The sequence below is a fragment of the Olea europaea genome, chromosome 18 (genome assembly GCF_002742605.1).
Source record: "Olea europaea var. sylvestris chromosome 18, O_europaea_v1, whole genome shotgun sequence".
NCBI lineage: Eukaryota > Viridiplantae > Streptophyta > Magnoliopsida > Lamiales > Oleaceae > Olea > Olea europaea.
Window position 1 is genome coordinate 23896707 of NC_036254.1, and position 70069 is coordinate 23966775.

General features: G+C 33.8%; 8 protein-coding genes across 15 annotated transcripts in view; 5 read left to right on the plus strand and 3 right to left on the minus strand.

Moving 5' to 3' along the window:
* Window positions 1-2352, plus strand: part of LOC111367846 (translation factor GUF1 homolog, chloroplastic) — a 15926-nt gene extending 13574 nt beyond the window's left edge. Inside the window, exons 19-22 of one of the 2 annotated variants that reach the window (XM_022988912.1) lie at window positions 388-465; window positions 1462-1537; window positions 1790-1830; window positions 1994-2169. In XM_022988912.1, coding sequence (XP_022844680.1) covers window positions 388-465; window positions 1462-1537; window positions 1790-1830; window positions 1994-2050 — 252 coding nt within the window. In that variant the 3' untranslated portion in view covers window positions 2051-2169. Of the gene's footprint in view, window positions 1-387; window positions 466-1461; window positions 1538-1789; window positions 1831-1993 lie in introns of both variants that reach the window. The other variant, XM_022988911.1, reaches the window with a different exon arrangement.
* Window positions 2353-4264: 1912 nt separating this feature from the next.
* Window positions 4265-10381, plus strand: LOC111367848 (protein OPAQUE10-like). The gene is made up of 8 exons (XM_022988913.1): window positions 4265-4671; window positions 5849-5940; window positions 6864-7008; window positions 7947-8078; window positions 8219-8368; window positions 8665-9708; window positions 9780-9946; window positions 10065-10381. The coding sequence occupies exons 1-8, from the start codon at window positions 4579-4581 to the stop codon at window positions 10207-10209; spliced, it is 1968 nt and encodes a 655-aa protein (XP_022844681.1). The 5' UTR covers window positions 4265-4578; the 3' UTR covers window positions 10210-10381.
* Window positions 10166-13373, minus strand: LOC111367849 (beta-1,3-galactosyltransferase 7-like). 4 transcript variants are annotated; one of them, XM_022988915.1, is made up of 11 exons: window positions 13099-13373; window positions 12794-12890; window positions 12376-12425; window positions 12032-12252; window positions 11888-11951; window positions 11644-11716; window positions 11286-11406; window positions 11107-11194; window positions 10870-10995; window positions 10677-10786; window positions 10166-10573 (listed from the first exon to the last, which is right to left on the minus strand). In XM_022988915.1, exons 1-11 carry the CDS (start codon window positions 13188-13190, stop codon window positions 10425-10427), a joined length of 1191 nt encoding a protein of 396 aa, XP_022844683.1. In that variant the 5' UTR covers window positions 13191-13373; the 3' UTR covers window positions 10166-10424. The 4 variants fall into 4 exon arrangements, with proteins under 4 accessions (XP_022844683.1, XP_022844682.1, XP_022844686.1 ...); XM_022988914.1 differs by having other exon boundaries at window positions 12032-12255; XM_022988918.1 differs by having other exon boundaries at window positions 12032-12255; window positions 13196-13372.
* A 12561-nt stretch (window positions 13374-25934) lies between these two features.
* LOC111367851 lies at window positions 25935-46176 on the minus strand. Of its 2 annotated transcripts, XR_002697895.1 has the most exons (11): window positions 45677-46176; window positions 45479-45576; window positions 45351-45396; window positions 43805-43887; window positions 43612-43676; window positions 42833-42894; window positions 42462-42521; window positions 42243-42275; window positions 41333-41398; window positions 41149-41251; window positions 25935-26072 (listed from the first exon to the last, which is right to left on the minus strand). XR_002697895.1 is itself a non-coding variant. In XM_022988921.1 (10 exons), exons 1-10 carry the CDS (start codon window positions 46079-46081, stop codon window positions 41207-41209), a joined length of 963 nt encoding a protein of 320 aa, XP_022844689.1. In that variant the 5' UTR covers window positions 46082-46176; the 3' UTR covers window positions 41011-41206. The 2 variants fall into 2 exon arrangements, 1 of the variants encoding a protein (XP_022844689.1); XM_022988921.1 differs by lacking the exon at window positions 25935-26072 and having other exon boundaries at window positions 41011-41251.
* Window positions 33390-38564, minus strand: LOC111367852. Its single transcript, XM_022988922.1, has 10 exons — window positions 38064-38564; window positions 37866-37963; window positions 37738-37783; window positions 36206-36288; window positions 36013-36077; window positions 35231-35292; window positions 34860-34919; window positions 34641-34673; window positions 33731-33796; window positions 33390-33649 (listed from the first exon to the last, which is right to left on the minus strand). The coding sequence occupies exons 1-10, from the start codon at window positions 38466-38468 to the stop codon at window positions 33605-33607; spliced, it is 963 nt and encodes a 320-aa protein (XP_022844690.1). The 5' UTR covers window positions 38469-38564; the 3' UTR covers window positions 33390-33604.
* On the plus strand, window positions 39719-52967 carry LOC111366890 (probable glucan 1,3-alpha-glucosidase). Its single transcript, XM_022987574.1, has 12 exons — window positions 39719-40563; window positions 42470-42528; window positions 43026-43088; window positions 43519-43714; window positions 44269-44353; window positions 45108-45238; window positions 45889-45970; window positions 47551-48094; window positions 48155-48298; window positions 50526-50736; window positions 50856-51062; window positions 52188-52967. The coding sequence occupies exons 1-12, from the start codon at window positions 39868-39870 to the stop codon at window positions 52551-52553; spliced, it is 2784 nt and encodes a 927-aa protein (XP_022843342.1). The 5' UTR covers window positions 39719-39867; the 3' UTR covers window positions 52554-52967.
* Window positions 52968-58825: 5858 nt separating this feature from the next.
* Window positions 58826-61563, plus strand: LOC111367850 (amino acid permease 3-like). 2 transcript variants are annotated; one of them, XM_022988919.1, is made up of 7 exons: window positions 58826-58963; window positions 59527-59720; window positions 59805-60038; window positions 60117-60210; window positions 60295-60509; window positions 60608-60747; window positions 60831-61563. In XM_022988919.1, the coding sequence occupies exons 2-7, from the start codon at window positions 59597-59599 to the stop codon at window positions 61482-61484; spliced, it is 1461 nt and encodes a 486-aa protein (XP_022844687.1). In that variant the 5' UTR covers window positions 58826-58963; window positions 59527-59596; the 3' UTR covers window positions 61485-61563. The 2 variants fall into 2 exon arrangements, with proteins under 2 accessions (XP_022844687.1, XP_022844688.1); XM_022988920.1 differs by having other exon boundaries at window positions 59597-59720; window positions 60831-61484.
* A 1227-nt stretch (window positions 61564-62790) lies between these two features.
* LOC111367853 (cysteine protease ATG4-like) lies at window positions 62791-68895 on the plus strand. 2 transcript variants are annotated; one of them, XM_022988924.1, is made up of 9 exons: window positions 62791-62902; window positions 63109-63552; window positions 63655-63740; window positions 63834-63884; window positions 64012-64391; window positions 66423-66561; window positions 68157-68212; window positions 68349-68419; window positions 68489-68895. In XM_022988924.1, exons 2-9 carry the CDS (start codon window positions 63357-63359, stop codon window positions 68692-68694), a joined length of 1185 nt encoding a protein of 394 aa, XP_022844692.1. In that variant the 5' UTR covers window positions 62791-62902; window positions 63109-63356; the 3' UTR covers window positions 68695-68895. The 2 variants fall into 2 exon arrangements, with proteins under 2 accessions (XP_022844692.1, XP_022844691.1); XM_022988923.1 differs by having other exon boundaries at window positions 62807-63552.
* Window positions 68896-70069: the final 1174 nt, after the last annotated feature.

The window sequence follows — 70069 nt, forward strand, 5'->3', positions numbered from 1 at the left end:
TTTTGTGTGCTTTAATTATTAGGATTTCCAAAAACTTTCTACCTAGAATCTAAGTCTCTCTACTTGCTATGGAAATGATTTTGTTTACTGTTTTGTAAAGTTCCTGTTGTTTACGAGGAACAAACATTTGATTGTGTTCTTCTTAATTTGATTGTTTACGAGGAACAAACAATTGATTTTCTTCTTAATTGTCCGACTCTTTGTCTTGTTGTCTTATCATTCATTAAATTTTTTTTAAACTTGTCGGACTTTTTAATCAACCGTTCTCTTCTTTCTTTAGTTGTCAGGAACTGTAGCTTTGTATTCATATAGGATCTATGCATGCTTTTCAATTTGTTTTCTAACGAATGTTGGAACAATATAACAACGACATGTTGTCTTTCTTAGGCATATTCTGTTGGAAGGGCTTTAACTCAAAAACTGAAGGAACTAATACCCAGACAAATGTTTAAAGTACCTATACAGGTAAGGTTTACATTTCTCTAGTCAATAAATCAGTGTTCTATACTATGGGAATGGGGATATATTGACATCAATGTCTGACAATTTCTTTTAGCCATAGTGAGATTCTATGCCTAAATGTGGAGGTTTTCTCTCTTTCCAAAAGACAAAGACGTGGAAGTAATTCCTGCATGGCTTTTCTTAATAGCAGGATGCTTCAAGGCCACGCTACTTCTGTTCTTTATAGGACACCGTATCTGGCAAGGGGGGCTAACATCCATAAGTTCTCGTGTATCCTAAGATAAATCTTTACAAGTGAAAGACTAATTCATACAGAATGGAACTTTTAAAACCAAAAAAATTAAGGGAGATGAATTCCAGTGATTCTGCTTTTTGTTTCGTTGCATGTAGAAACTACTTTTGACGAACAAACCTCCATGCATCAATCAGCCTACCAATATTAAGAGAAGATTCCAAGGGCGCTTCTTTCCATGCAGAAAAAGGAGACTTCTAATGTTTGAGTATGCCAAATAATTATTTCCATAGAAGTTCATTGAACCAACCACTCTTGAGCTTTCTGATGATCTTTTAACTTGATTACCTTTTCTTCAACATTCTTTAACCTGCAAAAGCCAATTGGTGGCACAATAGACGTACTCAGATATTCAGGACAAACATTAAAAGTTGGGATATTCCTTTCCTCTATCAAACTTTGAGCTCAGGTCACCAGAGTGGTCCAACCTGTTTGACTGAGCTCGAGCTGCACAAGCATTCTTTTTTATAGCAATTTTATGGAGTGCAGAGGAACGTTCTTTGCTGAAATCTTGAAATCATTTACCTCGGTCAATGATTGTTGCCGATTTTGCTCTAACATGTCTATTCACCTATAATACAATGAAAACCTAACTTTCCTTCAATTCCAAGAACCCTAGCCCAAATTATATGCACTCACATCCTCAAACGGGCATTAGTTTCACAACTGCTTGCTTATTATTCTATTGCATTATGTATTCTCGGCAGGCCTGCATAGGCTCCAAGGTGATTGCTAGTGAAGCATTGTCTGCAATCAGGAAAGACGTCCTGGCTAAATGCTATGGTGAGATGCTAATCCTTAATTTAGAAGATGTATGCATTGACTACGTTTCAATTCTTCATAAGAGACGACACCTGAGCCAAAGATGCTTACGCAATAGTTCATCCTCGGTCCTGTGGTGTCACCTTTCTGGGACAAGTGATTCTGTTTTATTCTGCTGCCTTGTGTTCTGATACTTCCTTTATGAGGAAGATGCTATTCCGCAAATAGTTTTATTTTTGGGATGGAAAGAAGTGATTTTCATTTTCCATGTAGGTGGGGACATCTCCAGGAAAAAGAAACTGCTTAAGAAACAGGTACCCTTTTACTTGGCTTTTTATGATCATCAGTTGGATAATCTAGATCACATCATTCTTTCCATGCATATCTATCTACTTTCAGATATTTGATTCCAGACCATAATCTGAATGCACATTTCTGTATTTCTTTATGTTTCTATTTTTCCTGTGTGCATAACAGCAAAAATGCCTCTGTATGTGTATTTGCCGTGTGAAGTCTCCAATAAGCAACATGTAATTTGTCATCCTTCTTCTCAGGCTGAAGGAAAGAAACGAATGAAGTCGATTGGTAAAGTTGATGTACCCCAAGAAGCATTTATGGCTGTATTAAAACTCGAGAAAGAGGTATTGTAATTGAATTTGTAAATAGAGAACTACATATTTTGACCTCAGTATGTTCTCGATGAAAAAGTAGTAGTATACCAGAATTGGCAAAATCATTACAATTTTTTCCCCCTTTGTATTTGTTTTTTTTTGGGATAAATAGTCAAAAACTTGAATGTTAAATCAGCTGAATCAAATTCCTCTAACTTATGAGCATGTTTTACTTATTTAATTATTTTGAAGTTCACTTTACATAGACGGTTGTCCATCACTGTGATTACAAATAACATTATTACGTTCAAAATGGTTTTCGACTCTATCTTGTCCAATCTCGATATGACATGTATTTTGAACTAGATAAATTCATACACATAATGTCATTATTTTTTCAATGACCGAGTAATTTAACTGTCATTTTAGCACCATCCTTTTTAATTGTTTTAGAACAAGAATAAGTGTCTCGTTTTTAATAAATTTAAAGTTGATTATGTAAGGTTCAAATGTTTACAAGTGGCCGCTGATAAAATAGGGTTGAAATTTTGAAAAATTTTACGTGTGCAATATGATTTTGATTTCGTAAAAATTGAGGTGTTTAGTTAGCTTTCGTTTGGCCTCCGTTAATTTTTATTTCATTATATTATATTTTTTTGTCTTCTATTTTTAACCATACAATCTTTCATAAAATAATATTACCTGTAAATCGAAATTTTTTCTTTCTTTTTAATCACTTATTTAATAAAAAAAAAAACTATTTCATCTATTTTCATTTTCACAGATGGGGCCCAGCGGGGGTTTAGTTTGTGGTGGACATTGAGTTTTAATACGTGACTAAAGTGACTGACGTAAAAATTGGCTGCAATAGCCGCTTGGACCTTACGCTTACACGTGGTTCAACTTTATTTTCAATTCACACGAGCCAACAAAAAAATAAATAGAAAAATTTGTCACAGTCTGAATCTTCTCTCACCAAATAAATAATACGAAAAGACTAAAGAAAAATGTATAGAATTACCAGATGCTGAACTGGAATATTGGATCTGGCATCCTGGATTTACAACAAAAAGTCTAATTTATTAGACCCATATATAAGTATTTTTAAAGATATTCTAATTTATATCCAAAATTCAAATCAATCGATGGCTATGATCCCATATTTAACCTTTATTTGAGCTCCGTTTTTCTATCAAAATGCGTTTTTAAATAGTGATTTGATTTCATTTTAAACACACATTTTCAAAAAAATAATATTACATGCAAATTCAAAAATTTTCTTATTTTTTAAACTCACATTCTCTATCATAACACTATTACAAAATGTATTTTTTTGAAAAAATGGGGGTCAAACAATCCTCTAATATAGGAGCCTGCTTAATCATCGGTCGGGAATGTCCTAAGGCTAAAAGTGCCTCCATAAGGGACGCTTCCAAGCGAAGACCCAAAAGGAGTGGACTTGCGAACTTGATTTTGAGTTATATAAGGTTGATTAACTTTTGGGTAAAGTGATATCAGTACTTTTGATTGCTCTACGAATTGGAGGCTTTTCAAAAACTATTTCTTATTGCTGTGTTTGGTTTGGTATACCATTCCCAAGAACCCATCATGAGCTCAAAAATAGATATATTAGCTTTATGTCTGTCACGGACTTTCCCAATATCTTTAGGACCCAATAAGCATTAGAAAGTGACATGAAAGAATTTGCTGCACAGGAGCTCTTCGGATAGGAATGAACTCAATGTTCCATCGATAGTAGAAATAGCCACGAGCACAAAAGGATCTCCTATTGAATTTCCTACTATCGAATGCGACCCACGGATCAGAAAATGCCCAAGAAGAACGTTTCCGTGGGTCTACTTTCCTTTCCGAATAACTGGCAATTATAAGACTTGGAAACGACCAAAAAAATCTTAACTAGGTGACTTTAATTAAAAACTATTACGTTGAGCTGGTAATGAGAACGATCAGTGCTCGGTTGATTGTAAATAAATTTACAATTCAGTTAACTTGTATTGTATGATATAAATATAAAATCTTGTCGATAATAATAAAAAAATAAATATCGGATTTTAAGGGAAACAAAGACAAAGAAAAAGTAAAAATGATAAATTGGCATAAAGAAGGGCCTCCTGTGTCCAGGAGATAATAAGGACTAAGATAAGAACAAAAAGGTTTTTCATATATCCGCCGCTTGTCTCATTTGGCACCAGCTTTCCGGAAACAAATATTTGAAAGAGAAGTAGAGCTAAATTGCGTCCACAGAAAACAGTGATGATTTTCATGCACACAAAACTGAAATCCCAGAAAGCATCCACTCTTCACACCTCGTTGCCACAATTATAAATCAAGATTTATCACTCTCTGTATTTCCATTCATTCACTCATTCAACTGTTTCTGTATTTTGGGATGCTTGAATGGGAGATATGTTTTAGGCGGGATATCTGAAAATGGGCAGGCGGGCAGTAGCCGCTGTAACCGCCGATTCTTCTCCTTCCTCTGGCGAATCCAGCTTCCGGGAGCTCGATGATGTTTTCTTGCAGGTCCCATTTGAGTTTATATTTTTGTGTATAAGGTTGATTGATCGTATCTTAATGTGAAATTTAGAGGCTTTAGAGAAATAATTTGGTTTTATGGCAGGAGATTTATTAAGAAAGCCATTTGCTACACCGCCTACACGCTGACGGAACAGTTAATAGTTTGAATCTAATGGGGGCACTAGTAGAATTTTATTTCTATTTTTATTTTATTTTATTTTTTTCCCGTTGTAGAGAAAGTTGGGGGAATCCTCCTAGTTAGCGCTCTGCTGTTCCCACGTCTTCTACCTTCGTACTCACTAGTGGTTACTCCCGCTCCAAAGCACCCCTTTTCCTTGTCCATTTATTATTATTATTATTATTATTATTTTTTTTTTTTTTTTTTTTAATTTATTTATCATAATTGATCTCTGTTGTATGTTATTAGATGATACTATGGTTTTAAGTGGGGATGTTGGGAGGAAGATAAACCTAGACCTAGAAAGTTGAAGTATTTTAGAAATCTGAATATATGAATCTATTAAATTTCCTTCATAGGAATAACAAGGACGGCATTGTGTTAGAGAGTGATTGTTTTACGTATTTAAGTTCAATTACGATAACAGCGGGTTTGTCGAAAATGTAATGAATAAGATTAAAGTAGTTGGACAAAATGAGAAAAAAAAGTGTTACATAAGTTCTAGGTGATTAGAAGAGAGACACCAAGTTAACAATCAAGTTCTGCAGATATTAGTCGATTGCCAGACTAATTATGCATTACAGTACTTAGTATTGGTCTGTTATAGAGCGCAATATTCACAAGATCATTTGACGGATGTAGCAGAATTAGACTTTAGGGTAGTGGTGATAGAATAAGAAATGACTGTTCAGGTCAACAAATGGAGGACAGAACAACTTAAATAGTCGGGACTTGCCTTGAATAAGCCTAAAGAAGCTTGCAGTCTAAAGATTAGATTTTTGTTGGACCTTTAGTAGACATCACATTATATCAAATGGAGTACAAAAAAGTATTAATTAGTTCATCTTTAGATTATTGGGAACACATTTCGCTTCTTGTTGTTTGTGCATATGGACACACCTATAAAATCGAGATATAAGAGTAACATGTAAACTCTCACAGTTGATTTTTTCTTATCTGCTATGCTGATTATTAAAAATTATTATTTCCATTTAATTGGTTCAGACTCAAACAAGAATATGGCTTGGAGAAGTTCTTAATACAAGATTGGATGAGGATTTGTATATTTCTGATTTGCTTCAAGATGGGGAGCTACTGTGAGTTCCTGAATTTCATTGACATTTTCTATTTTCATTTGTTAACAATCTAATTACTGCAGGTTTTCCCCCTTTTTTGTTAAATGGGCGGGTGCAATTATGAATCCTAGTTTGATGTATAAATTCACGTTTAAATTATCAGTTTCCTACATTTTGGAAACGATTATGAAAGAAAAAACTCATTTCAATGAAGTACATTCTTTTGCTTCCCTAGAAATTTATCACCTTGCATGGCAAACAGCATGCCAATAATTATTAGTGGTGCACCTGTTTGTGGGCTCCATTATAGTTCTTCATTCTTTTCTTTCAAGGACAAGATAACAATGTGGGGAAAATGTTCTAGTGCCTCAGGAAAGTATTGTCTCCCAAGATTTTTACTATTTTAAACAAAAATCTTTTTACCTTTTTGAAGCTGAAAAGGTGCAGAAATTTAAAAGGAACAGGATCTTTTAACACGCAGCAATTATTAGCCTTTGGCATGTAATATATATTCTTTATGGGGATAATGTTAACATCACGAGAAAATCCAAATACAATGGATGAATGAGTAATGATAATGCTTGATGTTGGAATTTCAACTAATTGTTGCAAAGTGGGGAAAGAATGGAAATTTGGTGGCGTGGGGAGTTTTTTCTTTCAGAACTGCATTGTGATGTAAAGAGGTTTGAATTAATAAGAGAAACACTGTGGAGACAATTTTTTGAAGAAATTCTTAGGAACTTATTCATATCTCTAACTCCAGCTAGCTAATTATGTGTAATGAAAATGGTTTGTTTTCTGTGGTTGATTGATGGAGAGAAAAGGAAAGCATCTAGAGCTGTACATAGCACATTATTAAGCATGAGATAATGTCAAGTTTTAAATTGTTTTACGAGACAATTTTTCATTGTGTTCAATGTTTTCAACTTTTTCTGATTTTTTAGGTTTGAAATTTCTAAAGTGATATGGAATTTGATGTTGGCAAAATGTGTGGAGCTTAGACATTTCAAACATAAACATGGCCCTTTTGGTTCTAAGAAGAGTATTGGGAGATACAGGCCTTACTCCAATGTTGATTTATTTTTGAAGGTAACACATCATAACCTTGCCCCCACCTCTGCATAATTTACTGATAAATAATTTTCACTTGACAGTTACAAATTGGAGCCAGAGTTATTAAAGTAATAGAAGTGCCTTTTAAATTTTTCAGTATCATTTTGAAGCCATTTATTGAACGATTTATTGTCTTGAACTTCTGGGATTTTGTAATCCTCGAAGAAAAAAGAACTGAAAATGCTCATACATTATTTCTTTCATACACAAAGTCACGTGAGTAACTTTTAGCCGCATACTATAGAAAAGAATTTTTTTTTTTTTTTTTTTTTTAAATTTAATCAACATGTTGACTATGTGTCATCAGTACTTTTTTTAAAAATCGCGTGTCGGGTGTTTGTCTTGGTGCATCATGGTACAGAATATTAAAAAAACTTGTCAGCTCATTTATTGATACAACTGTAACATCCAATACAAATTCCAAGAATTAAATCAGATTCAGAAGAGAAGTTCTATAAGAAGAGTCCTATTGTATGATGCCCACTACTGCACTACACATCATTGCATGTCCTTTCTGTCGAACCAAATGCATAACGAAGCATTGAAGAGTGCCATTCTCAAAAGATAGTTATATGCCTTGTGAACTTATTAATTCACGAAATCCTTTTTAATTGGGATGTAACAATGTAATTATTGAACTGTTCTCCTACCACTGTTGTGTGCAACTAGCCAATATGCTTGAGAAAGCAAAGAGTGAAGAGCATGAGTTCTGAATTTCTGAGGCAAATAAAATTTGCACAAATGTCCAAATCAAAGTTTTTGAATGTACTTTTGTCGAGTTTATGAAAGGACTTTGTTAGTATTTCAAACTGCAAGTAGGAGCAAGTAGTCTCCGCCAACAATTTGATATCCAATTTAACTAGAATGTTTAAAAATTGATTGCTAATATTATTGGTTCTCCCTTTTTTTGGTAGATGTGCAAAATTTTGGGATTGAATGGCATTGATCTCTTTTCACCATCAGATGTTGTCGAGAAAAGAGATATTCGGAAAGTTTGCATTTGCATAAGAGCACTCTCGAGGAAAGCCCGGGCTAAGCAACTAAGTGTAAGATGTTTTTCTTATACCCGTATCCATTTCCTGTTTATTCTAGCTAGTATTTTCATCAGTTTCCAATATTTTTACAAAATCTGTTTAGAATATTCTAGTCATGCACTAAAATCCATCAACAATTTATTTCTTGTTAGGTTCCGGACTTTGATGTGGTTATGTACACAGTAGCCATGCCCACAGATATGGTTGGAGGCATTCGAAGAAGCTTGGAATCAGCACAATGTAGCCTTTCAAGTTCATCCAGTTACAGCTCACATAAAGGATCTACAACAAAATTGAAACAGGTATGCCGACGTTTCAGTTTTCATATGATGTAATTACTCTTATTGAGAATTACTTACTGCTGTCAGCTACTTGCTACTTCATCTGTGTCACAATATTTAGCTTGTTTGACTTTGATTGGTGTTTAGTTGAGGTTTTTAACTAAATTATTTTCCAATTTTATCCTTACTCAAACAGGCGATTTCAATTTCAAAAACTCGAAGGGAAAAATAAACTGATGGGAGTTTTATATTTGCTTATATTATATGAAATTTTAATTTTGAATTTACTAATCTGCTATTGTTCTACTGCAATGTAGAAAAATCTATATGCATTGTCTGATAGAAACGACGATTGTCTCTCTGAAGAGTCAGATGAGGCGGAAAGCAGATATATGGAAGAACAGTCTTTTTCTTCATCTGCCACCAAGTTTGATGCTACTGGTGAACTACATCCAGACTTGGAAAGTTCACCACCTGGAGCCTATCCGGAAGTTGGACGATATGTGGAGAGACCAAATGTACTAAATTCAGATATTAAATGCCCATATATGGAGGAATTTGAACATGGCCCGCACGCATTAGCATGTTCATTCAAGCCCAAAAAACTGCTTTCTTCAGAAATTTTTGGAAATGATCGTCTGCTTGATATGAGGCCATCTAATTGCACCAAAAATGATAAAGTAGATATTTCTGATATCAACTTTGCCCTTGAGAATGATGATTCGGTTGTAGGAGATTCTTCTAGCATCAGTGGAGATGGAAGAAATTATATTTCAGATTACTTGGCATTTTCCGACTTGATTGTCCATACAACTGATGGTAGCAGTCCTCTTTTCTTTGATGGAGAAAACAATCTTTTTGATTTCTTCCTGAATGTTGATTCTGAAGAACTAACCTCTGAAAAAAGGTGTGCTCAAAATGGACTTCAAAGGAAATATTCTGATGACGAAGATATGGAAGTATCTTCCACCACTAGCATGAGCTCCGTGTTAGGTCGGTTGCTTAACATGGAGTTTGCCGACCAGTTTGATGCAGACGATTCTTCAACTACAAATGTTTATGTGGATGATTCTTCATCTACAAATGTTAATATAGACAATTCTCCAACGACAAATTACTCTTCTGGATCAATGGACATTGAGGCTGACAAGAAGGGTGGAAAATCGTTTGTATTGTATGAAACCCAAAACATGGACAAGTTTGGAAACCCACCACGCACTTCAGCTAGTAATTCCCCAGAACCTGAATTTATACATAAAAATCTGGGTGTTTCTACCGAATACTTATCTTCATCTCAGCACAATTGCCAACTATCCAGTCATGATGACGATACTTGTTATGCTTCTGAAAACAGAAATCAGGTGATTATCAACTAAGTTGTCACAGTATTCCTGCGAGTATCCTGTAAAAATTTACTCTTTTTCTTATTTAGGACAAAAAAGAACACAGTATGGAAGTATTGGCGGAAAATACTTCAGATGGCAATAAGAATACAAGTCCCGAACTCCCTCCAGTGAAGCATGGTCGAAAGCAACTTCTGAAAACAGTTTTTAAAGGCACGGCCCTTGTTGGTGTGTTATTTTTCTTGTTGCACATCAGGTATGTATTCTTTTGTCTGTTCGATTATGACCATAATGTTATCTTTGTGAACGTGTTCGAGTTTCTTCTCCTTAATTGTCGTGTCAATATTGTTGATGCACCTTGTCCACTACTGCAGAAGCAGAGGGGATAATGCGAAAGAAACTAAGCCGTTTGATCAGACTCAGAAGTTTAGCAGTTCAAAGTTCTCATCAACGAAGCAACGGAAGGAAGGTAGAATGAGTGGAATATATCCAGCTGACAAGCTGAAGTTTGGAAATTAGTAATAAGTTAAAGAGGAAATGTATACGTACAGAAATATATGTCTACAATATTACTTCTCGTGACATAAAAAACATATTTGTTTTGCATTATAGATAGTTCTTGAGTGCCACACATCGAGCTTCTTCCTCAATTTCTTTGTGTATTTTGCTAATAAGGATGACAAGAATCGTAACATTTGGATTGACATCCTTTCTGCTGTTAGACAGCAACAATACTAGAAAAGAGCATTCCAAAGAGTGGCAGCATCTTCACCACATTTGGCATGAACATCCTTGATTCTTTCCACAGATTTACAAATTCCACTGCAGGTCCAGTCGAATGATGCAACGCAGACATTACCTGCTTGTGCTTTCCATTCACATTCTGCGCACAATTTAAGATTCTCGGTGGAATCACGCAAAAAAATTTGAGAGTTACTATGTAAATTTAAATAACAAGAAGGGAAAAAGCAAAGAATATTGCTTACGAGGTGGAGTTCCACAGCACATGTTGCGATCATCAATGTGCTCAACTTCAAGACCGATAAACCATGCTCCAAGCGATACATCTTCATTAGCAAACTTATGCAGAATTGGCCTAAAAATTCACAGTAAGATTAATAGAAGACAATTTCGTTTAGATGGTAAAAAATGAAAAAATGTAGAGAGAAGATGCCTTACTGGTTGATGGAGATGTATTTTGCGAGATCCTTTGAGATAGCGTAGATCTGCCCAGTTGCATGTCGAAAGTATTTATTTCCCTCCTCTCCGAATTTCCAATACTCGGGTTCATGGTATTTAACATTCCTATCGGGAGACAACAGCTTAAAATGAAAACATAACAACTGATATGTGAATGTATATTAGCATATAACCAAAAAATGCTATTGCAAATATGTTTTATGGTCGAGGATTTACTTTTGATGAAGAACTGGCCCAGATTTCATACATCCGATATATATTCTAGGCTTTGAGCGATGGCGAGCAAGAGTTGCAGCCAACGTGCCTGCATTATCATCGATTATCATATATCATAAAATTTTAAGCCACTGCCAGTATAGATCAAGATATGGTAAGAAAAAGGAAAGCAAATGTACCCAAATTTACATGAACATCGTCGTCCACCTTGATGTAAAACTCAGCGTCCCATTTTTCAACTGCAGTGGAAAAGAATGCTTTTGTCTTTGCTGATAACTCGTGATATCCTTCAATATGTTCCTGCAAAATAATGTACTTTAGCATGTTTGGCTAACCTTAAAAGGAAGTCAAATTTACTTTTAAGTATATTTTTATTTCCAAATACGTTTACCCTTTTCCTACTTATAAGTAAAAGTAATTTACTTCGACAACAGGATAGCAGTATAACTTGCTTATTGCCTATTAAACATGCACTTATTAGAAACAACTCGTGAAACAGGTGCAATCAGAGGACATTAAGTCTTTATTTATACTTACAAGCCTAAGAAAGTCGTTATGCTGAGCGTCCTCCGAGTCAATTGCTCGATCTAGAATGCTGTTGGATGTTGCACTGCATCAATAAAATATAAGTCTGATGGCAGATTTCTTGATATATTTTTAAGAACAAGCTACGAGTTAGAAAAATGATAAAACTCTATCTTGTAGTAGCACAAGAGCCCGAAAGATGATAACAGGTTATCACTTGCATTAAGTCTAGTCGGTATTATACAAACTTGATTACCTGTGACCAATCATGAAACGAACAACAATTCCCTTCTCTTGTTCAAGTTGAAGTAAACTTTTGCCTAGTCAAGAAATTCAAAGAGACTTTAAACAAAAGATCAGGAAAAAACATGCCTTAAATAAAATAAAGAAGTAATGCCACCTCGAGGCATCCAGGTTTCTCTAACTGAATCACGCCTCTTCCTACTACTAAATGCAGTGTTTATACCAATAACCATAAATGTCCTTTTCCTCGTCTCAGTACTGTCCAGGTGAACAGCAACAGTACTGAAGTTTTCAAAGTTCCCAATCTTGCGGGAATTCTTTGTTGAAGGCAGCTCCATACGCAGTTTAGCAATTGAAGAGTCCAATGATCTGACATTCCTCCTAGGAATTACATAACTTTAGCAAATTATAAGTTCTTAAAATGTGATTACAATTAGAACACTTAAAGAAATAGTGTAGTTTTCCATTTTGTTTTCTACATATGTAATGCAGTGTACTTACTCGATTGCCTCATGGGCTTTGCTAAACTCTCCAATCAGTTCCCTCTTATCCTGAAATAGATTCAATAACAACTAAGCCTGGTTCTAAATGTATTTGGGTCAACTGCTTGAATTTCGATAATACTCAAAAGAAATATGAAAATGAATAATGCTAATTTGCTAGAAAGTCGGCGACATAATGATTGAGTGTTGGCAATATGTTATTGGTTGAAAAAGTTGATTATTTTTATAATAGTCCAATGTCAGATTATATCGAGGCATTTTGTCAAATATTATGTCAATCATCATGTCTACGTAGCATGATGGTATGGAAATAGGTAAGCATACATGTATAAATCAAAGTATCGGAAAATCTACGTAATATGCATAAACCAATTGGATTTTAATTGAAAAAAGAACAGAATATGAAGAAAGAAAACCTTGTCTGTTGCACAGTCATGAGATATAGCAGCCAAATCTCCTGGTCGTCGTCCTAAGGGCATGATTTGATCCTCTGATTTGGGAAAAACCCATATTCTATAAATCAGAAAATCCAAAACTTCAATACAAATTCATAAATAAAATTATTTTTCTTTAAAACCCATCAAAGTTCATAAATACTACAGAAAACAACAGCAAAACCAGACTCGTTTGCATGGATTTCAATTCATGAATCATTAATATTGTGAAATACGAGGAAAAAAACACAGGATAAATCAAAATTTTGAAGACTAAGGTGATAAACCTATTGCTGAAAAGCATGCCAAGTGCGAAGCTGAAAATGCACAGAATCAGAATCCATTCGAGCGAAACTTTGCCCCTGTTTCTGTTCGTCATCTCACCTAATTTTTCTTGATTGTGCTAAGGGTTATACCATTACACACATACAGTCTTGCAACAATTTTCTTGGTTTTTGAATTTTGAGGTCGACGTTCATCATGGCAGATTTGACGCGCATCTCTTGCTATTTGGAAAATTGGCTAGTTAGGTTAGTTAGTGACAACATGACTTGGCTGCTCTCTCTCTTGCTGTTTGGACAGAAGACTGGTCATGTAATTACATGTTTTGCCATCAAATATGTCAGATTCATAATTATCGAGCTGTTCAACATTTAACGGACTAAAGACATTACATGTTAAACGTGCATTGTTTTCAATCTATTTTTCGTTTTGAAAAACACACAAAACTGCTGTTCGATATTGATCGGACTAAGACATTAAAGGTACATTTTATTTATTGTTTTCTGTTTTCGATTTTGAAAAACACACAAACACTTGTTTAATCTGATATCTTCGAAGATGCATTTCCAATAATACGGTTAAATTTATGATAATAATTCAAAACCATGGTCATTAAAATCGATATGGACCGATCAGAGGTTACACTTATAATATAAGACTCAAAATAATAGTTATTAAAATTGGTTGGACCGAGAATTGAACAATGCTCCAGTCCGATTTGTATTAATTGGTTCATCAGCATATGAAATCGGATAAGAATCGCTCAAATTGGTCCATAGCTGTTTGAACCGACCGGTTCATATGAAATCAAAATCGGTTCAACGTAAATCAAATAGTTACCAAATTGGTTCCAAGCAAAATTTTATACATTTGCAATGGGTAGGATTCAACTTGTGCTCTCAATATGAATTACGAGAAGTTTGGCCACTATGGCAATTAAAGAATCTTAACAATAATTGTGGCGAGAATATATATATATATATATTTTTTTCTTTTTCTTTTTCTTTTAAGAAACTATTTTTTTAAAATTAAATTTGACATTGTAATGACTCAACGGTTGAACTACTGATCCCGCCGATTGAACAACTAACCTGATAACCCAATGATTTGTTTGGGTTAACAACCTGGCCACGTATGTTAACTATGCTCAAAACACAATTTGAAAATTTTGAAAACACTCAAAATATGGGAAATGAGTGTCTAAATAAGATTTTTATTTAAATAAAATTTTAAAAATAAAATATAAAATTCTAAAAAAATATAATTCAAAAAACAAAATTTTTGGAAAGAATAAAATTCTAAAGAAATAAATTCTTAAAAATAAAATTCTAAAAAATATAAAATTCTGTAAAAATAAAATTTTAAACAATTCTAGAAAAGTAAAAATTGTAAAATATAAAAATAAAATAGTCCAATCACTTAATGATTACTTATATAAAAAATTGATAAAAATATATGTAAATGAACATAGATAAAAGTTCTAAATCCATGTTTTCCTATATTTTGACAACTCAGTTTATTGATTGTTTTTATTTTACTTTTGTTATGGGAAAAAATATTGTAAGATTTATCAAATTTAAAAAAAAAAAAATTACTTAGCCCCTGTTTGAGCCCCCTTTTTCCAGATAAAATTCGTTTTAGAATAGTGTTTTATTGGAGATTATAAGTAAGAATTTTTTTTGAATTTATGTGTAACATTATTTTATAGGAGAATGCGTAATTGGAATTGAGTTTTGAAAAATTGAGTTTTTGAAAAATTGGGGGCCAAACATAGGCTTTAAACCCATGTTTGATATCCATCATTTTCAAAATACATATTTTTCTCTCTTCTTTTGAATTACACATTATTCAATAAAATAATATTACACTCAAATCCAAAATTTTTTCTTAATTTTTAATTACACATTCTTTATCAATCTACTATTTCAAAATACATTCATAGACTATAATGGGGTTCAAACAAGCTCTTAATAATATATTGATATAACATTGTTCTATTTTATTGAATGATTAAATTTTATGAAATAAAATGTTATAAAATTATTTCTCGAAATTTTAAACCGGACATGTTCTCTGCCTTTTTATTTTGAGAAATAATTTTCAAAATGACAAATCAAACATATTTTTAGCAATCTTGAAATCAATGTTTGCATATGCTCGGGGCATTTTCGAAATGCTTCGCATATCATGTATGTGCGTGATAAAGCAATCAATTATGTCATTGACCGCATATGCTAGCTTAAACGCTAAAATGCATACATATTTGTGTAAAAAAATTGTGTTCAAATTAGTTTAGTAAAGTTTTATCCATTTTTAAAATTGAATATATATATATATACCCCTAGTCCGTGAATTATGTACATTAAACTATTGGGTTTTGACATTTAGTAAAAATCAAAGCAATTTTTTTCGTGGAGTTGCTAACTATATACGCCAAGTTCGAACTTCCTTCTTTTTCGACCTTCTTCTGGTTTCACTGCTGAGATCTTCATCGAGATGCAGAAGCTTGAAAGTGCATTTTTATTTTTTATTTTTGTATTACTCACTTGATCAAAAGATGATTTTGCATTGGATGACATGAAAGACGATATGGATGAAGAAGAGGAAATTGAATTGGAATCCGATAAGAGCTAGACAAGATTTATGATTTCCTTTAAATTGGTGTTCGTGTCTAATATAATTGTAGGAATTGATTATCAAGTAATTAGTATTTATGATTTTAAGCAATATGTTTTTGCTGAAAATTGAAGAATATGTATAAATTTCAAGTAATTAAAGTATTTATCATTTTGAGCAGTATATGTATGTTAAAAAATTGAAGAATATGTATAAAGTTCGAAGAATGCATTATTTTATTTATTTGTTAGTTTAGAATATTTAAAATAATATTAAAAATTGAAAAAAATAATTACATATGCTTGTAATGCGTGATAATCGATCAAAGTGTATTGTAACATATTACGCATTATAAAACCTTGCTTAATACAGACCATCTAAATTGAAAACTGAAAATGATCTCAAAATTTAAAACAAAAACACAAATCAAACATGCCCTAAATTACTTGTTCAACCGATAAACGTACTAAAAATTTATTATCCTATAATTTTGTTTTGGTTTATATGTACTTTGAACAATTAATATTTAGAAATATGAAAAACTTACGTCATGCTGCTACCATGTATGTATATCTAATCTGGTCGGATAACCATTTAGGTATTCTATGGATTTTAACAACTCATGTCAATTAACATGCAATTGAAAGATTGTGAAATCATGAATAAACCCTATTTTTCGAATGGCATTCATGGCTTTCCCGAAATTCGTTATGAAGAAATTCATTTTTCTTGTTTGCAAGAATGTAAAGATAAAGGAAAAAAAAGTATAATTTAATATATTTTAAGCATTGGACATTATAGATACAAGAATTTACGTGAAAACTCCAACCTTGAAGAAAATCATGGAAGGAAAAAGAAAGAAATTATCTTCTATGCCAAAATTTGTTAGAATCATATGGTTTGTCACATGCTCATGAACCTATATACTAAGAAAAAAACATTCATAATATGCACAAAAAAAGAATATAAAGATCCCTATTCAAGGCATTAAGAGAGTAACCCAACATCTCTTCTCATTTGCCTTATCATGATCCTATATTTATATTTAAGCTTTTATGCTATGCATATATCTGTATAAGATATTTCAATTTTAAGCCAAATCCTTACCAAAATCACAAAAATAATAATAATAATAATAATTTCTTGGAAATTGTATGAGACAACATCACAATGGAGAATGCATTCATTGGGTACAATTTGTAATGCTTGTGGTGTACGAATCAAGTCTAGGAGGTTGGCACTGAAGTACTGTCTTGTGGTGCCAATTTTTTTATGAAACATTCTAATTCTCACCGGAAGATAGTCAAAAAAAGGTTTAGTTTCTTGAATACATATTTTTAATAAATTTGGTGGCATATATTTTAGCTTTTACATTTGGAAATGTAGTCTAGAAAATATAGAATTTGGTCTTTCGTAAGTATGTATTGTATGTTGAAAGTTATGAATTATTTACTAAAATGTGACATATTTGATTTTTTTCCACATTCACATGATATTGATGAATTTTAAACATTCATTAACATTATTTTTGACTCAATAAATTTTATACAATACCAAAAGAACACTTAAAGAAAAAGATATAATCATTTGTATTAAGATTTTCTTAACTATTATTACAATTATACTCTCCCACTAGTTCTTAAGTAAACTTCATGTGAAAAATTATCATCTACTTATACTTTCATCTCATAGAATGAATGATCAAAATTCGTCTTAATCAATGGCTATAATTCACCCTCTGGAATTCTCTACGGAATTTTTACATTAATTACTATGGAGAACGTTGTTTTTTCAAGCTTCCATCATTTCCTACATTACCCTGGATTATTTTAAACTTCTCCCTAAGCTTTAGAGTAGAACTTTACCACGCTATCTTGCAAACGCTGACGGCTTACACTTTCGGCCAACAGTTGCATCTGATTGCGTCTCTGGTGTCCAGCCTTCAATTGTACTTCCTTCTAGTTTACGTCGTGTCCCCCACACAATCAATCTGTGGGTCCCCTCGTGTATTCTCCAATAACCTACATGCCTCTATTCCTTCCTTGCTTGCTTGGTAGTAATGTTGCACATCTCGCTTCTATACTATGCCTAGGAACCCTTGTTGTCTCACTTTTGTCCCAGCCTTCAACCCCTTGTTTTGGCGCTGTATCTCTTAGGTCATCTCCAACACTACACTAAATTTTGCATTAAATTAAAATGCATCTCCAACCATTATGTCAGAATTTACACCAAATGAACAATGTTTAACTATTTTCTTTCCTTTTTTATTCTTAATAATTTATTTATTTAATTATTTTATAAATACATAAATTACTAAATAAATAATTACGTTAAATTAAGAAAAAGATTAAATTCATTAATAAATATAAAAAATATTACAATTAATAAAAACACTACAACAATGAAAATATTAAATCATGTCATTAAAAAATAGTGCAATGCATTTCGAATTAGCAATTCTCGAAATTCGTATCTTTTTTTTTTAAATAAAATTAGATTATTTTATATATGTCGTCGTTTATATTTGTGTTAACTTTAAGAAATAATCGTACTTATTATTTTTAAATTTTTTTCTTTTTTAATTAATTCATTAATTATTATTATTTTCATTTAAAATTTATATTAAATGAAAATAATAAATAATAATAATAATAATTTATTATTTTAAAAAATATATAGCACAAATGACACAAATACCCTTAATCAATTTATTTGGGAAAGGAAAAGTAAGGCTAAAAATGACATTGTACACTTTGCACCATTTGGTGCAAAGTGAATAATGTTGCACAAAGTTTGGTGCCACATTGGAGGAAATTTGCATCAAAATTTGGTGCATACATTGGAGATGCTCTTAGCCTTTGTCCCTTATCGGTATCCATGTTGTCATCCAACTTTCAATTCATCACCTCGCACACTTCTTACGCTTTCATGTTGCTTTTCTATGCGAAATTTGTACAGTTGCACAACATTTCTCTCACACCAAAACCCTTAAGCACTTCTAAATATTGCCTTTGTTATTTTTTATTGAAACTTTACTTTTTAAAGTCAAGTATTAATTTTAGTCACGTATTTCTCAAGGCTTATAAGTACTAACCAAACATCTACCACTCATTTTTTGAAATGCAAAATTGAAGCAAACGAAAATGAAACTCAAACAAAGGCATTATTTTCGGGCATGGCTACAAATGACTAACTACTCATATTCCTAATAGGAAATAAGAATAATTACCAATTGTTGTACCACGAAGGACAACACAAATCAACTTCTACCTGGGAAATAAGTAAATTTGCATTTTATACAAGACAATACAATTCAATTCAATTCCTAATCAATGTGGGACAATATGTTGGGTTATTTCGTCTTATGAAGAAAAAACCCCACGTTTAGGGTCTTATATTATAGTCCAAAGCCTATTAGGGTGCTAACCCTAATGATGAATATAAATACAAGGAGATTGGAGAAAATAGGGGTCCAACCCGTTTTTTAAAAGAGAAGAAAAATAGTTTTTTTTCCCTGCTTCCAAATTTCATCAAAGCTTCGATCTCGAGTCGTCCCGAGTCTGATCAAGCTGAAATTTGGAAGAAAAGTTCACAAGACAGAGAACGGTGGGATCAAATTTTGAGCTCGAGAACATTGGTTAATGTGTGTGAACAGTAACTAGATTTTCTGTATATTTTTTTCTATTTTCATATTTTTTTGTCGAGATTGTCGTTATCTTGAAGAAATATACGTTATAGCCTCTAGTTATGACTAGAAAAGACTTGGTGTGCCCATTATTTGATTAATAATGGAGGTTTTGACTAGACTGAGTCTCGTGGTTTTTATTCCCCACATAAGGAAAGCTTTTTTATGTAAAATAATTGTTCTTATGGTCTGGTGTGATTGATTTTCTTTAGAATATTTTCAGCACATACAATTGTCAAATGGCATTTTATTTATTTGCTTTTGGGAAAAGAATTATATCACTATTTGTCTATTTGTTTGCATATCTCTTGATAAGTGGTTTCAGAGCTACATTTTGAGATTTAAGTTCTAGATTATGAAAATGAATTTGAGTAAAATGATTAACTTGAATGGTTTAAATTATCACATAAGGAAAGGAAAAATGAAAGATTTTTTTATGTGAAAGATCATTTACGTATTGATGTTTATAGCTAGGAAACTGAATAACAAGTCAAATGAAGAATGGAATTTGTTGTATAGACAAGTTTGTGGGTATATTAGGCAGTGGATAGATGATGATGCTTTGAACTATGTTGGTGGGGGAGACACATGCTCGTACTTCGTGGAGTAAGCTTGAAAAGTTATATGCTAGAAAGACAGTTAATGATAAGATGTTTCTGATTAAGAAGATAATGACATTGAAATACTAGGATAGACTCTTTTAATTGGTAATCTAAAAATATTCCAATGAACTATTAATCAGTTGGTTGGAATGGGTATTAAGTTTGATGATGATATTGAGGGGTTATGGTTGTTTGGTTCATTACCGGACTCATGGGAGATGCTCAGAACTTCATTATCTTACTTCGTTCCAAATGGTGTCCTCACAATAGATCTGGCCAAGAGTTGCTTGTAAAATGAAGAATGAAAAGAAAATCACAAAGATCTTCACAGTCACAGGTCTTGCTTACAAAAAAGAGGGGGAAGAGCAAGAGCAAAGGTTAGAAGAACAGAGACAGAAGTAGAGCCAAGTTGAACAAGTTTACGAATATTGAGTGTCATCATTATGGAAAAAATGGATACATCAAGAAACATTGCATGCAATGGAAGAACGAAAACAAGAATGAAAAAGAGAATGAAGAGAAGAACGAGGATGACAAAGATAGTAATGATAGAGTTGCTACCACCACTCCTGCAGACTTCCTCATTATTTATGACGATGAGATGATCTATTTTGCAAGTTATGAGACCAGTTGGGTGACTCATAGTGTTGCTTCCATTTATGCTACATCGCGGAAAGATGTCTTTACATCCTATAGATCGGTGACTTTGAAACTGTGGAGATGGGTAATAATGGCTTGGTTAAAGTCACTGGTATTGTAAATGTGTATTTGGAGATAAGTAATAGTTCGAGGTTGGTTCTTAAAGATGTAAAGATATTCCTGATATTCGTTTAAATTTGATTTCTGCAAGAAAATTTGATGATGATGGGTATGTTAGTACATTTAGTAATGGTTAGTGGAAGTTCACTTATGGTGTTATGATTGTGGCTCAACTTAAAAAGGCCTCTATGTTGTATGTTTTGCAGGCAAAGCTCTCCAGTTACATCGTTAATGCAATGGAGGATGATTGTACAGTAGAGTCATGGCATAAAAAACTTGCTCGCATGAATGAGAAAGGATTAGCTTTATTGGAGAAGAAAATTGTACTCAGTAGACAAAAAGTACACACCTAAGAAGGTGTACTCACTGTTTGTCTGGGAAGCATAACAGAGTCTTCTTCAAGAATTTTCTTCTTTTAAAAAAGTCAGAATTACTGGATTTGGTACATTTAGATATGTCGGTGAAGACGAGAACATTTGGTGGCTCCAGTTACTTTATAACCTTTAGATGATCATTTAAAGAAGTTATGGGTTAATATGTTGAAGTTAAAAGATCAAGTGTCGACTATGTTCAATCAATTCCAGGCCTTGGTTGAGAGACAGATTGAAAAGAAGTTGAGGAAATGGAGGAGAGTATTCTAGTCTTTTTTATGAGTATTGCAGATAGCAGGAAATTCGACATTAAAAGATAACTCCGAAATCTCCTTAGTTGAATGATATATTAGAAATGATGAATAAAACATTGGTTGAGAGAGTGAGATGTTTATTTTCTCAAGTACAGTTGCCAAAATTCTTTTGGGGTGAGGTAAGAAGCACTATCGTGCATGTGTTGAATCGTACACGTTGTGTTCCCTTATAGTATAATGTATTAGACAGAGTTTGAAATGGTAAGGATGTTTCCTATGATCACTTGTGTGTTTGCTGCATTTGTGCATATTCCTAAAGATGAGATGTCTAAGTTTGATGTGAAAACACGACAATGTGTGTTTCTTGGTTATGGTCAAGATGGGTTTGGATACATGCTCTATGATTCAGTTGAGAAGAAAATTGTGAGAAGCAAAGATATCGTATTTATTGAAAATAAGACAATTTAGGATATTGAGAAAGTAGAGAAATCTATACCTTAGAAGGGCTATATTTTAATTGATTTGGATTTGGTTTCTATGAATAATTTCCCAACTCAAGTTGAGAATGATGTTTAGGATTACCACTAGGGTATAGGTGATGTTGATGCTCCTTTGCAGGCTCAGGCGTATGATGAGACTAATGAGCAGTTGATAGTGCTAGATATTACATTAGGAGTCCCACTAGAAGCTCCACTCAGGAGGTCTTCTAGATATCTACATCCTTTCACATGGTATTTAGTAGAGTAGTATGTGTTATTGACGAATGGAGGAGAGCTCGAGAGTTATGCAGAAGCCATGGAAGATGAACATAAGACAGAGTGAGTTGAGTCCATGCAAGATGAAATGTAGTCATTGTATGATAACCACATCTTAGAGTTAGTGAAGCTACCTAAGATTAAAAAAGCTTTAAAGAACAAATGGACCTACAAGGTGAAGCAAAATGAGTTCACTTCACAGTCGCGGTATAAAGTTAGATTGGTTGTAAAAGAGTTTGGTAAGAGAAAAAGTGTTGATTTTGATGAGATCTTTTCTCCAATTGTAAAGATGTCATCTATTCGTATTGTTTTTGGCCTAGCAGACAGTCTTGACTTAGAAGTTGAGCTGATGAATGTGAAAATTGCATTCCTTGATGATTTGGAGAAAGAGATTTATACGGAGTAGCCTGAGGGTTTCAAAGTGAAAGGGAAAGAGTATTATGTGTGCAAGTTTAAGAAAAATCTTTATGGTATGAAGTAAACATCGAGATAGTGGTACAAGAAATCGAGTTTACTATGGGGGGCAATGCTACAAGAAAACAACTTCTGAATGATGGAGATCGAATTTCGAGTTCGTGGACATTGGTTAATGTGTGTGAGCAGTGACTGGATATTTGATATATTTTCCCTATATTCATATTGTTTTGTTGAAATTGTTGTTATCTTGAAGAAATATACGTTGTACGCTCCAGCTGTGACTAGAGAAGACTTGGTGTATCCATTATTTGATTAAAAATGAAAGTTTTGATTGGACTATGTCTCGTTATTTTTAATCCTTACATTGAGGAAGTTTTTTTTACTTATAATAATGGCTTGTATCCTTGTGGTTTAATGTAATTGATTTTCTTTAGAATATTTTCAACATATACAATTGTCAAGAGTGGCATTTTACTTATTTGCTTTTGGAAGAAGAATTATTTCGCTATTTGTCTATTTGTTTGCATCTCTCCCAACGCAAAATTATTTTCCTACATAAACTGTATATTAAAATAATAAATAAGTCTTTCAATCAGAAATTGGATGAAGTGACCATGGATTACCGAGGTTGCCAATATATTTTTCAGAAAAATAGAAATTTTTTAAAGGATAAATTTAATTTCATTATATATCATGTTATGTATATGATAATTATATATGTTTACTTTTAAAAACTTTGCTCTCTTATTCACGCTAAACCAGAAACTCGCTTAATTTTGATGAAAGAATGAAAGAAAATTATAAAATGAAAAATGAAAAACTAAAAAGAAAAGTGGAAATTACACCAAACCTTACTTTAAGTATTCAACATTCTAAAAGCAGATTGGAAGTTTGATATTTCAAAAATCAGAAGTTTTTTTTATATTAATAATTTAATTTATAAACCAACCCTTACCCCACCCCCAATCCATCCCAAATCATTTTCTCCAAACCCGTTCTTTCTCTACATCTCCTCTCTATCGTTGTCGCCGCTGCCGCCAACATGATTGTCATGATTGTCTCCGTCGCCGCCGCCACAGCCAACAACAGCAAAAACCACCACCACAATTTGAAGCGACGAAGGCAGAAAACGAGGTTGGGAATTGTGCCGCTCAAAACCCATCACCATCATCGTTGCGCTATGACGATGAACCATGCTACAAACGGTGAAGATGCGACTGTGCCATGTTGTTGCTTTGTTGGTGGAAGGAATGGCGTTGCTTTGCCGATGGATGGGATGATGGCTGCTACTAGGGAACTTTGTGTGTGGAAGAATGTTTTAGGGTTTTGACGTTTGGATCTGACTTTTAGTTTTTAGAATTTGGTATTTGGTTGGTGATGGTTGTGACATTAGCTGTGGTGCGAGGTGGTGGCGCTAAGGGTTTAGGTATGTTTTCTGACGATGAACGGGGTTGTTGAGACACTGTTTTTGGGGTAGACTAGGTGGTTTCTTCATTCTCTCATTTACTTAGGATTTAGGTGTGTTTTCTGTTGGTAATTATTAGATTGATGATAACTGAGGCGATGGTGGTGGTGGTTTTGGATCTATGGTTTAGGTGGTTTTTTTGGTTGGTGGTGGAGGTGGTTTTTAGGGTGTTTTTTGGTTGATGATAGTTTGAGCATTTGGTAGCGGTGGCGTGGTGGTGGTTGTTGCGGTTGTGGTGGCGGTGTGGTATGAAAGTGTTTGTGACCTCGGGGGTTTTACAACCAACTATCGGGAAGTGGTGGTGGTTTTGATGACGACGGTGGTGGTGGTGGTGGTTCTGGAGGCAGCAGTGAGATGGTGGTCATAAGTGTTGATGGTGGTGGTGCAGTGGTGGTGGCTATAGAGTGGTGGTGTATGCGGTGCTGTGACCTATAATTTTGATTCGTGACCGAAAAATATTCTGTGATCTATAATTTTTTGAATTTGTGATCAATGATATGATCTGTGACTTACAAAATTTTGATTTGTGACCTCGAACAAATCTGTGTGATGGTTGTGACATTAGCTGTGGTGCGAGGTGGTGGCGCTAAGGGTTTAGGTATGTTTTCCGACGATGAACGGGGTTGTTGAGACACTGTTTTTGGGGTAGACTAGGTGGTTTCTTCATTCTCTCATTTACTTAGGATTTAGGTGTGTTTTCTGTTGGTAATTATTAGATTGATGATAACTGAGGCGATGGTGGTGGTGGTTTTGGATCTATGGTTTAGGTGGTTTTTTTGGTTGGTGGTGGAGGTGGTTTTTAGGGTGTTTTTTGGTTGATGATAGTTTGAGCATTTGGTAGCGGTGGCGTGGTGGTGGTTGTTGCGGTTGTGGTGGCGGTGTGGTTTGAAAGTGTTTGTGACCTTGGGGGTTTTACGACCAACTATCTGGAAGTGGTGGTGGTGATTCTGATGACGACGGTGGTGGTGGTGGTGATTCTGGAGGCAGCAGTGAGATGGTGGTCATAAGTGTTGATGGTGGTGGTGCAGTGGTGGTGGCTGTAGAGTGGTGGTTGTGCGGTGCTGTGACCTATAATTTTGATTCGTGATCGAAAAATATTCTGTGACTAATAATTTTTTGAATTTGTGATCAATGATATGATCTGTGATCTTGAACAAATCTGTGATCTATAAAATTTTTGGATTCGTGATCCAAAAATATTCTATGACCTATAAATTCTTTGATTTGTGACCTCGAACAAATCCCTGACCTATAAAATTTTTGAATTCGTGACCCAAAAATATTCTGCGAACTATAATTTTTTGAATTTGTGATCAATAATGTGATCTATGACTTATAAAATTTTGATTTGTGACCTCGAACAAATCTGTGACCTGTAAAATTTTTAGATTCGTGATCCAAAAATATTATGTGACCTATAATTTTTTGAATTTGTGATCAATGATGTGATTTGTAACCTCGAACAAATCTGTGACCTATAACATTTTTGGATTTGTGACCCAAAAATATTCTGTGACCTATAAATTCTTTGATTTGTGACCGAAAAATAACTTTTGACCAATAATATGATAAATCGTGATTAAAAATTAATCCGTAACTAATTAATTTTTTAATTTGTGACCAACGAAAAAACTGTGACTTACAAAATTTTTGAATTGTGAACGTAAAAAAATTTGTAACATAAAATTTTTGATTTGTGACCAAAAAATAATAAATAACTATTTATATTGTTAATTTGTGACCAAATTGTATAGATCCGAGACCTAAATATATTTAATTAATAAAATAATTAATTAACTGATTAAATTATAAATAATTTTTAATAAAAATCTGATTTTAGAAATTTGAAACTTGTTTTCTTGTTTTTGAAATGTGCCATAATTAATTTCTTAGTTATGAAATTTTCCCAAAAGAAAATATAGCAAAACCACTCAGCCTTAGCCCAGTAGACAGTGCATATGCATGCTGGGGGAGAGGCTTATCGAAGTTATTAACAAAATCCGTGTCTGATAATAAGGAATATATAATTAAGGAAGCATACATCGTATAGGTTTCCTAGGCTTGTGGACTAAGCTGTAGTAAACTCGCTAAAAAAAGATTGTGAAATCATGAATAAACCCTATTTTTCGAATGGCATTCATGGCTTTCCCGAAATTCGTTATGAAGAAATTCATTTTTCTTGTTTGCAAGAATGTAAAGATAAAGGAAAAAAAGTATAATTTAATATATTTTAAGCATTGGACATTAGAGATACAAGAATTTACGTGAAAACTCCAACCTTGAAGAAAATCATGGAAGGTAAAAGAAAGAAACTATCTTCTATGCCAAAATTTGTTAGAATCATATGGTTTGTCACATGCTCATGAACCTATATACTAAGAAAAAAACATTCATAATCAATGCTACAGAACCAAAATTGTCAATATAGCTCCTACCGGTGGCAGTGGAAATAATAAATCATGTTTCGTTTTTACTTGACTTATTGCTGCAAAGCTTCTAATAAGAGGCTTTACTCAGTAACATGCAAGCACAACTTTTCTTGTGACTGAAGAACCGGAAAGTATGTTAGAGAATTGAAGATTGCGGCCACAAGGTTGAGTTGTTGATCAAGCTCGAGATTAAGAATAATGGATTTACAAGGATACATGTAACTCATTTTATCGCCTTATCATAATCCTATATTTATATTTAAGCTTTTATGCTATGCATATATCTGTATAAGATATTTCAATTTTAAGCCAAATCCTTACCAAAATCACAAAAAAATAATAATAATAATAATTTCTTGGAAATTGTATGAGACAACATCACAATGGAGAATGCATTCATTGGGTACAATTTGTAATGCTTTATTTTTTTGGGCAATTAGTAGGATAGAGAAGGTAAAATTAACATATCATCGAATTGAAAGCAACGGCCTTGTTCTCGAGATTATGGACAGTACAAAACTACAAAGTTGTTAAAACTCTATAATGAATTTTTTAAAGTTAATGAGAAAATACTCGTAATGAATTACAACGCTCTATATTAGCATCCATGATACTAAGGTTCGTGCAGGAAGGGGAGATTTATGTCCTCTATTGAACCATATTAAGTGCTTTGTAGCATTATTTAAATATCGAAACAAAGGGAAGAAAAGGAAAGATTAAAATATGTGCTGAGACTCAATTGCTTACATCATCGGCTATTTGAAGTGTACCATTTTCATCCTGCAAAAGCATAAAATGGACTTTATTACAAAATAGCCTTGTGGATTTCAAAACAAAAAAGAAATTAGTTCAAGGTGTTATGAAAAAAATATATATATATATTATTATCAGGGGATATTACATAATACTAGAGAGAGATCTTTGAACTAAATGAGGAAATTTTACGAATGATCATTAATCCTTTACCGATTCACCCTCTGGAATTCTCTACGGAATTTTTACATTAATTATTATGGAGAACGTTGTCTTTTCAAGCTTCCATCATTTCCTACATTACCATGGATTATTTTAAACTTCTCCCTAAGCTTTAGAGAAGAACTATACCATGGTATCTTGCAAACGCTGATGGCTTACACTTTCGGCCAACAGTTGCATCTGATGGCGTCTCTGGTGTCCAGCCTTCAATTGTGCTTCCATCTAGTTTACGTCGTGTCCCCCACACAATCAATCTGTGGGTCCCCTCGTGCATTCTCCAATAACCTACATGCCTCTATTCCTTGCTTGCTTGCTAGTAATGTTGCACATCTCGCTTCTATACTATGCCTTGGAATCCTTGTTGTCTCACTTTTGTCCCAGCCTTCAACCCTTTGTTTTGGCGTTGTATCTCTTAGGTCATCTCTAACACTTCACTAAATTTTGCATCAAACTAAAATTCATCTCCAATTATTATGCCAGAACTTACACCAAATGAACAGTGTTTAACTATTTTATTTCCTTTTTTATTCTTAATAATTTATTCATTTAATTATTTTATAAATGCATAAATTACTAAATAAATAATTACGTTAAATTAAGAAAAAGATTAAATTCATTAATAAATATAAAAAATAGTACAATTAATAAAAGCACTACAACAATGAAAATATTAAATCATGCCATTAAAAAATAGTGCAGTGCATTTCGAATTAGGATATGATGGTATTACGAAGTCGAAATATTATTGTAATTCAATTCTCGAAATTCGTATCTTTTTTTAAATAAAATTAGATTATTTTATATATGTCGTCGTTTATATTTTGTGTTAACTTTAAGAAATAATCGTATTTATTATTTTTAAATTTTTTTCTTTTTTATTTAATTCATTAATTATTATTTTTTTCATTTAAAATTTATTTTAAATGCAAATAATAATAATAATAATAATAATAATAATAATAATAATAATAATAAGTTATTGTATTAAAAATATATAGCACAAATGACACAAATATCCTTAATCAATTTATTTGGGAAATGAAAAGTAAGGCTAAAAATGACATTGTATACTTTGCACCATTTGGTGCAAAGTGAATAATGTTGCACAAAGTTTGGTGCCACACTGGAGGAAATTTGCATCAAAATTTGGTGCATTTTGGTGAAATGGTGCATATATTGGAGATGCTCTTAGCCTTTGTCCCTTATCGATGTCTGTGTTGTCATCCAGCTTTCAATTCATCACCTCGCACACTTCTTACGCTTTCATGTTGCTTTTCTATGCGAAATTTGTACAGTTGCACAACATTTCTCTCACACCAAAACCCTTAAGCACTTCCAAATATTGCCTTTGTTATTTTTTATTGAAACGTTACTTTTTAATGTCAAGTATTAATTTTAGTCACGTATTTCTCAAGGCTCATAAGTACTAACCAAATATCTACCACTCATTTTTTGAAATGCAATATTGAAGCAAACGAAAATGAAACTCAAACAAAGGCATTATTTTCGAGCATGGCTACAAATGACTAACTACTCATATTCCTAATAGGAAATAAGAATAATTACCAATTGTTGTACCACGAAGGACAACACAAATCAACTTTTACCTGGGAAATAAGTAAATTTGCATTTTATACAAGACAATACAATTCAATTCAATTCTTAATCAACGTGGGGCAATATGTTGGGTTATTTCCTCTTATGAAGAGGAAAACCCATGTTTAGGGTCTTATATTATAGTCCAAAGCCTATTAGGGTGCTAACCCTAATGATGAATATAAATACAAGGAGATTGGAGAAAATAGGGGTCCAACCAGTTTTTTAAAAGAGAAGAAAAATAGTTTTTTTCCCTGCTTCCAAATTTCATCAAAGCTTCGATCTCGAGTCGTCCCGAGTTTGATCAAGCTGAAATTTGGAAGAAACATTCACAAGACAGAGAATGGTGGGATTAGATTTTGAGCTCGAGAACATTAGTTAATGTGTGTGAACAGTAACTAGATTTTCTGTATATTTTTTCTATTTTCATTTTTTTTTGTTGAGATTGTCGTTATCTTGAAGAAATATACGTTGTAGCTTCTAGTTATGACTAGAAAAGACTTGGTGTGCCCATTATTTGATTAATAATGGAGGTTTTGACTAGACTGAGTCTCGTGGTTTTTATTCCCCACATAGGGAAAGCTTTTTTATGTAAAATAATTGATTATGTTCTTATGGTCTGGTGTGATTGATTTTCTTTAGAATATTTTCAGCATATACAATTGTCAAATGGCATTTTATTTATTTGCTTTTGGGAAAAGAATTATTTCACTATTTGTCTATTTGTTTGCATATCTCTCGACAAGTGGTATCAGAGCTAGATTTTGAGATTTGAGTTCTAGATTATGAAAATGAATTTGAGTAAAATGATTAACTTGAATGGTTTGAATTATCACATATGGAAAGGAAAAATGAAAGATTTTTTTTTATGTGAAAGATCATTACGTATTGATGTTTATAGCTGGAAAATTGTATAACAAGTCAAATGAAGAATGGAATTTGTTGTATAGACAAGTTTGTGGGTAGATGATGATGCTTTGAACTATGTTGGTGGGGGAGACACATGCTCGTCCTTCGTGGAGTAAGCTTGAAAAGTTATATGCTAGAAAGACTGTTAATAATAAGATGTTTCTGATTAAGCAGATAATGACATTGAAATACTAGGATAGAACTCTTTTAACTGGTAATCTAAATATATTCCAATGAATTATTAATCAGTTGGCTGGATGGGTATTAAGTTTGATGATGAAATTGAGGGGTTATGGTTGTTTGGTTCATTATCGAACTCATGGGAGATGCTCAGAACTTCATTATCTTACTTTGTTCCAAATGGTGCCCTCACAATAGATCTGGCCAAGAGTTTATTGTAAAATGAAGAATGAAAAGAAAATCACAGAGATCTTCACAGTCACAGGTCTTGCTTACAAAAAAGAGGGGGAAGAGTAAGAGCAAAGGTTAGAAGAACAGAGACAGAAGTAGAGCCAAGTTGAACAAGTTTACGAATATTGAGTGTTATCATTATGGAAAAAATGGATACATCAAGAAACATTGCAGGCAATGGAAGAAAGAAAACAAGAATGAAAAAGAGAATGAAGAGAAGAATGAGGATGACAAAGATAGTAATGATAAAGTTGCTACCACCACTCCTGCAAACTTCCTCATTATTTATGACGATGAGATGATCTATTTTGCAAGTTATGAGACCAGTTGGGTGATTGATAGTGTTGCTTCCATTTATGCTACATCGCGGAAAGATGTCTTTACATCCTATAGATCGGTGATTTTGAAACTATGGAGATGGGCAGTAATGGCTTGGTATTGTAAATGTGTATTTGGAGATGAGTAATAGTTCGAGGTTGGTTCTTAAAGATGTAAAGATATTCCAGATAATCATTTAAACTTGATTTCTGCAAGAAAATTTGATGATGATGGGTATGGTAGTACATTTAGTAATGGTTAGTGAAAGTTCACTTATGGTATTATGGTTGTGGTTCAACTTAAAAGGGCCTCTATGTTGTATGTTTTGCAGGCAAAGCTCTCCAGTTACATCGTTAATGCAATGGAGGATGATTGTACAGTAGAGTTATGGCATAAAAAACTTGCTCACATGAATGAGAAAGGATTAGCTTTATTGGAGAAGAAAATTGTACTCAGTAGGCAAAAAGTACACACCTAAAAAAGTGTACTCACTGTTTGTCTGGGAAGCATAACAGAGTCTTCTTCAATAATTTTGTTCTTTCAAAAAAGTCAGAATTACTGGATTTGGTACATTTAGATATGTCGGTGAAGACGAGAACATTTGGTGGCTCCAGTTACTTTATAACGTTTAGATGACCATTTAAAGAAGTTGTGGGTTTACATGTTGAAGTTAAAAGATCAAGTGTCGACTATGTTCAATCAATTCCAGGCCTTGGTTGAGAGACAGATTGAAAAGAAGTTTGAGGAAATGGAGGAGAGTATTCTAGTCTTTTTTATGAGTATTGCAGATAGCAGGAAATTTGACATTAAAAGATAACTCTGAAATCTCCATAGTTGAATGATATATTAGAAGTGATGAATAAAACATTGGTTGAGAGAGTGAGATGTTTATTTTCTCAAGTACAGTTGCCAAAATTCTTTTGGGGTGAGGCAAGAAGCACTATCGTGCATGTGTTGAATCGTACACGTTGTGTTCCCTTATAGTATAATGTATTAGACAAGAGTTTGAAATGGTAAGGATGTTTCCTACGATAACTTGTGTGTTTGGTGCATTTGTGCATATTCCTAAAGATGAGATGTCTAAGTTTGATGTGAAAACACGACAATGTGTATTTCTTGGTTATGGTCAAGATGGGTTTGGATACATGCTCTATGATTCAGTTGAGAAGAAAATTGTGAGAAGCAAAGACGTCGTATTTATTGAAAATAAGACAATTTAGGATATTGAGAAAGTAGAGAAATCTATACCTTAGAAGGGCTATAATTTAATTGATTTGGATTTGGTTTCTATGAACAATTTGCCAACTCAAGTTGAGAATGATGTTTAGGATTGCCACTAGGGTATAGGTGATGTTGATGCTCCTTTGCAGGCTCAGGCGTATGATGAGACTAATGAGCAGTTGATAGTGCTAGATATTACACTAGGAGTCCCACTAGAGATTCCACTCGGGAGGTCTTCTAGATATCTACATCCTTTCACATGGTATTTAGTAGAGTAGTATGTGTTATTGACGGATGGAGGAGAGCTCGAGAGTTATGTAGAAGCCATGGAAGATGAACATAAGACAGAGTGGGTTGAGTCCATGCAAGATGAAATGTAGTCATTGTATGATAACCACATCTTAGAGTTAGTGAAGCTACCTAAGATTAAAAAAGCTTTAAAGAACAAATGGACCTACAAGGTGAAGCAAAATGAGTTTTCTTCACAGTCGCGGTATAAAGTTAGATTGGTTGTAAAAGAGTTTGGTAAGAGAAAAAGTGTTGATTTTGATGAGATCTTTTCTCCAATCATAAAGATGTCATCTATTCGTATTGTTTTTGGCCTAGCAGAGAGTCTTGACTTAGAAGTTGAGCTAATGAATGTGAAAATTGCCTTCCTTGATGATTTGGAGAAAGAGATTTATACGGAGTAGCTTGAGGGTTTCAAAGTGAAAGGGAAAGAGTATTATGTGTGCAAGTTTAAGAAAAATCTTTATGGTATGAAGTAAACATCGAGATAGTGGTACAAGAAGTCGAGTTTACTATGGGGGGCAATGCTACAAGAAAACAACTTCTGAATGATGGAGATTGAATTTCGAGTTCGTGGACATTGGTTAATGTGTGTGAGCAATGACCGGATATTTGATATATTTTCCCTATATTCATATTGTTTTGTTGATATTGTTGTTATCTTGAAGAAATATACGTTGTACGCTCCAACTGTGACTAGAGAAGACTTGGTGTATCCATTATTTGATTAACAATGAAAGTTTTGATTGGACCATGTCTCGTTATTTTTAATCCTCACATCGAGGAAGTTTTTCACATATAATAATGGCTTGTATCCTTGTGGTTTAATGTGATTGATTTTCTTTAGAATATTTTCAACATATACAATTGTCAAGAGTGGCATTTTACTTATTCGCTTTTGGAAGAAGAATTATTTTGCTATTTGTCTATTTGTTTGCATCTCTCCAACGCAAAATTATTTCCTACATAAACTGCATATTAAAAATAATAAATAAGTCTTTGAATCAGAAATTGGGTGAAGTGACCATGGATTACCGAGGTTGCCAATATATTTTTCAGAAAAATAGAAATTTATTAAAGGATAAATTTAATTTCATTATATATCATGTTATGTGTATGATAATTATATATGTTTACTTGTAAAAACTTTGCTCTCTTATTCACGCTAAACCAGAAACTCGCTTAATTTTGATGAAAGAATGAAAGAAAATTATAAAATAAAAAATGAAAAACTAAAAAGAAAATATAGCAAAACCACTCAGCCTTAGCCCAGTAGACAGTGCATATGCATGCTGGGGGAGAGGCTTATCGAAGTTATCAACAAAATCCGTGTCTGATAAGAAGGAATATATAATTAAGGAAGCATACATCGTATAGGTTTCCTAGGCTTGTGGACTAAGCTGTAGTAAACTCGCTAAATTTGATTATACAGTAACTGGATCATCTTTTTCCAAGTAATGATTCAAGCATAGCAGCCTCTTCTTCCTGGAAATATGGCAATTGATATGAGGAGAATATGTAAACTATTAATCTCTGTTCAGCAAGTGAAGTTGGTTTCATACGTACCACTAAGGCATTAAATTCAGTCTCCTCGTCAATGGCACTGATTACCGATGGATCCTCCAAAAGTTCCTGTTTCAGGAGAGTTTAAAGACTGAAACTTCCAATTTACATATCTAATGAAAAAACAAAGCGGCAACTCAAGCTACAGAGTACAGATTGATCTCTACCAAAAGGATTGCAGTGTGCAATTGAGAATTGCCCACATGAAGTCACGGGAATATACACTTGAGTACTTGATTATAATGACAAAAGGCAGATATACCAGTACCCTAATGCTACAGAACCAAAATTGTCAATATAGCTCCTACCGGTGGCAGTGGAAATAATAGATCATGTTTCGTTTTTACTTGACTTATTGCTGCAAAGCTTCTAATAAGAGGCTTTAATCAGTAACATGCAAATACAACTTTTCTTGTGACTGAAGAACCGGAAAGTATGTTAGAGAATTGGAGATTGCGGCCACAAGGTTGAGTTGTTGATCAAGCTCGAGATTAAGAATAATGGATTTACAAGGATACATGTAACTCATTTTATAGTTTTATCATTGATATTTCAAGTAAATCAATCTCAAATCTCTGTCATCTATTTATTTTTTTGGGCAATTAGTAGGATAGAGAAGGTAAAATTAACATATCATCGAATTGAAAGCAACGGCCTTGTTCTCGAGATTATGGACAGTACAAAACTACAAAGTTGTTAAAACTCTATAATGAATTTTTTTAAGTTAATGAGAAAATACTCGTAATGAATTACAATGCTATATAGTAGCATCCATGATACTAAGCTTCGTGCAGGAAGGGGAGATTTATGTCCTCTATTGAACCATATTAAGTGCTTTGTAGCATTATTTAAATATCGAAACAAAGGGAAGAAAAGGAAAGATTAAAATATGTGCTGAGAGTCAATTGCTTACATCATCGGCTATTTGAAGTGTACCATTTTCATCCTGCAAAAGCATAAAATGGACTTTATTACAAAATAGCCTTGTGGATTTCAAAACAAAAAAGAAATTAGTTCAAGGTGTTATGAAAAAAATATATATATATATTATTATCAGGGGATATTACATAATACTAGAGAGAGATCTTTGAACTAAATGAGGAAATTTTACGAATGATCATTAATCCTTTACCTTCACAGCAACAAATAGAAGAGGGTCAGAAGGTGTATAAATTATGTAGTGGGAACCATCCTGCATGGTAAAAATATCAAGATAAGAAGAAACCGTTTGCAGAAAGGAAAATATACATATACTCTCTTGTCTATAAGTCGGAGCACCTTAGAATGGTTCACTCAGTTCCTTCGACCTCTCAACAAACCACAGTAAACTACTCACTGCTTACTCAGTAGTCATTCTTTTAAATTCAAATTAGTTTCCTCATTATTTTTCACCTATAACATTAACCTCATATGAGGCTATTCTGACTCACTTTCCCATTTAACATGATTGGTCAACAAAAAATGATAAACAACACCATTTCAATTTTTTTGGAGATGCCATACCAGATGGAAACATGCAATTTCAATGCCTTCAGTTGGCAAGCCATCAATGTTTTCACCATTATCTGCAGGACAATGAAGTGCTCATCAAAACGTAAAAAAAATTTAGCCGGAACTTGGAAAGAGTATTCACAGAAACAATACCAATTGGCCCATGGCAGTAATGGCATAGCTAATTCTTTATGATATTTAATCAGGGAAGACGCTAGTGGAAGTTTAAGGCTTGATTTTGGGAAATTCCATGTAACCCTGTGCAAATTGTAAGTTATTCGACACATCACGGCAGCATGTGATGATAACCATGTCATCGTGTTTGTTTAGAGGCTGGCAATTGGCTGATATGCCAATGCCATCAAAATGCTAATAGATGATATCTGTGGAACCCAATCATGTTGTCAATCTGGCATGCAAACAGTTTCATTGAGAAATTGACAAATTACGGATACTTGTAAAACAACTTGCTACTCTGGCATGCAAACAATTCCATCGCCAATTTGTGCAGTTACCAAATTTGATCTATTCAAGCTGAACAAGCATATTATGCGGGAAGTGTCAAATCAATTTATTCACACAAGACGTGGCTTAAAACCTTCTAATTTGAATAGCCATTATATATTATTCTGATCAAGGTTTTGAAATCAAACCAATGCTCAGCTACTTAACTGATTTTTAGCTTCCTGTGGACCAGACAGTGGCAGCAACACTAAATTCATAGGGGAATACAAAAAGTGGATAAATGACTCTCATCAGGGTACAAGCTTTAAAGAGTTGAAACAAAATGTTACCAGTGTGGAAGTCAAATATGTCATCCTCAGTATAGCAAAAACCACCTCGTGCTGTATAACAAAATCTGATGACAAAGAAAAAAGAAGTTACTCGACATCAGATGTATTAGAATGCTATATGTTATGAGTCACAGAAAGTAAAGTTAACAGTGACGACTGACAACCCCCCAAAAATAAGTGATAGTTATCATACCCACTGTACACCAGATGCATATGTATTTTGGCCAGGGCATAGGCAGCAGTAGGGAGAATAGCCTCAACTTCTTCATCACTGACCTAAAAAGCAGATGAGCATCAAAATAAATAAGTCAAATTACTTCAAAAATGGTAAGTGCAGATGAAACTAAGGAGAGGGAGAGATTTTAAGACTATATAAGTCAGGAAATTGATCTTTGAGAATGAAAGCACAAGAAGCCCACAAAAAAGATGAAAATTGATCTCTTTTGTATGTTTCTCTGATTCGCATAAATAATCACAAATCATGGACTTCTTTCCAGAAGTGATTCACAAAGAAAATAACTCCAACAATACGCAGTGCCTCACTTGAGCCAATCAATTTCTCCATCCCTCTTATTTGCATGGACAGACTTAAAAATTCACCACCTTATATTAGTTATGATTTATATTTTCAAACTTTTATTGGTGTTTTTCATTAAGTCTTGTAATGGAAGCAATACTTCCAATTTTAGTGCTTTTATAATTGCTTCTTTCTCTCTTCTTGATGTAATATCTGGAGGTAAGGTCCATGTCCCCCTCCATGTGTATTTGTGAATTCATTTATAAAACAGGGCTGGGGAATCCAAAACCCCATTGGGTTTTGGTGGAGGAGTAAAAATTCCGCTTACACTTTGACGCTGTTTTGGGGGAAAAAAAAAAAAAAGAGAGAGAGAGACCAAAAACGCAAAAACAACATTAAAGAAGAATTCAGAAAAGCACACACAGTCAGCTGAGCTAATAATCTTGCATTCACAAAAAAGAGTGAGCAGTCTCAAAGCTACCACCTATCTTAAAGACATACACACCTCACCAACACTCATAATATCATAACATATTCCAGCTCATAGACTTGAGTATGCCAGAATGTTTGAGAGCTTCAATTAGAGAAGAATATGCATTACAATACTGATCTTTGCCAAGTGTCCACTATACAATAATTTGTTCATCACCTCAACTCAACTAAACTTCACTTATCTAGACCGTAATCTATCAAGGGTCATCTTCAAAAGATTGACCTATGACATGAAACTAAAAAAGATACTCCATCTTTGTTATTCATGTTCTGCCCCAAATTAGAAATGAACAACATCACTCTCAATGTCAAAGAAGTATGTCCAAAAGCACTAAAACATTGCATAAGACTAATATAAATAAACTACATGAACCTGTAACGTGGCTTGTTGAAATACCAAAATAAAGATTTCAGCTAGTAACCCCCAAACATCACGTGCAAGGGGGCCTCTTGGGTCATGTTTCTGGATACTACTGACCAGGTACACTCAAAGCATATATTCAAATGAAAATGCAAGGGACCGAGCTTCGCTCAAGCATGTCATAGCTATGATCTAAAAAATTACAAATTCTACAGTAATGAACGTTTGTTAAGACGAGTACACGTCTGAAGAATACAGTCACAAACACTCTTTGCCTTTTGGAGAAAACGTAAATTGTGATTAGCGCCACGGCTATTAGATAATGAATCAAAGCGAGGTAAATTATCAGACTTACAGCAGACCATCCTTCTACATTGACACTCTTCAAAATCTGAACAGGCCTGCAATCAATTGTATTTGTTAGACAAACATTTACCAAAGACTAACAGATATTTGTAACCACAGCCCTGAAACCTCGCTTACGTATCAACGGGGCAGAGTAGCATACATTCATCTCCTCGTGAATTTCTAAACACCCTCCTAATGACGCACTCCAATGGGAAGTTATTTGTAGTATCAACCTGTCAGTGACTTGTTTAGGATGAATAATATATGAACTGAACTGCATCTATAACATACAAACAAGAGAGGAAAAAGGAAAGAAAATCATTAAAACCGTACAATTGTGGCAATACGTTTGTTAGACGCCATGAGGACTCTCCCTTGGTCGTCCAACACAAACCCAGCCGGAGGTTTAGGCAGAGGAAGCTGCTGATAAGGTGGCTGCTGAGACTCTGACTGCCGCACCTCCACTCCACTACTTCGGTCAATTTCAAAATCATCTTCTACTATATTCTTCCCTTTTCCACTGGGTTTCTTCTTCTTCTTCGTAGCTGGCGGTCCAGTACCGCGCTGCTGCTTTGCTGATGCGTAGCAACGCAACAACCCACGTCCAGCGCTTGTGTTTATACCGCTGTATTTAAATTGGGGATAATGAACGAAAGACGGTGGGATTTTTGGAGAAATTTTAACAATATTGGAAGGGATTGTTGAACAAGATGAATATGTGGGCATCGAGAAACCCATTTGCTGTTTGCTGATTGTTGAAATGGAGGTGAAAATCGGATACGTCTTAGTATCAGAGCTCCTTAGGTGTACATTATCAAGATTTTCATATTTTCTTCTATTATTTTACCGTATATTTCGTTTTTCATTTTTTGAATTATTAGAATTGTGAGAAATCCTTGTTTGAGTATTCTTTTCGGAGGAAAAATAAATTTTGTAATATTGAATTGTTTAGAGAAATTATGGCTAAAAATTTGAAAAAAAAATAAATTGTGAATTTATGTGCGAAGTTATATCATTGAAAAATATGTGATTGAAAATGAGTTCAGAGATAATTAAAATTTTGAAAAATGGTTCAAGCAAGGGCAAAATGTGCAAAATCTTTTAGGCTTGGAACTCATACTTGGAAGAATCAAGAAATTTACTTGTACAATGATTGTTGACAATTTATGTATTGTCAAGATCTGTTTCATTGATTTAAAAAATAAATTTTAAAATTGATGGTATAAATTTTTTCAACTCATGATTTAATCGTCAATAATTTTGAGGGGTAGTTTTGTGGTCAAGTTTTGGGCTTGTTTCCTAATGATCACTAGTTCGAATCCCCTTAAGGTCAATGAGATGAGTACTCGACTGTAAATTTCAAGATTTCGTAGGATTAGTTGAAGTACGCGTAGTTGATTCGGACACTCACGATTATAAAAAAAAAAAAAGATTTAATCGTCAATAGAAGTTATCAACTATTGTTGTACTTGTAACATGATTCTTTTTAAGTATGGCCTACAAATGTCACATCTTGAGGAACATACAAATTCGATTTCCTAGTTACCCTTTCACTTAATCGAGGAAGAAATTAAAATGTAGAATGAAATTGAATTCGATTTGTTTTATTTTTACGGTTTGATACTATTTATTATCTTGCATGTTAGGTGGACGGTGAAAGATTACCAATTAGTTATAATTATATTTGATGATCATGTAGGCATTGCGCATCAATTTGTCAATTGTCATGATAGACGAGGGGTAAAATATGAAGCAAAATGAGTGATTATATTGTGATAAAATTGAAGATGTGGGATTTCAATGGATTCGAATTAAAGTCGAGTGGTCAAAATTGTAATACGATAAATAAAGTGTTCAAATGCAAAATGGGCGAATCAGGAGGGCGAAGTCTTAAATTTGAGAAAAGTGCAAAAGGCCTAAAAATATCCGAAGGCTATATTTAAGAAATTGGAATTAAGGTCTATATTCAATATTATCCATAAAATGAGGGCCCAAATTACTATTTTTCCGTCTCTTCCAATTTCTTTCATTCCTTACTGGTCATACTGTGTCATCTTCATGGCCTCTACCAGTTCTTTGACTGGTTTCCACTTAAGCTGAGCGGTGATTTGTTATTTCACCAAAGTACAGTAAAATCATGAAATTAAACCTGTACAACTTTCTCTTATTCCTCCTTTTCATTAATTCTGTTTTTTCTTGGAAAAAAGATGAGTTCAGAAACTGCAATCAGACCCCATTCTGCAAACGTGCCCGATCCCGTAAACCCGGTGCGTGCTCTCTAATCGCCACCGATGTCTCGATTTTCGATGGCGATCTTATAGCGAAGCTCGTCCCCAATGATAAGGTCCAAGAAAATATACATAATCAAGAAAATCCCATTGTTAAGCCTTTGGTTCTGACAATTTCTGCTTATCAAGATGGTGTTTTGAGGCTCAAGATTGATGAGGACCAGAGTTTGAGCCCGCGCAAGAAGAGATTTCAGGTGCCTGATGTGATTGTGCCAGAGTTTTTGAACAAAAAGCTGTGGTTACAGAAGTTAAAAACTGAGAAAAGTGAAGATGGGTTGGGCATCTTGTCCGTTGTTTATCTTTCTGATGGATATGAGGGTGTAATTCGGCATGACCCTTTTGAGGTTTTTGCGAGAGAAACTGGGAAAAATGGGAAAAGAGTATTGTCTTTGAACTCAAATGGTTTGTTTGATTTTGAACAGCTGAGGGAGAAAAAAGGAGAACATGAGAATTGGGAGGAGAGGTTTAGGAGCCACACCGATACACGTCCTTATGGACCACAGAGTATTAGCTTTGACGTATCATTTTATGATGCTGATAAATCTGTGACCTATAACATTTTTGGATTTGTGACCCAAAAATATTCTGTGACCTATAAATTCTTTGATTTGTGACCGAAAAATAACTTTTGACCAATAATATGATAAATCGTGATTAAAAATTAATCCGTAACTAATTAATTTTTTAATTTGTGACCAACGAAAAAACTGTGACTTACAAAATTTTTGAATTGTGAACGTAAAAAAATTTGTAACATAAAATTTTTGATTTGTGACCAAAAAATAATAAATAACTATTTATATTGTTAATTTGTGACCAAATTGTATAGATCCGAGACCTAAATATATTTAATTAATAAAATAATTAATTAACTGATTAAATTATAAATAATTTTTAATAAAAATCTGATTTTAGAAATTTGAAACTTGTTTTCTTGTTTTTGAAATGTGCCATAATTAATTTCTTAGTTATGAAATTTTCCCAAAAGAAAATATAGCAAAACCACTCAGCCTTAGCCCAGTAGACAGTGCATATGCATGCTGGGGGAGAGGCTTATCGAAGTTATTAACAAAATCCGTGTCTGATAATAAGGAATATATAATTAAGGAAGCATACATCGTATAGGTTTCCTAGGCTTGTGGACTAAGCTGTAGTAAACTCGCTAAATTTGATTATACAGTAACTGGATCATCTTTTTCCAAGTAATGATTCAAGCATAGCAGCCTCTTCTTCCTGGAAATATGGCAATTGATATGAGGAGAATATGTAAACTATTAATCTCTGTTCAGCAAGTGAAGTTGGTTTCATACGTACCACTAAGGCATTAAATTCAGTCTCCTCGTCAATGGCACTGATTACCGATGGATCCTCCAAAAGTTCCTGTTTCAGGAGAGTTTAAAGACTGAAACTTCCAATTTACATATCTAATGAAAAAACAAAGCGGCAACTCAAGCTACAGAGTACAGATTGATCTCTACCAAAAGGATTGCAGTGTGCAATTGAGAATTGCCCACATGAAGTCACGGGAATATACACTTGAGTACTTGATTATAATGACAAAAGGCAGATATACCAGTACCCTAATGCTACAGAACCAAAATTGTCAATATAGCTCCTACCGGTGGCAGTGGAAATAATAGATCATGTTTCGTTTTTACTTGACTTATTGCTGCAAAGCTTCTAATAAGAGGCTTTAATCAGTAACATGCAAATACAACTTTTCTTGTGACTGAAGAACCGGAAAGTATGTTAGAGAATTGGAGATTGCGGCCACAAGGTTGAGTTGTTGATCAAGCTCGAGATTAAGAATAATGGATTTACAAGGATACATGTAACTCATTTTATAGTTTTATCATTGATATTTCAAGTAAATCAATCTCAAATCTCTGTCATCTATTTATTTTTTTGGGCAATTAGTAGGATTGAGAAGGTAAAATTAACATATCATTGAATTGAAAGCAACGGCCTTGTTCTCGAGATTATGGACAGTACAAAACTACAAAGTTGTTAAAACTCTATAATGAATTTTTTTAAGTTAATGAGAAAATACTCGTAATGAATTACAATGCTATATAGTAGCATCCATGATACTAAGCTTCGTGCAGGAAGGGGAGATTTATGTCCTCTATTGAACCATATTAAGTGCTTTGTAGCATTATTTAAATATCGAAACAAAGGGAAGAAAAGGAAAGATTAAAATATGTGCTGAGAGTCAATTGCTTACATCATCGGCTATTTGAAGTGTACCATTTTCATCCTGCAAAAGCATAAAATGGACTTTATTACAAAATAGCCTTGTGGATTTCAAAACAAAAAAGAAATTAGTTCAAGGTGTTATGAAAAAAATATATATATATATTATTATCAGGGGATATTACATAATACTAGAGAGAGATCTTTGAACTAAATGAGGAAATTTTACGAATGATCATTAATCCTTTACCTTCACAGCAACAAATAGAAGAGGGTCAGAAGGTGTATAAATTATGTAGTGGGAACCATCCTGCATGGTAAAAATATCAAGATAAGAAGAAACCATTTGCAGAAAGGAAAATACACATATACTCTCTTGTCTATAAGTCGGAGCACCTTAGAATGGTTCACTCAGTTCCTTCGACCTCTCAACAAACCACAGTAAACTACTCACTGCTTGCTCAGTAGTCATTCTTTTAAATTCAAATTAGTTTCCTCATTATTTTTCACCTATAACATTAACCTCATATGAGGCTATTCTGACTCACTTTCCCATTTAACATGATCGGTCAACAAAAAACGATAAACAACACCATTTCAATTTTTTTGGAGATGCCATACCAGATGGAAACATGCAATTTCAATGCCTTCAGTTGGCAAGCCATCAATGTTTTCACCATTATCTGCAGGACAATGAAGTGCTCGTCAAAACGTAAAAAAATTTAGCCGGAACTTGGAAAGAGTATTCACAGAAACAATACCAATTGGCCCATGGCAGTAATGGCATAGCTAATTCTTTATGATATTTAACCAGGGAAGACGCTAGTGGAAGTTTAAGGCTTGATTTTGGGAAATTCCATGTAACCCTGTGCAAATTGTAAGTTATTCGACACATCACGGCAGCATGTGATGATAACCATGTCATCGTGTTTGTTTAGAGGCTGGCAATTGGCTGATATGCCAATGCCATCAAAATGCTAATAGATGATATCTGTGGAACAATCATGTTGTCAATCTGGCATGCAAACAGTTTCATTGAGAAATTGACAAATTACGGATACTTGTAAAGCAACTCGCTACTCTGGCATGCAAACAGTTCCATCGCCAATTTGTGCAGTTACCAAATTTGATCTATTCAAGCTGAACGAGCATATTATGCGGGAAGTGTCAAATCAATTTATTCACACAAGACGTGGCTTAAAACCTTCTAATTTGAATAGCCATTATATATTATTCTGATCAAGGTTTTGAAATCAAACCAGTGCTCAGCTACTTAACTGATTTTTAGCTTCCTGTGGACCAGACAGTGGCAGCAACACTAAATTCGTAGGGGAATACAAAAAGTGGATAAATGACTCTCATCAGGGTACAAGCTTTAAAGAGTTGAAACAAAATGTTACCAGTGTGGAAGTCAAATATGTCATCCTCAGTATAGCAAAAACCACCTCGTGCTGTATAACAAAATCTGATGACAAAGAAAAAAGAAGTTACTCGACATCAGATGTATTAGAATGCTATATGTTATGAGTCACAGAAAGTAAAGTTAACAGTGACGACTGACAACCCCCCAAAAATAAGTGAGAGTTATCATACCCACTGTACACCAGATGCATATGTATTTTGGCCAGGGCATAGGCTGCAGTTGGGAGAATAGCCTCAACTTCTTCATCACTGACCTACAAAGCAGATGAGCATCAAAATAAATAAGTCAAATTACTTAAAAAATGGTTAGTGCGGATGAAACTAAGGAGAGGGAGAGATTTTAAGACTCTATAAGTCAGGAAATTGATCTTTGAGAATGAAAGCACAAGAAGCCCACAAAAAAGATGAAAATTGATCTCTTTTGTATGTTTCTCTGATTCGCATAAATAATCACAAATCATGGACTTCTTTCCAGAAGTGATTCACAAAGAAAATAACTCCAACAATACGCAGTGCCTCACTTGAGCCAATCAATTTCTCCATCCCTCTTATTTGCATGGACAGACTTAAAAATTCACCACCTTATATTAGTTATGATTTATATTTTCAAACTTTTATTGGTGGTTTTCATTAAGTCTTGTAATGGAAGCAATACTTCCAATTTTAGTGCTTTTATAATTGCTTCTTTCTCTCTTCTTGATGTAATATCTGGAGGTAAAGGTAAGGTCCATGTCCCCCTCCATGTGTATTTGTGAATTCATTTATAAAACAGGGCCGGGGAATCCAAAACCCCATTGGGTTTAGGTGGAGGAGTAAAAATTCCACTTACACTTTGACGCTGTTTTGGGGGAAAAAAAAAAAAAAGAGAGAGAGAGACCAAAAACGCAAAAACAACATTAAAGAAGAATTCAGAAAAGCACACACAGTCAGCTGAGCTAATAATCTTGCATTCACAAAAAAGAGTGAGCAGTCTCAAAGCTACCACCTATCTTAAAGACATACACACCTCACCAACACTCATAATATCATAACATATTCCAGCTCATAGACTTGAGTATGCCAGAATGTTTGAGAGCTTCAATTAGAGAAGAATATGCATTACAATACTGATCTTTGCCAAGTGTCCACTATACAATAATTTGTTCATCACCTCAACTCAACTAAACTTCACTTATCTAGACCGTAATCTATCAAGGGTCATCTTCAAAAGATTGACCTATGACATGAAACTAAAAAAGATACTCCATCTTTGTTATTCATGTTCTGCCCCAAATTAGAAATGAACAACATCACTCTCAATGACAAAGAAGTATGTCCAAAAGCACTAAAACATTGCATAAGACTAATATAAATAAACTACATGAACCTGTAACGTGGCTTGTTGAAATACCAAAATAAAGATTTCAGCTAGTAACCCCCAAACATCACGTGCAAGGGGGCCTCTTGAGTGATGTTTCTGGATTCTACTGGCCAGGTACACTCAAAGCATATATTCAAATGAAAATGCAAATAGGAAAGGGACCGAGCTTCTCTCAAGCATATCATAGCTATGATCTAAAAAATTACAAATTCTACAGTAATGAACGTTTGTTAAGACGAGTACACGTCTGAAGAATACAGTCACAAACACTCTTTGCCTTTTGGAGAAAACGTAAATTGTGATTAGCGCCACGGCTATTAGATAATGAATCAAAGCGAGGTAAATTATCAGACTTACAGCAGACCATCCTTCTACATTGACACTCTTCAAAATCTGAACAGGCCTGCAATCAATTGTATTTGTTAGACAAACATTTACCAAAGACTAACAGATATTTGTAACCACAGCCCTGAAACCTCGCTTACGTATCAACGGGGCAGAGTAGCATACATTCATCTCCTCGTGAATTTCTAAACACCCTCCTAATGACGCACTCCAATGGGAAGTTATTTGTAGTATCAACCTGTCAGTGACTTGTTTAGGATGAATAATATATGAACTGAACTGCATCTATAACATACAAACAAGAGAGGAAAAAGGAAAGAAAATCATTAAAACCGTACAATTGTGGCAATACGTTTGTTAGACGCCATGAGGACTCTCCCTTGGTCGTCCAACACAAACCCAGCCGGAGGTTTAGGCAGAGGAAGCTGCTGATAAGGTGGCTGCTGAGACTCTGACTGCCGCACCTCCACTCCACTACTTCGGTCAATTTCAAAATCATCTTCTACTATATTCTTCCCTTTTCCACTGGGTTTCTTCTTCTTCTTCGTAGCTGGCGGTCCAGTACCGCGCTGCTGCTTTGCTGATGCGTAGCAACGCAACAACCCACGTCCAGCGCTTGTGTTTATACCGCTGTATTTAAATTGGGGATAATGAACGAAAGACGGTGGGATTTTTGGAGAAATTTTAACAATATTGGAAGGGATTGTTGAACAAGATGAATATGTGGGCATCGAGAAACCCATTTGCTGTTTGCTGATTGTTGAAATGGAGGTGAAAATCGGATACGTCTTAGTATCAGAGCTCCTTAGGTGTACATTATCAAGATTTTCATATTTTCTTCTATTATTTTACCGTATATTTCGTTTTTCATTTTTTGAATTATTAGAATTGTGAGAAATCCTTGTTTGAGTATTCTTTTCGGAGGAAAAATAAATTTTGTAATATTGAATTGTTTAGAGAAATTATGGCTAAAAATTTGAAAAAAAAATAAATTGTGAATTTATGTGCGAAGTTATATCATTGAAAAATATGTGATTGAAAATGAGTTCAGAGATAATTAAAATTTTGAAAAATGGTTCAAGCAAGGGCAAAATGTGCAAAATCTTTTAGGCTTGGAACTCATACTTGGAAGAATCAAGAAATTTACTTGTACAATGATTGTTGACAATTTATGTATTGTCAAGATCTGTTTCATTGATTTAAAAAATAAATTTTAAAATTGATGGTATAAATTTTTTCAACTCATGATTTAATCGTCAATAATTTTGAGGGGTAGTTTTGTGGTCAAGTTTTGGGCTTGTTTCCTAATGATCACTAGTTCGAATCCCCTTAAGGTCAATGAGATGAGCACTCGACTGTAAATTTCAAGATTTCGTAGGATTAGTTGAAGTACGCGTAGTTGATTCGGACACTCACGATTATAAAAAAAAAAAAAGATTTAATCGTCAATAGAAGTTATCAACTATTGTTGTACTTGTAACATGATTCTTTTTAAGTATGGCCTACAAATGTCACATCTTGAGGAACATACAAATTCGATTTCCTAGTTACCCTTTCACTTAATCGAGGAAGAAATTAAAATGTAGAATGAAATTGAATTCGATTTGTTTTATTTTTACGGTTTGATACTATTTATTATCTTGCATGTTAGGTGGACGGTGAAAGATTACCAATTAGTTATAATTATATTTGATGATCATGTAGGCATTGCGCATCAATTTGTCAATTGTCATGATAGACGAGGGGTAAAATATGAAGCAAAATGAGTGATTATATTGTGATAAAATTGAAGATGTGGGATTTCAATGGATTCGAATTAAAGTCGAGTGGTCAAAATTGTAATACGATAAATAAAGTGTTCAAATGCAAAATGGGCGAATCAGGAGGGCGAAGTCTTAAATTTGAGAAAAGTGCAAAAGGCCTAAAAATATCCGAAGGCTATATTTAAGAAATTGGAATTAAGGTCTATATTCAATATTATCCATAAAATGAGGGCCCAAATTACTATTTTTCCGTCTCTTCCAATTTCTTTCATTCCTTACTGGTCATACTGTGTCATCTTCATGGCCTCTACCAGTTCTTTGACTGGTTTCCACTTAAGCTGAGCGGTGATTTGTTATTTCACCAAAGTACAGTAAAATCATGAAATTAAACCTGTACAACTTTCTCTTATTCCTCCTTTTCATTAATTCTGTTTTTTCTTGGAAAAAAGATGAGTTCAGAAACTGCAATCAGACCCCATTCTGCAAACGTGCCCGATCCCGTAAACCCGGTGCGTGCTCTCTAATCGCCACCGATGTCTCGATTTTCGATGGCGATCTTATAGCGAAGCTCGTCCCCAATGATAAGGTCCAAGAAAATATACATAATCAAGAAAATCCCATTGTTAAGCCTTTGGTTCTGACAATTTCTGCTTATCAAGATGGTGTTTTGAGGCTCAAGATTGATGAGGACCAGAGTTTGAGCCCGCGCAAGAAGAGATTTCAGGTGCCTGATGTGATTGTGCCAGAGTTTTTGAACAAAAAGCTGTGGTTACAGAAGTTAAAAACTGAGAAAAGTGAAGATGGGTTGGGCATCTTGTCCGTTGTTTATCTTTCTGATGGATATGAGGGTGTAATTCGGCATGACCCTTTTGAGGTTTTTGCGAGAGAAACTGGGAAAAATGGGAAAAGAGTATTGTCTTTGAACTCAAATGGTTTGTTTGATTTTGAACAGCTGAGGGAGAAAAAAGGAGAACATGAGAATTGGGAGGAGAGGTTTTTCCTCTGCTTGCATTTTCCTCTACATATACAACCTTTTAAATTCTGATGACATTGATCCACAGGTGCGGATGTTGGTGGATTTTTCGGTAATTCTGATACAGAGTTGTTGGTGCGCTGGTATCAAGTGGGTGCCTATTATCCCTTCTTTAGGGCACATGCTCATCAGGACACTAGAAGACGGGAACCTTGGTTATTCGGGTATGAGATTGTGCTCTGCCTTTAGAAATAGGTTCTATTTGAGGCATAATATATTATTAGCTTACACTTGCTGTGCATTTGAATGCATTTTCATAATATCTGCTATCAGATTTTATTTATCGTGAAAGTTGTCTTAGTCTTACATCAGATCTAGTAATATTTATCTCCATCATGTTCCCATAAAAGAATCTGCATTTCCCAATCATTCTGCGTGGTATTACACGTTTTGATGTTTCACTAGGTACATAATTGTATGTTTCATATCTTAGACCCATCTTGTTGTAGTGTTCGTAATATAGCCAAGTCATTATTCTAATATTGTCCGTGAAACATCAGATCTAGTATTTTTATGCCCACACCATTCTTGTAAAAAATTTGCATTTTTCCATGGTTCTTTAGTTGATCTATATTAATGGATTTTTTACTGCATATTTGTCTGTTTCATATCTTAGAGCCCTTATGTTATATGGTTTGTGAAATAACCATGTTTAGGCTATGTGGATCATGCAACCCAGATGTACATGTAAGTTATTATTGCATCGGTGATAGATCAACTCTCAGCATTCGAGTTGTTAGGATTAAAGCCAAAATCGTGCATGAGGTTGATGTAATATGCTTGAATTGAAAATGTCGATAATTTAAGAGTGCATATAAACTTTTACTGATTTGAAATTAGGAGAAATAACGATTTTTTTAAGTTCTTTAGGTTATATCAGCTAATCTTTCTGCTAGATCATGATGTTGAAAATGGGTAGTTTTCATAGTGAAACATCAAAATGTGTAATACCACGCATGAACTCTTTTAAAATTCTAACCTTTCTTCCTTCTTTTTACCGTATTACAGGGTTTCAAAAGCTTGCTAAGAAACAACTTCCCTGCTTCTCCAAAAAAATATCAATTACATCCTTCCCTTTCTTCAGCTTAATCATAACCTTAACAGCCACCACAAATCCAAACTACTATGAAATTTGGCTAAACTTAAAAAATTTACTTAGTTTAAAATAAATAACACTTGTCAAAATTGGAAATGAATAAGTCATTTAGTTTGATAGTAAAGCAAAATTTGCTTTCAAGATTAGTGATTTCTTTTATGTATATTCATGTGTGTGGATTTTTTGGGGGTAATAGCGATATGTGATTGATGCACTCAAAAGTCAAAAGTCGTTCTCCAAAGATTTATCTTATAATTGCTGATGAAAATATAATCTGTGGTCTTGCATGAGGGAAATGGAGGGGTGTGAAGGGAGTTGTAAGCTGTTTCTGGGGTAGAGTTGTTGCCTGCCTATGGCAAGTTATGGTAGAATCAGTTGGGCCTGAGTAGCAGTGCTTACTCTGACAGAAATCAATTGTCCATGTCTACAATCCCCTTAAAATCTTAGTTGATAAAGATAGCATTACTTTATTTTAGCGAAATGCAAAGTTGTCTGAACCTCATCCTGGCAGCCTAATAAAAGTGTGCAATTAGTCTAGTAGTCCTTATTTCTCCACACACCAGAATTTAGTGAATAAAAAAGTCAGTTAAATGTAAATGATGGTCATTGATTTCCTGAAGTACCAAATTTGCAATGCATGGAAAGATATCAACGTGCATTATTTTCCTGCCAGTTTGCAAGAACATGTCATTGACATCCGGGATAGGGTCTTATAAAGTTCATACAGTGCATTAGTATCCATCTTCTTAGCCACCTAGCATAATGTGAAAGCATTTACCTTTAATGAGGACCTCAGATCACTGGTTGAAAGAATTCGAAGAAAGGAGAATTTTTTTGATCAGTCTATAATACAGAAGGAATTGCATGAGTGCATATTGGCATGCCTGCAGTCAAATCACTTGTATATATTTTCTATTAATACTTCTGTTTTTCATCCTCTGTGTGGCTATTGATTAATTTGTTTCTTTGCTGACCAGCAATGCATTATTTAGTTAAATTCGTTTCCATGCATAGGAATTATGTTCATATTAAATGTCTGTGTACATGGTCAATATTTTCTTCAATTGTTTTACATCAAATGATCTTATTTGCAATTATAATGAGAACTTTTGATAAAATTCATGAAATGTTGAATTCTCTGTGACAGTTCATATGATAAAAATATGATGTTGGGATGATATACTTTATTCCTTTGTTATCTTCTTACCCTTCCAAGTGACAGAGCTACAAATTATACACATTCCATTCTGTCTTGTGTTTGATATATGTTGCTGTATGGTTTATGTTGGTTTCAGAGAACGGAATACACAACTGATGAGGGAATCCATACATACACGCTATATGTTTCTTCCTTATTTCTACACATTATTTAGAGAGGCAAACATGACTGGTGTTCCTGTTGTGCGTCCACTATGGATGGAGTTTCCAGATGATGAACAGACTTTCAGCAATGATGAAGCATTCATGGTTGGTAACAGTCTCTTGGTGCAAGGAATATATACTGAGGTACCATTCTTACCAGACTTGTAATTATTTTTCCCTTGGTATCATTGTTTCACGTCCTTCTATAGTCCCTAATCTTCTTTCCTTTACCATGAAATGATTCAATTGGAAACTTCTCATAGAAAGCTAAACATGTGTCCGTATATCTTCCTGGAGATCAATCATGGTACGACATTAGAACTGGAACTGCATACGGGGGAGGAGTGATTCACAAGTTGGAAGCTTCTGAAGATAGTGTTCCTGCTTTCCAACGGGCTGGTACAATTGTACCAAGGAAAGACAGGTTTCGGCGGAGCTCCACACAAATGGAGAATGATCCTTACACTCTGGTATGCCTTTAAATCTTAAAGTAGACCCCTAGTGATTCTTATGGTTACACCACTTCCTCCCTTCTCTCTATCACACTCTCATGCGCACACACACAAGTGCACATGCTAAGGTGCCTATATATATGGAGAGAGATTCATCTATGAATCAATCTATAGACTATTCAATACATTTTTCTCCCATTAAACTACAATGTGGAAATTCTCATAATCTTTGACAAATGTTCATATCACTGACCATTAAGCTTATGGTTTATTCTTATTTTGCCCTGCGTTATATTTTTACACAAATTTAGCCACTATACTTGTATTTGACTTAGGTAGTAAGCACATGATTACTCTTCTGACCACAGAATTTGAAAATTCACTTGCAGATGATCTTCTTCCAGTTTATACGAGCACTTGTGTTTGTTACATCCCAATTAAGCATTTGTGTTTGATTATTTTGACACCTTATATAGATATTATAGAACTCAACTCAATTCAATAGTGTTATCTCATATTTGTCTGGGGCTATCGTTAAAAGAAAACTGTGGAGCCAATTTATATATTTCTGCTGCTATTTTCCTTTCCCATCACTCCCAAAACTTGCAATCATCTCCTAGATAAGAGCTAAATGTGTCACGAAAAGGAGTTCCAATATTCTTACTTTCAAAGTTATAGAATGGTTTTCCTTGCTACTAACGTGACATCTGCAAAAGAATGGTTTTTTATTGCCACTTATGTCTTGTTTAGATAAATCCTTTTGTGGCGTGAAAATGCTGTACCCCAATGTAATGACATCTTTATCCCTGAGACTTTGCTGCCTGTGTCATGTACTCTTGAGCTTTACTGTTATTATTTTGAAGCTCTTTGAAGAAGAAAAGGCACTGATAAATAATTTTCTTTGGAACTATAGATTACGCAGTGATATCAGCAAATGATGAGGAATTTGTTGAATGAATTTCTTAATACTTTCGTTCTTTGGGTCAAGGGATTGTTGATATCGTGTTTATTTTTATAACTTCGAATGATTGCAAAAGAGGACTAAATTCACTTCATTCAGCATCCTCTACAATTTATTTATGCACCACGAGTAGTATTAACGTTGAAATGCAATTCAATGATTCAAGTTTCTGTTCTTTACAGGTTATTGCTCTCAATAGTTCCCAGGCAGCAGGGTGGCTTTATGTTGACGATGGAAAGAGCTTTGAATTTCTGCAAGGAGCTTACATTCATCGCCATTTCGCATACTCTGATGGAAAGCTTACATCTTCAAACCTGGCTTCTACAGGTTTTCGCACTGAGAAATTTGCCTCCGAGTGCATTGTAGAGAGAATAATACTTTTAGGATTTTCTCCTGGACCAAAAAAGGCCTTAATTGAACCGGTTAATGAAAAAGTGGATATCGAACCAGGGCCCCTCCTGCTTCGAGGAGGATGGAGCTCATCCGTTCTCACCATCCGCAAACCTAATGTGCGGATTGCAGATGATTGGACAATTAAAATTTTGTAAGATACTTCTCAGTCCAAAATAGCCGTTTACATTAGGTGGGAGGACCTTGTTATTGTCATGCTGCGGATTTGGTGAATGACAATTTCGGCAGCAGTTGAAGTGATTTAGAGAACTTTACATTCTGGAGGAATACAGATGCCATTTGAAAATATTTAGTTGGCAGTATAGTTTCTGTATGCTAGAACTTGTATTCCATTATGGGAATCACTAAAGGGACAGGGGACGGGGACAGGGCCGAGGTGGCGCGAACTCGGCCCTTGATCTGAATTTTCCCCTTTATTTGTAGTTGGCCTCTTCCATTATTTCCTATTTGCAGCCTTGTGAATTTGGTGTTGGGTTGCAGTTCGTTGCAGGCTCACTAGGCCCTGTTCTTTTATTACAGAACTCTTTATTTCATATACTTATTTTTAATTACACATTTGTCTAATAAAATAATCTGTACGTAAAATTAATTTTTTTCTTATTTTTTAATCACACATTCTCAAAAAATTCATTATTCAAAACATTGAAAATCCCAAATAATGGACATGAAGCAGGAGCTGAATTTGTTGCAAATGATGTATAATTTTTCATTTGATGTATAATTTAAAAAATAACTACCATATCTATGTATTAAAGATCAAATTGTCAAGTATATGCGACATAGAGCGATCACTGGTAGTCTTCATTACGAATAGCATTATTCTTGTGGGAATTGAGTTTAATTATCATTCGAGAACTAAACAATCTTGATAGCTTAACTATAATCCGCTGTTCAAAATTTTGTTAATTTGTTATTCGCTCAATAAATGATTGACATATCATTTTAAATTAATATATTCAACTTTTTTCTCACTGTTTAGGTGATATTTTAATATAAAATGATAAATGATTGACACATACCCTACAAAATTGACTTATAAAGGGAGGTGTTAAAGTAATATAAACCAACAAAACTAGTTTTAGCTTAGATATATGGGATACAATTAGAATTAATTATATTCGACACCACCCATCTTTTAAAAACTGACATCCAGTGTGATTTTATTTATGGAACTAATATTTGACTCCTCTTTTTGTGTTCTTCCATTCGCAACGAGGATAATTCCTTCAAGGTTGTCTAGGTATAAACCCACTAATCAAGCCGAAAATTAGAAACAATTACAGTCACTAAATGAGGGAAAAAAAGCCAGATCTGTTCCCTCGTATATGTGTACCATAACTATTTGGCTGGTAATGCAAGTGGGATTTAGTCTCCTTTTCTTGGTGAATGTATTGCATAAGAAAAGCAGGAGAAGTATTATTGTATGACGAAATCTCATGTATTAAAATACAGAAATCGTTAAAAATTGTACTTTGACAAATACAAGTGATGTTGACCTTTTTATAATTGCAAAATTGCAAAAATCCTTTGATTAATTATCTGAATATTTGAAGACGAGGGGCCACGTGTCTTGAATCCTGATCTTCGAGAATTTGTTGAAAATTTGATTTGTCGAAAGTTGATTTGTTCGGAACTTGAATCTTGAGACTTGGACTTGGCGTGAACCTGTTTGATTCGAAAAAGATTTTAATCTTCTTGGGGTTCACCGGGTTTGGATTTGAGAGAATTTCTTCCCTTTTTTCGACCTTAGAATTTCTTGAGCACTCTCTGCTTTCTTTCTTACTTCAGCTTTCACCTCTTCTTCCTCTTCATTTTTCTACTGGTCTTAACGACCATTGGTCCTATTTATAGGGGAAAATTCGTGCTAATTTTGGTAATACTCAATTATATTCTACCTTCTCTTATAAGAGCCGCTTTGAAATTTACTATTCATTCTTGTAACCCTCATTTTCACACTTGGCTGAGTTAACTGTTCCTAAACTGGTTTTGACTTTTGAATACAAAATATTTTTTTCATAGTCCCTCCTTATTTTATTAGTAGTAATATATTTTTAAATAATATTTTGTCACACTGTAGGTTTTTTTTTTTTTAATTTTAATTGGTCTCCAAAAACGACGTCGTTTTCTATTTTACCTACAACTTACATGCTTTGAATCTGCCACACAGTACTTTTTCTCCATTTTCTCACGCTAGCAACTACCATATCCTATAATTTCATTAGTAATAATATTTTTTTAAATAATTTTTTACATAAAAGTTATTCTTTATTTATAAAATATAAAAAGTTAATTATAAGTAAAAAAATCACTTTAAGTTATTTAAAAGTAATAAAAAATCTTATAATTGTAAAAGTTACTTATAGATAAAAAAATATTAACCTCAACATTTTTAAGTAAATATTTAGAGTTTAAATTAAATATTAATAAAAGAATTACACTATCTAGAATGTAAAAAGTTACTTATAAGTAAAAAAAGCACTTCGATTTATTTAAAAGTAATAAAAAACTTATAATTGTAAAAGCTACTTATAAGTAAAAAAATATTAATCACTCATTCTCTTATAATTGCAAAAGCTACTTATTATTGGAATATTGTGGTGTTAATAAAATTGAATTATCGTATACCGTATATGTAGTTTAGATACTGGTTTTAAACATGTTGTATATGCAGCTTACCGTATTTGCAAGTAGCTTACCGTATATACAGTTTACCGTATTTACGGCCTACCGTATTTGCAGACAACTTATCATATTTGCAACTTATCGTATTTGCAGCTTACCGTATATACAGAACGCTCACCGTATTTGCACAGAATTAGCACAAACTGTTTTTTACCCATTTCATATATAGTGAGTGATTTTATACATATTTGCTAGATACCATATATGCAACTAACATACCGAATATGCACTTACATACACCAAAAGGAAAAATACCATATTTGCATATATTAGTTAAATAAATATCGGTTGGACAACTACCAAACCGAATGTTATCAAATTAATTAATTTTCTTCAAAAAATTTTCTGACATACATATAATAAACTGTAAAATTATATGAAGCACATATAACAAAACAAACTGAAAAATCTACTAAGTATGAAATTAAACTGCAAATAAATTGTAAATATGTAAATCGCTAAAATATAATAATCATTAATAAAAGAATTGATTTTTTTTTAATAAAAAAGACGAGTTATACGCATTTTTTAATACATACATTTGTTATATATTTAAATATTTTCGATATTTATTTAGATCATTCGATATGTCTATAATATAGTTCTCAAAATGAGTTTCGAGAGAATATATAATATTTATGCATTCAACTATCGTACAATAGTCAATAAATTTTTAAAGTTAGCTTGTTAACGAAATTTTTAATTTTTTAAATGATGTCTCTTTTGACATTAAAAAAAATTTAAAAGCTTATTACGAAATAGATTCATATAAAAAAAAATATATCAACGAAAAAAAAATTATTGCGGTACCTCTGTGTTCACACGGAGCAAATTTGCTTCTGGCACCCAAGAGTTGCTCCTGGGTGGCAGGAACAATTCTAGTAGTTATGGCAACGGGGCGGATATAGGTCGGGCACCCTTTCCCACCCTGCCCCACTAGATATTTTCATGTCCCATACCCGCCCCATACCCTTTTAAGTCGGGGACGGGTCGGGAGCGAGACGAGGTAGGTCGGAGCGGGGCAAGTCTCATACCCCATTTATTGTCCCATTTAATTTTTCTTTTTTTATTTTTGGCTTTTATTTTTTTATATCCTTAGTTAATAAATATTATTACTTTTTCCCCAATTTGTTAAAAACAACTCATGTTCTCTTTAAAAATGATAATAAATCAATTATTTTTGTTTGATATAAATATATATTTGAAATTAATATTAAATGGGACGGGGACTATATTTCCCGTACCCATTCCATACTCGCTTCGGGGCAATGACTCTCATCCCATACCCGTCCCACACACCTGGTTAGACGGGTATTCCCTTACCCATTCGAGACGGGGCCCCACGGATATCGAGTTGAGCATATTTTTTTGCCATCTTTAAATTCCAGGAACAAATTGCTCCATGCACGGAGTTGCTATGTTTTGCTCCGTGTCACGGAGCATGTGCTGATTTATTTAGTTTTTTTATAAAAATGTACCATAAATTTTCTATGTTCTCTTGAAATTCATTTCGAAAACTATATTATAGATATATCGAATAATTTAAATGAATATCGAAAAAAGTTAAACGTACATCAAACGTTTGTGTTAAAAAATGCGTATAACTCGTCTTTTTCTTTAAAAAAATCAATTATTTTATTCATGTTTATTATTTTATCGCGATAATTTTCTCAATATAATTTACATAATTTTCTTTAAATTTTTTTTATGTATATGACGTCAATTATTTTTCTTTTTGGACGTAAAAATTTCTAATAAAATTATTGTCACTTTATAATTTATATGGGTTATAAATTATTATACTATTTTTTCTACTTTTCTCTATTTTTTTACGCAACATCTTTATATATATATATATATATATATATATTCTTCATTCCTTTACACATCAAGTAATCAAATTTGTAGATTTATTAAGAGAAATAAATAGATATTTTGACACGATAATATTACCTAAAAATAACATAGCCCGTGCATTGTACGGGTGGAAAACTAGTTTAATTAAAATGAATAATTGAGTAATTATGATTTTATTTATTTGTTTATTTAAAATTTGATATGGATTTTTGGGTTTATGGATTTTAGGAGACTTAAAATTTAATTGGGTTAATGATTTAAATCGACCCAATCCATTTTATTTTATTTTATTATTTTTATTTATTATTATTATTATTTTTTATGTCTACAATTATGAACAGAAAAACTTATTACTTTGCGTTCTTATTTTTGCTTTTGCTTTATGTTGGGTGGTTGAGGAAGGAAAGACCAAAGAGTGGTTATGAAGGAATGTCGGAAAAAAAATCATATACAAGAGATATCTACAAGTCTTTCTTCTTCAATATCTGTCTTTTATTTTATTAAGCCCCAAGACTGAGTAATGATAGGTTATACTCCAACTAATGGCTCTTATAATCATTATTTACTCTTTGAGGCTGAAAACTTTGCAAGAGTTGAATTTATGTTGTTATATTCTAAGTGTGTTTGTATTGTTTAGTGTAGTTTGTGCAAATTGAATAGTGGGAGGTTAAAGGAATCACCTTTGTTTATAAAATGTGAACAAAATGATACACCATTGACTCTGCGTGTGTGGCTAAAGTTGAAAAAGGCATATAGATATTATTTTAGTCCACTTATTGAGGTATTATACTGTCTTATGCTAATGATACTGGTGTTTTAGTCCTTTCTTTTTATATTTAAAGATTTATCTCTCGGTTTCGCAAGTATGCTCGTATTTTTTGTTGTTATTTATAGTCTATAAACTGGGTAGTCAAGTACATATAACCGTTGAAAGCATCTAAGTCGTAGCCCACCACAAGATGAGTACCCTCGTATTCTGACTTCGTTCCCCTAGTTTTCGTCTCTCAGTATTAGTATCAGCCCAATAGAGTGCTTTCATCATTGATGTTATTTTTGGTCTTCACGCATTTCATCTCTCCATCTTGAGTATGCATTATGATTAACTAACGACATCCACTGAATAATCATATTCAACCATTCAAGCATACGCATCCAAAATATATTGCAGCAGTTCATTGCATAAGTTGAAACATATCATAATTTGAGCTGGTTAGGAATCTACATCATTGAAAGTTGGTACCTCTGATTGCAGGTCTAATTGGGTACAGCCGAGTGAAAGAACTACCACTGAAAGTGGGTTCTTTAAGGCGTTTGACTTCCTGAGTGGTGGGTCGTTCATGTAGCATAACCTAAATATTCCTTCGAAATTATTTGGCTGTCCTCTATTAACCTGCCCACATGCAAATTTAAATTGTGAACTTCCAATTCAACAACTGAACAATAACAATTGGTTAAATCTTGCAAGAAGATACAACCCTAATGTACTATCAGAATCAATGTGGACCTTCCTCAATGCTAAAAGTAATAACTTCAAATCAAGAATCACTGGTTTATATGTAAACAATCAAATACTTTCTGAAGAAATCGAGAACAGTATCAGTATGAATCAAAAAATGCCGCCTAGTGTATAGTACTGCGTACCAAATATGCTCGCCGATGTTATTGGGATGGACTTCGTAAGCAGATGTATAAAGATTCATTAATAATCAAAGGTATGGCTCAGAAGCATCAATACTCTATCAATAACGATGGACGGGAGGCTTACACGTTTAAAGGCAATATAAAAGTATACTTTACTTGAGATTTAATAAGATTTTATTACTTTTGAGGAGTGATTTGAAGCCCATTTTCCCTCTATATAAGCCTCAGAAAAACAATGAAAAAGAGTGCAGCAGTTGCTTCTTAATCCTGTCCGATCACATTGTATCAAATAACACCCTCTTTGTATATAGTTTCATTCCTCTGTTTGAGGGGATAGAGGGCAGAAATTTGCAAAATAGTAATTCAGGTATAATTTCAGCTCTTTTTTGTGCATGTGGCCAAACTCCGTTTGACTCTTGCATCATGCATGTGTACAATGGCCTAATTGTCCATGTTGAAAATGTCGTGTCTTCATTGTGAGTTCGTTACTATGTCAGTAGGCAAATATAGTCTGCGTGTAGGTTAGTCTTGTACCTGCATTTTTTTTTTTTTTTGGGGTGGGGGGAGACATTGGCGAATTTTCTTCATCGTTTTGGTCGAATGTGTGAAAGCTGTTTCAGACAAATGACCCTTCCCTTTCATTGGGACCTTGTTTCACGTGCCTTTCCCTTTTCAGTTGCTCGAAATTCGTCCCAAACTGTTATATATGCCACCCTTAAACCTTCACCCTATGCATGATGCATCTTTGATTTAGCCATTGCAATCCTGTTTAGGAGTAGATTTTATGGTCTAGAAGTAAGCAGTAACTAGTCTTTTTGATGTATACTTCCTGTGGTAATTTATAGAGATAAAATTTATTCTTCTATTGATTGTTCTTGCAAGCTCTTTCCACATAGTTTTAGTGTTTTTTGCTGTCAAAAAAATCTGCAGCAAGAAGGTACAAAACTCAAACTCATTAACTGATAGAAGTGCGTCCTTTTGGCTTCTTTGAAAATACAAGATGGGAGAGAGTGCTGCCACCTACAACCACCACCAGCGCGGTCAAATATTTGACATTTCTGTCGATGTGCCACCACATTTTAGCTCCAAGGGTATCGATGATGATGGTCGACCTCAAAGAACCGGTACATGTCCCACAACATCCCCTCTCATAAGCGATCAAAGTGGAATACTATTTTAACTCTCCTAATATTTCTCTCTCTTTGTAGGGACTGTTTGGACTGCCAGTGCGCACATAATAACTGCGGTGATTGGATCAGGAGTGCTTTCCTTGGCGTGGGCTATAGCTCAGTTAGGATGGATTGCTGGTCCAACTGTGATGTTCTTGTTCGCCATTGTGATTTATTACACCTCAACTCTCCTTGCTGATTGTTATCGATCTGGGGATCCCTTATTTGGCAAGAGAAACTATACTTATATGGATGCTGTTCGATCCAATCTTGGTACACTACTAAACCTAGAAAATTCATCAGCAAGACATTTGTAGTTTTCTTAAAATCATGTTCACTTTTCTTTATCAGGTGGATCTAAAGTAAAGTTCTGTGGCCTAGTTCAGTATATGAATATCTTTGGAGTGGCCATTGGATATACAATTGCAGCATCTATAAGTATGATGTAAGTATAATTCTTGCAAGCTGCTTTATATATAATCTATTGTAGCTTTTGATTTTAATTTGTTATGGCCATTGCAATGAACAGGGCTATCAAAAGATCCAATTGTTTCCATAAAAGTGGAGGGAAAAATCCATGTCACATGTCTAGCTATCCATATATGATTGCTTTTGGGATAACACAAATCCTATTCTCTCAGATTCCTAATTTTGATCAAATATGGTGGCTCTCAATTGTTGCTGCTATCATGTCCTTCACCTATTCTTCCATCGGATTAGGCCTTGGAGTTGCCAAAGTTGCAGGTCCCTAATGTTCAATTTGGCATAATTCAGTGATTCGAAAAAAAAAAAAAAAAATTCGATTAATTACTAAACATGGTTATATTAATTTTATACCACAGCTAATGGAACCATAGGAGGTAGTTTCACTGGAATAAGCATTGGAACTGTGACTCAAACACAAAAGATATGGAGGAGTTTCCAAGCTCTTGGGGACATTGCTTTCGCATACTCATTTTCAATCATTCTCATCGAAATTCAGGTATATATGTATAATACTGTCCAATACTGTACAATCTAATTCACATGACGTGCGCTCACATTCTTGGTTGTGTAAATAAACAGGATACAGTTAAGTCCCCACCATCAGAAGCAAAAACAATGAAGAAAGCCACACTAATAAGCATTGCTGTAACAACACTCTTCTACATGCTGTGTGGCTGCATGGGCTATGCAGCATTCGGAGATCTTTCCCCTGGTAACCTCCTTACGGGATTCGGATTCTACAACCCGTACTGGCTTCTTGACATAGCAAACGCGGCCATTGTAATCCATTTAGTCGGAGCCTACCAAGTTTACTGCCAGCCACTTTTCGCCTTCATCGAAAAGTATGCATCAGAAAAATGGCCAGAAAACAAACTCATAACCAAAGATGTCAAAATCCCAGTTCCATTTTGCCAGCCATATGATCTTAACCTCTTTCGATTAGCCTGGAGAAGTGGATTCGTAATTCTAACCACTGTTATATCAATGCTTTTGCCTTTCTTCAATGATGTTGTGGGAATTCTTGGAGCATTTGGATTCTGGCCATTGACTGTGTATTTTCCAATAGAAATGTATATTGCACAGAAGAAGATAGAAAAATGGAGTACAAGATGGATTTGCCTGCAAATGCTGAGTATTGCTTGTTTAATAATTTCAGTTGCAGCAGCTGCTGGTTCCATTGCTGGTGTGGTGCTTGATCTTAAGGTTTACAGGCCATTCAAGACTAGCTACTGAGATGTTGAGCTATTATACATGTTCAAATGTGAAAGTGTGTTGTTAATAATTAATATATATATTTGTTTTGGATTTCCTTGCAAATAATTAGCAGCTTCATAATTGGAAAAAATTGCACCTTTTTCTTGTTTTCCAAATTCTCAGCTAATTATTTAGCTTTGGAAAAGAGAAAAAATGGGAGTAATACAAATTAAATCAATTAAAATTGAAAACTCTTGAAATGTTTCCTCCATGGTAAATTAATAATTGATTTCTCCTTGAATTTTTCATGATACTTAAATTTCAAACCTACAATTTTTATTTTTTTTTGAACGATTTCCAACTTATAATTGTCTTACACTTAGATCAGCTTAAAGAGCACCAAAATTTATAGTTGTAGCGTAACACATATATCGATTTCGAGAGATATAGTTTAGCCCCCGTTTGGTACTCATTAAATTAAATTTTATTACATTTCATTTTTCTCTTTCCAATTTTCAACCATACAATCTTCCATAAAATAATATTGCATGTAAATCGAAAATTTTTCCTTCTTTCTCAACCCCTCATTTAAAAAAAAAAAAAAAAAAAAAAAAAAAAAAAAAAAAAAAAAAAAAAAAAAAAAAAAAAAAAAAAAAATTTCAATCATAAAAAAAAAAAAAAACTATTCCACCCATTTTCATTTCTAAAAAATGGGGGCCAAACCGAATATAATGTGTGATTTTCAACGAACTCTTTTGCTTACAGACTCCAATAAATGATCTATATCTTAGTGAATTCTAACTCGTTTCGAATGAATTAGTATCACTAGATGGCTAAAATGTTGAACAAAAAAACAAGTTGTAATTGCATATTTGGAACGTGTTTATAAACAATTTAAATCATAAATTAATAAAAATTGGTGGTGAATAAGTGAATAATATTTGTACGTTCCACGGAAAGAATCTTAAACAGTTTATTTAGTCAAACTCTAATATAAGCATACCGTGCAATCTTTATTAGTAGATTATTATTGAAATATTTTTTGTTTTTAAAGAATTAATCTAACTTGATATTTGATTTTATGTTACTTTATAATTCAGCTAAAAACAAGTGAAAATGAGTAGTTTTTAACCGTAATGAAAAAAATTAATGTTACTATTTTAATGGATTTAAATATTTGCCACGCAATTAATCCATTTACATATTTATTTCTAAATTAATTTGCTACAAATTAGTAATGAAACTAGCACAATATTAATAATAAAAAAAAATCACATTTCCACATTAATTTATTGATATTTTAAAAAATAGAATGTCTTATGTCATCATGAGATAAATCTGTGTAATTTACACCAAGATGAAGAACCACGAGACAAACGTGGAACCTAATATTTATTGTCGGACAGACGCTTCACCAAACCAATTTTTGTTCTTTTTCGACAATATTAGGATCTCCGGTATGCCACGTAATCCCTCTCTCTCTTTGTTTTCATTCGCTAATCTTAATTTGCCGACACTAATATACACGCACAAATTAACTACAACACCAGCAAAACGAACAAATATTATAGTTCACTGAAATTTCGTTATCTTGTTCTGAAATTGAATGTTTTGGTGTCCTGTTCTTGTGCGCAATTATTTGATCCCTGGTCTTTACGAATAGGTTAATAAAGGGTTCTTGAGGGAGAAATATTGTTTCCAATAAAATATAATTCCGGGTTCTGTCTCATCCGAGCCAGGACCAATAATAAGCATCCAAAGTCCATTAGTTCAGGAATCTTGCAAACAAATTTTTCAAAATTTGGGTGAAAGATAGTAGCAGTAGTTCTAAAAGAAAGAAGTCACAAGTGGAGAAACTTTTATGAGGGGTGGACAGCAGCAGTGAGGAGGGTGTTTCTGAATGCTGGATCAATGAGGAGAATATTGGGATTCGGTAGGACCGGGATTACCGGGTCCAAGAGCGACATTTGGCTTTTGGGTGTTTGCTATCAAGTTGCTCAAGATGATGATAATGTGAATTCTTCGTGTTCTGATCCGACTGAGAGCGAGGGTTTTGCTGCTTTTGTTGATGATTTTGCATCGCGGATTTTGATCACATACAGGAAAGGTAATTCTATAGACTATGTCACTATAGTACTTGGAGTCAATTTGTGTATTGATGAATGATAATGAAAATAATGGGGTTGTATTTCTTTTGGTAAATCTGTAGGGTTTTTACCTATTGGAGATTTGAAGTATACTACTGATGTCAATTGGGGTTGCATGATTCGAAGCAGTCAGATGCTTGTTGCTCAGGCATTTCACTCTATCCTCTTCTTTAGCTTTGTTATGAATACTATCCATATCAACCTTCATAATAAGTGTACAATTTATTATCCTTGTGCACAGGCATTCCTCATTCATAGATTAGGAAGATCTTGGAGGAAATCTCTGCATAAGGTAATTTTTGTTCATGGAGAATTTGATTGACATGTAGCAAAAATTTGATGACACGATCATTTCAGCCATCTCCAGTTTGTCTTGTATATGTTCATGTTGTCATATTGGTGTAATTCTAATTTCGCAGCCACTCGATCAAAGTTATATCGAAATATTGCATCTTTTTGGGGATTCTGAGGACTCACCGTACTCTATCCACAATCTTCTCCAAGCTGGAAAAGCTTATGGCCTTGCTCCGGGATCATGGGTAGGCCCATATGCCATGTGCCGCACCTGGGAAATTTTGCTCCGTAGTAAGAGGGATGGGACTGAATATGGAGAGTTGTCTAATCTTATGGCTATACATGTGGTTTCTGGTGATGAAGATGGGGAAAGAGGTGGAGCTCCTGTTCTTTGCGTTGATGATATTTCACAAAACATTTTTGAGTTTTCTAGAGGCCAAGCCGATTGGACTCCTATCCTCTTGTTAGTTCCATTGGTTTTAGGACTGGACAAAATCAACCCAAGGTATGTTTTTATATTTGAGCCTGTGGGTTTGGAAGTACCTTATAGTTAAAATTCTAGTTCTTCCACTTCTTGTAGAATTTCAAAGTTAACTGTGTTCGTGCTTGCTCAGTTGTCAGTTTAGAGGTGCCCAATCAAAATTACCATAAAATCCAATTAATGTCCAAGATTTGGAAAAAAAATAAAAAATAACAGTAATCTGAATTCTTCAAATGTCTATATCACAGCTGTTATAAAATCAAGCTAATAAATGAAGGATGTGGAATACCATCTATGCATGTGAAGTCCATTTTCACCTTCATAATTCGTCTAACATATTAAGACTTTAGAATATAACCAATATGTTTATCCAAACATGCTCAGAGTGGACAAATTAGCAAAACATATCTCAATGCATAAGTGTTATTAGGAAAGCTAAACATTCATTTTCATTGGCATCAATGAACCTACAAAATTAAAACCAAAGAACTTGAAAGTGAATTGTGAACAATTTTTCAGTAAATTCATGCAATTACTTTTATTAGTTTGGCGTGACCCATTTAAATCCTCTCCACTTGCCGAAAATTACTTTCTAATGCGTAATCCTTACTAGCATGTTTCGTGAGGTGGGCAAACACTTGACCCGTCATGTTGGTGCATGCTTTTACTTTTACAATTAGATATTGATTTTCTGGAATTGCTACTCTCTTGCTCTGAACTTGCATCACCATGGCTTAAGACATTCATTAAGGATCCTTTTGATTACAATAACAGAATTTGGGTAGAAAGAAAACGAATTTCAGGAAATTGAATTGTCTAGAACTTGTTTTATTAGAAATTGTCAATTAATTGTGTTTGGTTGACATTATTTTCCACCTAAAAAATGTTTAAATTTTCCCCTTCAATGATAGGGTTATGTGGAGATTTTTTTGGTCGATGTTATTGTTATTCTGGAAATGGGGCGGAGAGGGTGAGAAATGGGACTGGGGAAGTGGCGTGAAAACAACAAGAAAGGGAAACAATAGGGTTTGGCGTGAGAAGAAAGAGAAAGGGAATGTGGGTTTGTTTCAATTGCCAAGAAAACAAAAAACCACTTCACCTATGAGAATTTCAATTCCTCATTTTTCGTGGGATAAGGGTCAAGTGACCGAAAATGAGAAAAGCAATTGCCAAGAAAATATTTCCTATTAAACAGGCTAAAAAGTGGAAAATGGTGGGATAATTTCCATCTTCCATGGAAAATTTGCCCTATCAAACAAGGCCTAAGCGATTGCATATGTGTGTGTGTGTGTCTAAAGCCTTTCGTGAATTGCAGTCATCTATAATGATACTTTATTCTAGTTCTAGCATGGAAACAAAATGCATAGCCCAAGTAGCAAGTTAAGGTGTATAGAGAAATGCATAGTTTGAGGCAAAAAGCAAATCTCATTCATGGTTGAAGTGAATCCCACTCAAAGATATTAAGAAAAAAGATATAGTTGAAGCATATCATGGCCCACAACTTTAGTGTTTGGATTCTTCCAATAATTGCATGGCCATGTTAACCATGTTGTGTAGAGGAATTTAGTAATATGGTTCTGGTACCTTTGTCTCCACTAAATCTACAAATTAAGAAAATTGCAGTTTGAGTGGGGGAGGGTAATTCTTGTCTATGTAGTTTCAGCTTAGGTTAACTAAATAGGATATTTATATGGGTTTTATAAATGGGGGTACTGAGAAAGGGCGCTTTTGATTTTGAGGGAAAAAATAAATAAATTGGAAAGAGTGTGCTTTGGTGTTTGTTGACTATTAATCCAGTAATAACTGAAGAATGTGAAATGAGGTCGGTATTTGGGACTAAATCAGGAAAGACACCAATAAATCTAGAGATATCAATCAACTAGTATACTGTTGAGGAATATATTCTTCAGGTTCCGTGGGTTTTTGTTAATCACAGTCTGTTCACTCTACGAGTATATACGTGCATGGCATACATTTACTAGAGATCAAATTTGTACTTGGGTATATAACGATAATATTCCTTTAATGTTTCTGAATATAATAAAATTTCCTCAGGTATCTTCCTCTATTGAGTGCAACATTCGCATTTCCGCAAAGCCTTGGTCTTTTGGGTGGCAGACCTGGTGCTTCAACATACATAGTTGGGGTGCAAGATGAGAAAGCATTTTATCTTGATCCACATGAAGTTCAGCAGGTGCATGCAATTCCTCTTGTAGAAGTCTCACAGCATAATCTTATAAAGAATAGTTTGTGATGTTCTTATTTAAAATTTTCAATTGTTGGTACCTACATCACTACTGGATGACATAGAAATTATGAAAATGCTAGAGAGGCTTATGCCTAGGCCAGAATATGGTGCTTCTGACTTCTCATTTTTACATTTTCATTGTGCAATGGGTGCTGCCTCTATCTAAAAAAGGACCAAGTTGGAAGTTTTGCTTACACTGGGTTTTTTTGTACTTGTTTGAAAGTTAATATATCATTTGTAGAACATTGTGTCAGGAATAAGGCTTAGTTTGTTGTTGTTGGAGAACATGCTTTCGCAAACTTTCCATATAAGTAATATAATGATTATCGGTGAAGACCATGTATAATAAAACATTTTGGCCCAAAAAAGCTCAACGTTTGACTGTGTTCATTGGGGATAGTTTTCAACTTTCCTTTATCTACATTGAGGTCCTCTTCTGTAGATGCCGACAACAGAATTTATAATTATGTCTACTTATTCGGTTTTGCTTATGTCGGCAAGTCTTTACTAGCCATGTTAATTTGCACCACTTTCTGTTGGAAGGAATTATACTGACCTTAGATTTTGGAGATGGGGGTTTTAGCTCTGGTATTTTCTTGCTTTGCTTGTAGAATTCACTATTTCAAGTTTTAAAATCATCCCATGTTTGATTATACTTGGGGAGCTCTAGAATTGCAATTCTTCTTGCATATCTTATGCTTTAACTTTCCATGAATCATATATGAAAAACCATAATGGTTTTGTCTCACTGAATACCTAGAAGAATAGATCTTCACTATTTCCCGGATCATTGTTAACTGAAGATTTGGTGTTTGATGAGAAAAACCAAATGTTTGAACTTTCGAACATAAGCTGTTATTTCTTTTAGAATGACCAGAAGGAGGGAGGACGGATGTACCTGTTACTGAGAAAAATGGATTGATTGGTTAGACCTGTGTGTGAATTAGCATGAATCTCACTGGCTACTCTGGTGGCTTCTGATCACAATTCAACTTATTTGACTTGTTTAGATATGGGGTTCCAACACACTTGATAAGCTAGATATTTGGAAAATGGTTTCTGCTGCAAAACTAAGGACCCATTTGGCAGGACTTTTGATTTTGCTTTTGTTTCTTATAAAAGAGCTTCACGTGGAAGCTACCTTAGGACAGCTTCTTCTAAAATCTCTTCTAACTGGACAAAACACTTTTGGAAAATTATTAAAACAAGTTCAAAATTAGCTCCTAACTTTCTGAAACTATCTTTTCTTTTTGAAAGCCATGCCAAATGGGCCCTGAGAGTTCGATTAGAAAATAGAATTAGCAACTTTATCCATAGCTTCAATCAGCTCTCACACTCCTTGTCACATGGTTCTTGTAAGCCTTTCTGAAATTAAGTTTTTTAATCTTTTTGTCCCATTGTAACTATGTACCTTTAATATAAGATGTCTGCTTTCTAGTCATGGTGTTTTTTGCAATATTTTGTACCTCTTTCATTTGTGGAATCCTTGGGTATGATGACCTACAAATAGGACCAATTCTTATAATTTGATTGATCAACAGGTTCTCAATATTAAACTGGATAATGTAGACATTGATACTTCGTCTTATCATTGCAAGTAAGTTGATGCTTAGATCAAATTTTCTCAAATCATCTCTGATTGATGTACCATTTTTCTTTTCCCTTTTCATTCTATGTTTAAATGCTTTTCATGGGCATCTTTTTTATATAATGTTATTGGATCGTGCTTCCAGTGTTGTGCGGCACATGCCTCTGGATTCAGTCGACCCATCCTTGGCGATTGGATTTTACTGCAGGGACAAAAGTAAATCACTTTCCTCCTCCATTCGCTGTGGTTTATTTCAATAATTTTCACTCATTACTTTTGCAACAGATGATTTCGATGATTTTTGTTTACGCACATCAGAGCTAATCAGTCAATCGAATGGTGCTCCATTATTTACAATAACCGAGACCAGAAGCTCTCCAAAGCCAGGCGGTCACGATGGCAAGTTGCAGGATAATGCTGGTAGTCAAGATTATTTTCCCACTGGCGATTCAGAGGATTGTGCTCAAGAAGACGACTGGCAATTCCTCTAACCTGATTAATGCCATGTTCCATGACGCTTCAGATATAGAAGAAACCTGTATATAATCTTTTAGTTTGTAAATTTGTTTATTTAACCTGCACCATAAATTTATTCTTCGAAAATCTTTTCCCTTCCAATTTCATGTTTGTAAACTAAATCTTAATTTTTTGGAAATTTAAGTTGTGAGGTTATGCAGTGGGCATTCTTTTCATTGAAGATAATCCATATTTAACTTTGTGTATCATTTGGATTCTGTGTTGGCTCCAAATTCCATCTTGGTTTTGGATTGTGCATTTCAGTCTATTTGAGTATCTGAATGTATAGAAACACTTTCTTGTTGGTTCTCTTTCAATGTAAAAGTTACGTCCATTCACAACATAATTTAATAGAAAGTCAGTTCTCCCTATTGAATGAGGCCCAAAATACATTGAGGAAGACAACAATCTTTAATTGTCTATTGGCAACGTTTTTGCTTTTGTTTTTACTTCTTATAGAAGAGGAGAAAGCTACCTCAGACCACTTTTCTCGAAAAGCTCTTTTAGGCAAAAGAAAAAAAAAAAAAAGCACTTTCAAAAAATTACCCGAGTTATTCCCCACAGTAGCATCTTGTCCGTCTGCTCTTTTTTTTTTTTTTTTTTTTTTTTTTTTTTTTCCATCCTTGAATGATGCTTCGACACGTGTACTTGTACCAAATTCTGTGTAAAAATCATATACCTCTAGCAAAACTGAAATTATGCAAACATCTTTAAAGTAATTTTTTAGTTGCAGATGTAATTTTTAATTTTTTAGAAGTCATGTCAAATGGATCTAACCGTGGTAGGAACCTAGGAAGAGTTGTGAGATACACAAGTCTTGTGTAACATGAGGATTATGATAGTTGTAAACGAATCACGTGTTCCCAAGTTATGTTCAAGTTGGAGGTTGAGTGAATTGATAGGTAATTTAATGTTCAACTTTTGCTATATAATTTGCAGTTCACCAATTAATTATTAACACCTCATTTTAAATTAACATGTCATCGATGTGGTGGGTTAGTGTTAAAATTAATGAGGGTAAATTTGAAATGATAAGTTAATTTAAGAATAACGTGGCAATAATTAATTGGATGGACAATAAATTGGATAGCAAATCTCAACTCGTGCCAATTAGCTCTTCCTAGTTAGGGTTTTGTTCTCCTCCTCTTGTGGTTTTGAAGTCTGCTATTAATGTGCATGTATTACAGGACAATAATACATGTACTTTGGGCTAGATTTAATGGATTAAGATGGTTTTATTAGGTTGTACACGTAGCATGATTTGATTTTTAAAACTTGTTTTTCACATGTCACGTTTTTTAAAAATACATTATATTTCAATTACATTTATAGTTTTTTAATCTATTTTTA

Coding starts and splice junctions, on each gene's coding strand:
- LOC111367853 (XM_022988924.1), top strand. CDS start 63,357: ATGAGGAGAATATTGGGATTCGGTAGGACCGGGATTACCGGGTCCAAG. Junction 63,553..63,654: donor TTTGATCACATACAGGAAAG/GTAATTCTATAG, acceptor GTAAATCTGTAG/GGTTTTTACCTATTGGAGAT. Junction 63,885..64,011: donor GGAGGAAATCTCTGCATAAG/GTAATTTTTGTT, acceptor CTAATTTCGCAG/CCACTCGATCAAAGTTATAT.
- LOC111367849 (XM_022988914.1), bottom strand. CDS start 13,190: ATGACGAACAGAAACAGGGGCAAAGTTTCGCTCGAATGGATTCTGATT. Junction 12,426..12,793: donor ATGACTGTGCAACAGACAAG/GTTTTCTTTCTT, acceptor AATCTATTTCAG/GATAAGAGGGAACTGATTGG. Junction 11,195..11,285: donor CGATGTTCATGTAAATTTGG/GTACATTTGCTT, acceptor ATGATAATGCAG/GCACGTTGGCTGCAACTCTT.
- LOC111367852 (XM_022988922.1), bottom strand. CDS start 38,468: ATGGGTTTCTCGATGCCCACATATTCATCTTGTTCAACAATCCCTTCC. Junction 37,964..38,063: donor ACAAACGTATTGCCACAATT/GTACGGTTTTAA, acceptor AGTCACTGACAG/GTTGATACTACAAATAACTT. Junction 36,078..36,205: donor ATGCATCTGGTGTACAGTGG/GTATGATAACTA, acceptor CTTTGTCATCAG/ATTTTGTTATACAGCACGAG.
- LOC111367848 (XM_022988913.1), top strand. CDS start 4,579: ATGGGCAGGCGGGCAGTAGCCGCTGTAACCGCCGATTCTTCTCCTTCC. Junction 8,079..8,218: donor CCCGGGCTAAGCAACTAAGT/GTAAGATGTTTT, acceptor ATTTCTTGTTAG/GTTCCGGACTTTGATGTGGT. Junction 8,369..8,664: donor CTACAACAAAATTGAAACAG/GTATGCCGACGT, acceptor ACTGCAATGTAG/AAAAATCTATATGCATTGTC.
- LOC111366890 (XM_022987574.1), top strand. CDS start 39,868: ATGAAATTAAACCTGTACAACTTTCTCTTATTCCTCCTTTTCATTAAT. Junction 45,239..45,888: donor GTTTGTTAAGACGAGTACAC/GTCTGAAGAATA, acceptor TCTTCTTCGTAG/CTGGCGGTCCAGTACCGCGC. Junction 51,063..52,187: donor AGAATGATCCTTACACTCTG/GTATGCCTTTAA, acceptor TGTTCTTTACAG/GTTATTGCTCTCAATAGTTC.
- LOC111367851 (XM_022988921.1), bottom strand. CDS start 46,081: ATGGGTTTCTCGATGCCCACATATTCATCTTGTTCAACAATCCCTTCC. Junction 45,577..45,676: donor ACAAACGTATTGCCACAATT/GTACGGTTTTAA, acceptor AGTCACTGACAG/GTTGATACTACAAATAACTT. Junction 43,677..43,804: donor ATGCATCTGGTGTACAGTGG/GTATGATAACTC, acceptor CTTTGTCATCAG/ATTTTGTTATACAGCACGAG.
- LOC111367850 (XM_022988919.1), top strand. CDS start 59,597: ATGGGAGAGAGTGCTGCCACCTACAACCACCACCAGCGCGGTCAAATA. Junction 60,039..60,116: donor TGCTGTTCGATCCAATCTTG/GTACACTACTAA, acceptor TTTCTTTATCAG/GTGGATCTAAAGTAAAGTTC. Junction 60,211..60,294: donor GCAGCATCTATAAGTATGAT/GTAAGTATAATT, acceptor TGCAATGAACAG/GGCTATCAAAAGATCCAATT.